The sequence below is a fragment of the Etheostoma cragini genome, chromosome 7 (genome assembly GCF_013103735.1).
Source record: "Etheostoma cragini isolate CJK2018 chromosome 7, CSU_Ecrag_1.0, whole genome shotgun sequence".
NCBI lineage: Eukaryota > Metazoa > Chordata > Actinopteri > Perciformes > Percidae > Etheostoma > Etheostoma cragini.
In genome coordinates this window covers 21,336,710-21,408,351 of record NC_048413.1, presented here as the reverse complement: position 1 = coordinate 21,408,351, position 71,642 = coordinate 21,336,710, and the positions used below count along the sequence as shown (strand labels likewise).

At 39.7% G+C, this 71,642-nt stretch overlaps 3 protein-coding genes and 1 long non-coding RNA gene across 9 annotated transcripts in view; 2 read left to right on the top strand and 2 right to left on the bottom strand.

Moving 5' to 3' along the window:
* cfap74 (cilia and flagella associated protein 74) overlaps positions 1 to 38,286 on the bottom strand; it is a 49,699-nt gene extending 11,413 nt beyond the window's left edge. For 3 of the 6 annotated variants that reach the window (XR_004657260.1, XM_034876527.1, XM_034876530.1), the window contains exons 1-24: positions 38,059 to 38,286; positions 37,448 to 37,552; positions 37,248 to 37,329; positions 36,801 to 36,965; positions 35,808 to 35,906; positions 35,586 to 35,690; positions 34,533 to 34,706; positions 34,034 to 34,144; positions 33,162 to 33,264; positions 30,412 to 30,569; positions 30,048 to 30,261; positions 29,787 to 29,942; positions 26,124 to 26,282; positions 25,810 to 25,928; positions 19,722 to 19,788; positions 18,814 to 18,903; positions 18,254 to 18,433; positions 17,908 to 18,028; positions 15,208 to 15,323; positions 13,762 to 13,884; positions 13,485 to 13,606; positions 7,415 to 7,543; positions 1,276 to 1,363; positions 875 to 1,048 (exon numbers count right to left, since the gene is read on the bottom strand). Coding sequence is in view for 5 of the 6 variants with exons in the window: in XM_034876527.1 (XP_034732418.1) it covers positions 875 to 1,048; positions 1,276 to 1,363; positions 7,415 to 7,543; positions 13,485 to 13,606; positions 13,762 to 13,884; positions 15,208 to 15,323; positions 17,908 to 18,028; positions 18,254 to 18,433; positions 18,814 to 18,903; positions 19,722 to 19,788; positions 25,810 to 25,928; positions 26,124 to 26,282; positions 29,787 to 29,942; positions 30,048 to 30,261; positions 30,412 to 30,569; positions 33,162 to 33,264; positions 34,034 to 34,144; positions 34,533 to 34,706; positions 35,586 to 35,690; positions 35,808 to 35,906; positions 36,801 to 36,965; positions 37,248 to 37,329; positions 37,448 to 37,547 (2,955 nt within the window). In the remaining variant the exon portion in view is untranslated. The remainder of the gene's footprint in view (positions 1 to 874; positions 1,049 to 1,275; positions 1,364 to 7,414; positions 7,544 to 13,484; positions 13,607 to 13,761; positions 13,885 to 15,207; positions 15,324 to 17,907; positions 18,029 to 18,253; positions 18,434 to 18,813; positions 18,904 to 19,721; positions 19,789 to 25,809; positions 25,929 to 26,123; positions 26,283 to 29,786; positions 29,943 to 30,047; positions 30,262 to 30,411; positions 30,570 to 33,161; positions 33,265 to 34,033; positions 34,145 to 34,532; positions 34,707 to 35,585; positions 35,691 to 35,807; positions 35,907 to 36,800; positions 36,966 to 37,247; positions 37,330 to 37,447; positions 37,553 to 38,058) is intronic. The other 3 variants (XM_034876529.1, XM_034876531.1, XM_034876532.1) reach the window with 3 other exon arrangements.
* Positions 28,738 to 29,002, bottom strand: LOC117947567. Its single transcript, XR_004657266.1, has 2 exons — positions 28,935 to 29,002; positions 28,738 to 28,900 (listed from the first exon to the last, which is right to left on the bottom strand). It is a non-coding gene; the product is annotated as an uncharacterized LOC117947567 (long non-coding RNA).
* A 2,814-nt stretch (positions 38,287 to 41,100) lies between the features above and the next one.
* Positions 41,101 to 59,589, top strand: gabrd (gamma-aminobutyric acid type A receptor subunit delta). Its single transcript, XM_034877219.1, has 9 exons — positions 41,101 to 41,502; positions 50,540 to 50,655; positions 52,803 to 52,870; positions 53,973 to 54,193; positions 54,507 to 54,589; positions 54,787 to 54,924; positions 55,631 to 55,786; positions 57,217 to 57,428; positions 58,524 to 59,589. Exons 1-9 carry the CDS (start codon positions 41,435 to 41,437, stop codon positions 58,845 to 58,847), a joined length of 1,386 nt encoding a protein of 461 aa, XP_034733110.1. The 5' UTR covers positions 41,101 to 41,434; the 3' UTR covers positions 58,848 to 59,589.
* Positions 59,590 to 62,597: 3,008 nt separating this feature from the next.
* LOC117948207 (transmembrane protein 26) lies at positions 62,598 to 66,410 on the top strand. Its single transcript, XM_034877743.1, has 3 exons — positions 62,598 to 63,040; positions 64,911 to 65,055; positions 65,682 to 66,410. Exons 1-3 carry the CDS (start codon positions 62,847 to 62,849, stop codon positions 66,408 to 66,410), a joined length of 1,068 nt encoding a protein of 355 aa, XP_034733634.1. The 5' UTR covers positions 62,598 to 62,846.
* The last annotated feature ends 5,232 nt before the right edge of the window (positions 66,411 to 71,642 follow it).

Here is a 71,642-nt window from a genome sequence, read left to right as displayed (position 1 = left end):
AATGGGCAGGCTACAAAAGGATTGTTGTTTTTAATTGTTAGTGGTGGAGTTCCCATTCTGGCACGGGACTACATACCCAAGCATAGAGGATTCACAGCAAACATCCAGTGTAATTTCATCTCATTGATAACAGCCTTGGTTTCACTCTCTTTACGTGTGTCAGAGCTGCATTAAGTTACTGCTAATGCTGTTTTACATTTTCAAAAACATCCAAGTTGTATTGTATACGTTGAATTTCTGCTAAAGTAGCTATTCTGAATGACTGTTTACAGTAGTGCTAAATCGCATTTGTTGTTGCAACAGTAACCACAAGGGTTTCCAAATAAATGAGGACCAACATTTTTTTTTTAAGATTATTTTTTGGGGCATTTTAGGCCTTTAATTATGTGGGACAGCTGAAGTCATGAAAGAAGAGAGAGACGGGGAATGACATGCAGCAAAGGGCGGAGTCGGACCTGCGGCCGCTGCGTCTAGGAGTTTATCTCGATAAATGGGCGCCTGCTCTACCAGGTGAGCTACCCAGACAACGGAGGACTAAAATTTTAGAGATTTCAAATCCTGTGTTGAACGAAAAGGGCAAATCTAAACAAAAAAAGCAAAACCTGTGAAAGAGTGATGCTAAATTTTCCCCAGTTCCCCATTTATTTTAATGACTGTTTTATTAATAAAAAATGTGTCTCCAACACACCTGACGGCATCTAGTCATATTAATAATAAAAACACAGTTTTCTCTGACTAATAGTATCTGGGATAATATCCACTTTTAAAGATTCCAACTGTATTTCGCATTAACAGTAACATTTAACACAAGATAGGGTATTTACAGCACTACAGACAGACTAAATCACAGAAGTTCTTGATACTCATACAGTACCTCTGGAACACCCAAGAAGCCAAAGTCCTGAGGAAGCAGGGACAGGTTGGTAAGGCGAACGCTGCTTTTGACCGACTGGTAAATGGAACAGATTCCAAAGTCCACCTCAGTTGGTTCAAACTGCAGGTTTGAGGAGGTCACAACAGCATGGACTGTGAAATGAACCGGCTTTACCTGAACACACAGACATCAAGCATCTTTACACTTACAACACTGCATTAGATCTAGCAGTAATTTTAGCTTGCTACCAGCAAAATAGGTTAAAAACCTTCAGTGGCGCTGCTTCTGTTAGGGACAAAGTAGGACACACGAGCCTTGTATTGCACGATAAGAACACTGTTTTCAGGATCACAGGGAGGTTCACTGGGGAAAGGACTACAGTGTATAATTGCAATACAAACCTGGCCCGCTACTTGCACCGTCAATGGAACCTCCAGGACTCCTGTATCTTTGTCAAAAAGATTGTTGGCATCTTTGGATAAGGAGCTTCTACAACAGAGTAAAAAGGCAGGTACACTGTGAGAACACACTATTATGCAAAGTGGCTCTTTGTAATAATAAAATGTTAATCCTGTTAATGAACAGAGAGGAGCAAGCAATTAGGTAAGGAACACACAACTGCAACAGTGATTTTAAAGGACCCTCATTTTATTTCAGTGCATCAATCAAAAGCCACAAGGCACTGTCAAACTTTCAAAGAAAGATAAAGTGAAAACTGAATTCTTTACTTTAACCCACGACTGTAATATCGGCTCGCCAGGGATGGCAGGAGAGAGATGTAGAGCGCGCCTCCACACTACTGTAGGTTGTAGTCATGGTGATGAGAGACGTAAGTATGATTCAAAAGAGGACCAGTAGTCATGCACAGGCTTATGTAAAACTCTAGTGCTGCAATAGAACACATATCATGTATACACACTGTATATGCATAGTTCATTATCATGTAAATAATGGTCAAATGTCAAATGCAGTGCGTGGCTCAGATCCACCCCCGCATCGTTTCTCTCCTTCTCCCAACACCCTTGTCTCTTTTTTTCCAGCTATTCCTTGCTTTTCCTTCCTCTGTTTCCACTGTCTTCTCTGTCTTTCCCTCTTTATGCTCTTAATGCCGCTTGAAGGTTTGAGAGCTAATGCTGTAAATGTCAGGGGTTTTAAGGCTCTCCAGATGTCAGTGTGTTTTTTTCAAAGCACTACAACCAAGCCTAGCCTTCAACAAATCTGTCAGCTTCAGGTTTAAAGATGGGCTTGTGTTTAATATTGCCCGTGTCTCATTGCAGCTCACAGCTGCTGTGAACATGCCGTTCTACTAGAACACACTCTTCATGACTCAAAGCTAGGAAGGTTGCTTCCTCTCATGTCAACATTTACAAAGGAGACTAATGAAGGAAAAGTATTTTTTTCCCCCTCCATAGCTTGACCAATGAGCCCAGAGAGTATATTTAAGGAAGCACTCTTGTTCGGCCCCTAAATAGAATCACTGCTGGAGAGCCACTCTTGAATAAGCTTGGCAGGGCAGAGTGGAAAAGCGCGGTAGGATTCCACCAGGCCCATATGCTCAGGAGAATTTTGTAGATTGATGGGGTTTCAGATTTGTGAGTGTCCTGCACAGATTTACTTGGGTGATTTCTTCTCTGTAGCCATCATATAGCTACAGCCTCACCCAAAAAGTAATTATTCTCCACTCTTTGATGATGATACTTCTGTAGATTACATAGTACAATTGAAATAGTTGTTCTAACATTGTGGAACTGTTAAGAGAGCTGCAGTGCACTTACCTAGAACTAAGGAGATTACTGGACAAAACGTCTTCTACTTTATAATGAGTCTATTCCTACAATAAATACAAAAGTAAGTCAAAGAGAAGATTCACTTATCATCCATGAGAGCAAGGCACAAAAAACTTTGAAATTCTTATACTACTGCTGCTATATATGCTGATTTTCAGGTTCATACTTTATTGTGTTCCTACTACAACATGTTTACACGACTTAACGTTCAAGAACACATTCTTTTTCTCATACTGTCCATCTGAATATACCTGAATTCACCCTCTGTGTGAAACGCTCCGTTTTAGCGCCCATCCCGAAAAGACTCAGACTGCTCTAATTGGTCCGCATTTTAGCGTGTTCTGCATCTGCGATCTCAGTGTCTCTGCTGCCAGGGAATGACTGTAACGGCTCTGTAGCGGAACTTTCTACCTATGTGACATCACAACCGTACAGAAGTCCTGACGGCTCGTTTAAAGGCACTTCTCTGTGCATTTCTCTGTGGAATGAGCGTTCTTATACTTTCACAGTATTTATAAAGGACCTTCAACCTGTTTTATAATAAAACACATGGAAAAATCTAATTTTTAATAATATGGGACCTAAGAGTGTTTGATGTTAGGCAAAGGGCAGCTTTAGTGCTTCATTTTACCTGATGGGAGCAAACTACAATACATTGGAAATAAATATATTCCTCTTTGATATAGACTAAAGCTTGGATTTCATTTCACCATTAAAAAAAAGTGATGATGAAAAGGATTACATATTAAGAGGTTTAGAGATTTGTTTATTATGTCAAAATGGATGAGCAAAAATACAGTAAAGGACTGTGAAAGAAATATAAAAAAACAGGTATTTTGAAAGGATATTTTTAGTTTTCTTACAACTCATTGGATCATTAAAGTTTCTGTTACTGGTGTGGGCGTTGAACTATCAGTGAAAGTACTGGTTGAGCTGTTTGGTGTAATCTGTAGCAAGTTATCCTTGTAATCTCCCTTTTATCAGCCGGAACTGCCGGGGTGAGACACATTGCCTTCCTCTTCAGGGATTAAACCTAAAACCATTCATTCAAGCCATCGTATTGTAAGGATTTAAAAAGATATATATATTCAGAAAACATAGCATCCATGAACAGTTACAAACAACAATCTTGTCATCAGGTTTACATTTTCTACTGGTCTTGTCTTTTAGATTGAAATTCTCTGCATTTCGACTGTTTCATTTAACCCCCGACGCTGAATTAATAAATCTGTTTGATGGCCGTTCCTCCCCGGTTGGAGAAACAATTGACCAATCAAAGCTTTGTTAGTGGGTTTAAGAATGGGGGCGGAACCTTTCTACACAGATAGCTACCTAGCTACAAGAATGAATAAAAGAAAATGAAAAACTGCCACAAAAATGGCCAAGGTTGTTGTAGACTGACTTACAGAAATGATAACTCTTAAATCGCCATATTTCGTCAATTATTGTGAAAAACATAAAGCATCACAATTAAGTGCCACAGCAGCTTTTAAGTCGACTGAGAATGAAAAAATAACAAAATAACTCCTTCTCCCAAACAGAAATTGGCTGGAATAAACATGATGTCAGGCTAAATAACTGCAATGGCAATTCACTTTGATTATTAGGCTGTTGGGTTAGTGTCCATCTAAATGCAAATAATTCCTCTTAGCTGAACAGGATCACAAACGTGAACCATTGGCCTTAATGTTGTAGAGAGGGGATTATGTCGTGTTTGCAACACTGCTCTGGATATGTGAGAGAAACATGTGGGTTGCATGGTGACAAATAAAAGTGGAGGAAGACAGGCAGAGAGGGATGAAGCAAAGGAAAGACAGTGAAAGACGTGGGCAGGTTGAGCACAATCCCTCAGAGCAGGAAGCAAGAATGTGCTCACCCTCTCCCAAAAGCCTGAGGAGGGAAAGCAAGAAGCAAACACCTGTGTAAAGCATGAAAGCTGTGAGTCATTTCAGAATCCAAATTTAACAGTATATGATTGTATGTGTGTGAGTGGATGAGACAGTGAGTGAAGGCAATGCTGCTAATTAGGAGTTGGAAATCCAATCACAGGATCTGGCGAGGAAGACTCGTCAGTGCCATTTTAAATGACACACTGCCACTGCACAAAACAAAAGCAAAGCCTACCAAAAGTCGGACAGATTAGAGGGTGAATTCCAACCATGACAGAGATGAGACATGCAGGAAACACAGCTTGCTGACATGCTGGAAACATTTTCCATTCCCAGATTTGATTTGATGATTTGTGTGTGATCTGTGTTTTCTGGATAATTACAGTCTTATTTTTGTAGCTTTGGCCACAATTTGGATTGGTTCTGTTAGCACTGAACTCATCTAGCCCCAACATGTGCCTCTAAGTATTATCATTACATTTGAGTAACCGAGCAAAGCATTTTTTTTAAAGATACACTTTGACCATCCAACCATCTAGATTAGAGCTGACAGACTGTCAGGGAACTGACTCCCTATCGAAGACTTGTGTGCCAAAACGCATTGGAGTTAGCTTGTCGGAGGTTTAATATGACTAAGCCATAACAATAAAGGCTTTTTGATTTTTCCAGTGAGAGTGCCTTGGTTATTTTCTGAGTTTTGTAAGATTAGAGCTATTATCGGGCTCCAAAAATCAGGCCCGACCCTGCATGAACCTGCATTGTTTCTGTCCAAGCCCTACCCAAGCACATTGATAGCAATTTTATTGATGGTATTCTGCTCAAGTTAAAAAGTTATATCATCCGGAAAAATGCCGCAAAAAGGTCAAGGAGTTATAAAGGCTATACAGGCTGTGGTTGTAAGTTGCCTCACTTACATAACTACTGTTGAATTGGCATATTATTCCGATCATCATTAAAAAGCGCTAAGGTACTTAAGCAATAGCTCACGACATGTTGGAATTATATCACAGCTAAGGGCCTTGATCGGCTTGACGCAAAGCAGAGGTCCTAAAGTACGGCAAAATGAAAGTTATAGTCACATTCTAATTTAAATAGATATGTATTAATAAATAAATAATACTGTTCACAGTGTCATGGGCCCTCTTGGGCTGGCTGCCTGCACATACCGAGATTGGTTGCTATAGAACGTACCGAACGCTAGCGTACACTGGCTGTACACGGTGCTATTTCTTTTGCTTAGCGCTAAATAGTTAGTTCAGAACCAACAAAGTAACACAATTACACAAACAAACTAATCCACTAAGGCAATATTTGCCATAACAAAATTGTGTAACAAAAATCCGCCAATACAAAAACAAAGGTCAGACTAAATAAGTTAAATGGATTCAATTCAGTTCAGCAGGCTACTGTCTAACATATTTTTTTTTTTGCAATTTCAATCTGTTCCCGGATCCCAGCAATAAACTTGGTAAGTTCAACGTTATCCTACTTGATATGACTAATCTACAAAATAGGATTTACGTTGTAATAAATTGGAATTATCCTTTGAAAACAATGAGCGCAGAGGGAGCAGGGTCTGGTGTCACAGGTTATGTAAGCAGAATCAGGGCCAGCATTTAATCAGGGGTGGATGGTGGATGCATAGAAAGATGAGAGGAGTAAGAGAGTAACAGAGGGGTAGAATAGATTAGAGTTGAAGGGGAAGTGAAGGAGCACAGATATTGGTTACAGAGTATTGTAGAGATTGGGAAAGGAAAGACAGAAAAGTATAGTTAAGCACAAAGGTGAGAGGCCAAGAAACAGAGAAGTATGTGTGATAGAGTGGGAGAAGACAGCACAGGAGCGAAGGAGAGAGACACAAGTGTGATACAGGGAGAGTAGGGAGGGGGTGTTAGCTGTAGCTGTGTTAGTGCTTGTGCAGAGCCAGTAACGCTGTACTCTAATCCCCGCATTAAAACCTCTGCTGATTCACTAAAACAGATTCCTGACATTTCCCCACTTTCCCCTCCAGTCCCCCTGGTGAATGACCACTGCATGCCTTCGATTTGTGTCATGTGTGAAGAAAATGTCCTCCTGTTATCGGCATTTTTCCATCAATATCCTCTCAGCTACCAATACACAAAGTGGCAGAACTGTGAAGGGAAGAAACCAGGGTGGGCAGAAGAATACTAACGCCCACTTTTGGGTTTTTACATTCTGCACGCCTCTCATATCTGCCCTGGGGGTCCCCTGTCCGCTCTTCTGGCATTCAAACCGCAGTTCAACTCCTGCCTCTCCATCTAAATATAGAGCCTGTAGGCCTATTATTGTAGACAGAATTACCACGTCCTTCAAAGTCATCGGAAAACCATTACTGCGCTCAGAGTGCAGATATGTGGAAGCAACTTTTTTACACCCCCTGGCTGTTGACTGTCTATATAGATTGTTGCCATTTGTACCTCTGTAAGACTCCACAGCTTTCAAATAAGCGTAGTAGGAAGAGATATCTCCAGCTGACACTGGAGTTTTATCAAAAAATGGATGGTTAGTTGAAGCCAAATTCTCTTATAAAGATGATTCTGGTGTCATGGTGTATTGTGTATTTATAGAGCACTGAAACCAGACTTCTCTGTGTCCAGTGTATACAATAGCAGTTTTTGTTCAAGAGGAAAACAGCATGTTTCTCCTCTGCTAAAGAAGCAGCAACTGGGAAGTCACAAAACTGCGAGCCTTGCTTAATACAAATGACAAGTCCCCTTTGGAGTGAAAAAGTTTGCACTTTCATAAAAGGTTGATAGAATCTTAACAAGCTTACAGTCTAAAATAAGATTATGGATGCTCCAGTGATTCCATTATCATTGCATCCTCTGTGTGTCCTTCCTTACCTCGGCAGGAACTTGAGTTGGGCATTAAAGCCTGATTGAGCCTGGATGAAGCCTGTCTTTGGAAGGATCTCCATGTGTTTCCTCATTTCCGGGCACACCTCAAAGGTCAGCTTCAAGGCTGTACTGGCTCTGTCGTGCACAAGATATAGTTTGTTAGCTTAAAGCTAACACACCAAGTTATAATCTGTCCTGTCACACATAATGCACAGGCAGTAAAACTCAGGAAATAATGCATAGAAATTATGTTGACACTAGTAGTTTATCAGGTGGCGTAAAAGACCACAACAACGCAACAGCCTTAATTTTATATGACAGGCAGCAACAACAAAAATGTTTACATTCCGGGTGTGATGCCAGGTGGACTTCACAAGGCAAACTTCATACCTTCGGGGACTCAGCAAGGACAGAAATAAGACTTTTGTTTGAGTGACACAGAAATTGTATGGAGGGATGTACCCCAAGTCCAAATAATTTAGGTGACCCAATTTCAAGGAGCACCAACAGATGGTTTTGCCTGTGGCTACAAGCCTCAGTTATTGCTGAAGCTCGGGATATAAATGGCTCCTCAACTTGGGAATTCACCAACACATTTAACCACAGCCCACACTCACACACCTTCAGGAAACGATGACAGTACAAACAAACAGAAAAACTCTGTTTGCTGGGGGTGATATGCGTACACACAGTCCTAACATTTGGTAATGTCTGCTTTCATCCTCAAAGATACAAAGGTGAGCGATGAGCAAGCTGCAGCCAAATAGACTGAGGGACCCCTCATTTTTCGAGTCCCCTCTCAAATTAAATGACCCATTTTGAACAGCGAGGTCAACCAGATGGTTGTTTCCCCGAGGCAAGGACTCTCAGGGACACTTGGGGGATATTAAGTCGCTATCTTTATTCCGGCACAATGATAACCTTCAAATCACTCTCGGAGGAGTATTAATAAGTACATAATCATTTTGGGGACAATTAGGCAGTTTAATCAGCAGGGGCATTCAGCTGATCATGTATTTTCTACTGACTGTGACCAGTTGTTTACTTAAGCAATGTTTAATAATGTAAAGGTCAGTTTACAGCATTTAACGTCATTTTCTTGCTTGGGGTAAAAAAAAACACTATGATAATGATGATTATGTAACCATCACACTAAACTATAATTGTTTTATTTGATTGTAGATGTACATGTTAAAACATGGATCTCTACAAGGATTTCCTTTGAGTTGTCATAAGTTGTTCTTCTAAGCTTGCATTATTGTGATGTAATGATGCACTATAGGCCATAAGTACTATATATGGACATCCTTTTGTTTACTTATGGTCCTGGGTTGTTTTTTATTGTATGGGTTAGGACAAATTTTATTTCCACAGCATACAATAATAGTCTAGACAAAAGCATGCTTCCAAAATTGTGGAAAAGGTGAAAGGAACGCCCTTTCCTGTTTCCACATAAAAACGGCCCCATGCACATTCCAGGTCTCTAAAGACATGTTTTTTCTTTTAGTTTTTTTTGTGGAGACATTGTTGCCCCAAGAAGATCAACAGCATCAGTCATTTCAGCAAGTGTCCCAAGACGACATGTGTTGGATTTCAGGTGACGAAGCCCATGGCTGTAGTAACTATGATGGAAGAAAAATCATAGATAGATGGGTCCTCCTATAACTAACCCCACCATGATTACACAACCAATATGTTTTAGTTCTTTATTTCAAATAAAGTGACTATCACTTGAATTTTAGCTTGACTTGATTCCCTTCCTGGGCTAGTTTGAGACAGTTTATTGTGACAGAGGTTTGAACCTTTGCTGCATGTCATACCCCTTTCTCTCTATTTTACTGCCTATGTAATATTCCTAAAAAGCTTTTGTCAGAGCAACACTGATAATGACACTCCTAATAATCACTGAGGCTGAGTAGTGATTTGGTCAGGTCCTGTTGCAGAGAGACGTCCGCTTGCGGAGCTGAATCACTGAGGGCCCGAGGCTACAGCAGTGCTTCTGAACTTTCTTGAAAGAGCCAGGTGACCGTGCTTGCTTACTCCACATGGACTCCAAAGCCTTATGGGATACCAAGACTTCTGCTTTATACCATATAATATGTTCAAAATAACTAGCTGGATAAGAACATTCTTCGTTAGCAACAATGGTTACCCCACATAAAAAAAGAAAAAGAAACAACTAACATCAACAACACACTAACATCCCTCTTGCCAAACAACACAGGACACTGGTGGAAGGCACAGTAGGCATATTTGAATTCCAGTAAACAGACATAGATCGAAGACAGAAGGCTTTGTGAAGGGAGAAAAACAGGTTGGCTTGTTATTTGTGGCCTGAATTTGGGCAGGAATGCTCAACTCCCCAGCAGGTGCCAGTGGAGGAGGGTTTAAAAGTCCAGGATGAGTGAAAAAAACGCTGTTCCCAAAAAGAAAAATTCTGCCAACTGTCTGCAGAATATTCTAATTATTGGCTCACAGACAAAAGTCAAACACTGCCCATTTTAAAGTCTCTTAAAAATCTTTCAATTAGAGGGAGTAGTATACAATCACTGGCACACATACAAGAGATACGTATTTAATTATGCTTTGTGCTGCTTCTCTTAAAAAACTGTCAAAAAACTAAGGAGGATTGTGGGATATCTACTCATCAACTTAAAGGAAATGTCATCACAAATTGTGCGATGAAAGCTGCAGCTCTCTTATTGTTTCCCCCAAAATGCCTGCCAAGCTATTTGTGTTCAAATTACCGTCTTGGAGGCAGAGTGACATATTGCATGGTTTGCTGGTGCAAGCATCAACATTTCTTTTTTTTTTTCTTCTTAAAAAGCTGCTGCTGTCATCGTCATCTTGTCACATGTGCCAGCGCACCAGATGGCAGTTGTCACAAATCCCCCACCCACCCACACACATGCACTCCCTCCCCCACATAATGTGACACAATGACTGACTGGGTGGTGGACCACACTCCTGTAAATGTTATTGTCCCTGGTGAATCCTTAACCTTTTGTATGCATCATAACATATAGCACATACAAAATCATGAAGGATTAATTATAGTCCTGTCCTATTGTATGGAGCAAGGAGGACTGTGGGGTATGTGAGCTTGCCGTTAGGTCCCATGCATCCTCCTTTGATTAGAAACATTTATCAGCTAATGCATCTCTATTTTATTATGTCTGCATATTTGATGACAATCTCACTACTTGTCTCTGAGTATCGTTAGGAGAGTTTTATGTTCGGCCAGCTTAAAAAGCAAGCTGGCACTGTCATTTTTAAGGGATTTTCCATGAGCCGGTTTTCTGTGAAAATGTCTGTTTTGGCAGAGATCAAGTATGTGAGGGAGTTTTAGAATTCTGTTCAGCAGATAAGCTAGCATGCTACATCAGCAGTCCATGCCACTTTCCAAACTCTATTCCAAAGATGGTTTGGAGCATGACAACAAATACAATGGAAAAATGACATGCACCACTCACTTCTGCATTCATCTCTTTGGGCTGAAGAGTTTTATGCAGCCTCTTAAATATTTCAAACTTAATATGAAGTTCATTATAATAATCTTATCAATGCATTTTGATTGGTTGTTACAGGTTGTGGCTTGAGTATAAAGGTGGTGTTTCCTGTAGTGAGTTGAATGCCTGATGGTCTATGACAGCCTATTTTGGGTAAACCTTTGAAAAGTGCTGATAGGGCTATCCTTTTTTTTTTTAAATCTTTTTTCCTACATACCTTTCTACTAGGTATGCATTAGACAATAATAACAATGATTTTACAATAAGCTGTTTAATATGCACTCTTTTTTATTTTTATTTTATTTTATTTGGACATGCTTTTAGTTTGCCCACAAGTTGTTGATTTCTTGGTCTGTGAAAATTGCGGTGTAGTTATTTCAACAATCCATGACTTAGTGTTAAAGCATTTGCCTATAAAAGTATTTAAAAAAATACTTTAGGGAGGAAAGGATTCTCCTTTTCTATCCATTAAATGCCAGGCACTAATAGGTACTCTGACATCACAAATCGGGGATTATAAAGTTTGAAAATCCTCAGTATTGTTTCTGACATGTCCATAACTGATTGGATAGACTACAAAATATTATATAATACACTAAATACATCTTGCACAGTTCACCAACTTGTGGTTTTTGACTTTCCCCATGAGATGTGTTGGTTCAAGACGTGTTGGCAGAAACAAGTTCGCAGTTATTTCTAATGAGTTTGGATTCGGGACCGCTGTTCCCCTTTGCCAATACCCTCCGTTTGTTTGGCATATGCAGTCACACATTACATAGTTTTTTCCACAAGATGCATCCACAAAAACAGCAGCTATTTTGTTCTTTAAAAGGACATCATTTTACCAACTGTCTGTATACGAAGACCAAATTTTACATGGAGACTAACTACCATAGACTGGTCTAAATCTGTGTTGCCCCCCCGCCCCCCCTTAAAAGCTACAGACACAGAAATGGCACATAGTAAGGAAATCTCATTGTGGCTGTAATTCTGCACCAAGGCTGAATTTTGGGAAAAAGACTTCAGGTACAGTATTACGGCACCACTAAGGTCTATATAAAAGCATCCAAAAAGCACCATGTCATGGGACTTTTAAGGGAATGCCTTACAAAAGCTAAATCTAGTCCTACACAAAGGAACTGTTAGTGAATACTAGGCGGTTTCCTTTGGGAAACACTGTTGTATATGTATGTGTGTGTGTGTGTGTGTGTGTGTGCTGTTGTGGACCATCTGCTCACATTGTACATTAAAACACAACTAATCCCAAACTGAGATCACTCCCACAATTTGGTTGCAGTGACTTTCTTTTTTTCTTGTGGCTTTGCTGGGATTGTTCATTCCGGTCACACAAACTCATCTTTAGAACAATTACAACTCATGAGCACGGAAACTGATTACAAAGATGGCCCTTTCTTTTATGAGCACCTTTCCACTAATAACCTTTTCTAATCTTTTACTAGAAAGTAACAGATATATAACTTGTATGTACAATTAAATACAAAAATATCGTCCAACACAAAAGTTTTGATTTTGAACACACATGCACTTCTATTATGCAACAAATAATATTTATCATTTCACACTGTTTCATTCTTACAAACTCAAATAAATGAACAATAATAAGTAAATATTATTATTTAAATTTCTTTATAATCAGTACCAAATGAATATATTTTTGTAAGTAAGGATTTTGATTAATGTTTAGGAAATGTTTTGGAAAAGAAGGGACCAGTAAAATAAAGGGGGACCCTGGGGTCATTTGTCCTGTGTGAATTGTCCTTTAAGAATACAGATGCCTTGTCTTTTTAATTGTAAAATGCACATCACTTTGAACACTGAAGCTTCATACAGTTTCTTGGCACACACACATTATGTTTGCCCTTGATCTAATGTTGTCTCCAACTATTACAGATGATAACTTAAAGTGACACTAATAAGGTATTAAATGACTTCTCGTGCCCCTTAATTTAATCCGTTGCCTGTTCAAACAAGGCAGTTAGACTAAAAGTGTGTAAATGGCCAAGTGTAAACCAATTGGACATCATCAAGAGATAGAAAACTAGTTTTATTCAATTATAGTGTAGGGGCAGAGGGACTGTTCCAATGTCTCTAGTGTGAATCTCCATTGAGGAACATTGTTGGTGTTTAGTGTGACAAAAAAAATGAGCTACGTATACGTATCAGGTTGGCAGTTAATTGTTCGTTTGATTGTGTTTTTTGCATCTTAATTTACTTCAAGCTTTAAAGAATAAACAATTCATGTTTTTGACAAATGTGTTATCATTGTGCAGTAGGGATTTCTGGTTTCACTTCATCAACAACTAGAAGAATTAATTTAGTAACAGTAGTGAAACCTTTTAGGTTCAACAATACAGAATTAAATCAATGATACAATCGGTGTAGCGTTGTGTTGATTCACTGAGATTACTTAGGCCCCTCTCATCTCTTATGTGTATTACATTCTGAGTTTTGATTGCAAAGAAGGAAACGCAGGGTGCACAAGAACATTGCTGTATTAAGTACGTTTACATATATGACAAATCTGTCAAGCCATCTCTGGGACCCACCTGCTTTGGACCATGATACTGTCTTGATAGAGGCGGTCAAACATGCAGATCTTCAGGTCAATGTTGGGCTGAACCACCCATACAGGGACGCCGACTGCCACACCCCTCACCTGGATGGGTATCTGTTCATATCAACATGCCTTTGATCACAAATGGTTCACCTTTACAACATTTACATGATTGCATATCTATGGCTCTATTAACTACTCAGAACTACGACCCTTATCTTGTATTCTACCTATGACATTTAAAAAATGATGAACATGTTGTGTCTTACTGGTTTGCTGGTTAAGTCAGAGAATTTGATGTGGAAGTCTAGTTTGGCCCCTCCTGGAATGGTTGGAGTGAATACAACCTCCAGAGGAATGCTTTCAAAAGGTCCGATCTCCCCCTCTTTAACCTGATGAAGGATACATCAACAAGCAAGCAAACATTTAATTTTTTTGATATAAAATACTTTATGTCATTATATTAAAAACATACTCTAAAAGAATTCTACACAAATAATTTAAAATGACCAGTAAACTTAAATAGATATCAGACGTTTGAATTCTGAAGCTGATTTAGTCCACACGGGACAGTTGAGTAAAACCGTTTTTCCTCATTAACACAATACCATGTCTATCAATGTAGTGGAAGCTGAAATCTTTTAAATGTGAAACTTTAAAAAGGCATGCAATCGAACTACAGTGAAATGCTGTGTGGAGATTTGTCTGATCAGCAACAAAGTATCAAGGTGGTGAGAGCAATGATAAAAACAAAAAGACAAAAGGAAGCCATTTGCACAGCAACCAACTCAAAGTTGTGGGACCACGATAGCTTGATGGATAAGTTGCCATTTAAGACGCCTGTCTTCAACTGAACAATGTGAAAGTATTAGTCAAAATGACAGTAAATGAGCCGCGGGCACGCAGGGAACTGCAACACACACAGCCATGACAAGAGCAGAGGGAGAAGCGGTGCACCATTAGCCCCCCACCAGAGAGACGTAATGAACCCTGAACAACTCCAGAACTTCACATGGCCCACAAGGCACACACAGCACCAGTGCTAAAAACAAGATAGAGAGGGAGATTGCCTTCTACAGACATTTATCCCAGTATGTCTCTTTGGAAACAAAGCAGGTTTCTCTCTGCTGGTCCAGTTGCACAGGCTGATACGGATACTTTTTGGGTCATGTCGATAGCAATTGATTGTGCCAATATCTTTAAATGTGACCATATTTATACCAAGAGCTAGCAGCAGGGGTGGTGATGTCGGTGATTAACACCTTGATCCTGACCAAAATATCTAAACAACTATTTATGGTCCCGAGAGGATTATTAGTAAATGATTCCCTGACAATATGTCTAGCGCCTTCTTCAGGTCAAAATGTGTCACCCACCACTTTAGTCCATAATGTATCTCAACAAATCTGAGAGTCTACAGCTATGCTAGCCTAGCACCCTGTGGGGCTGTACTTAGGCGTGCTACTTTGCTCACAATGACATTGCTAACATGCTTATGTTAAGCAGGTAGTATGTTTGCCCTGATTCCTGTCTTATTTTAGAATGTAAGCAAGCTAACAATTGCTAATTAGCATTTAACACAAACATAGTACAGGTGACGCTAATGGGAATGTATTGAACAATAATAATCTAATGGTAGATGAAAAATCAGGGGACTACCAAAATAATTGTGTTACTGTAAGAAAACTCAATACTCACATTTACACAATACTTACATTTCCTAGCCTTATGTCATTGGAGTCTGAGTGGCTCTTGCCCATTTGGGCATCCACATCAGGGGACACACAAGTCTCAGGGATCGCTTCTGGACCTGTAGCTGAAGACTCCGACTCTACAACACACACACACACACATACACACACACACACACACACAGACACCCACACACACACGGCAAAACCTGAACTTATGTAATGAACTTGGTGGTCAACCTGCCTTGAAGAGCTGCCAACCCACCAAATACAACACAAAGAAAACACTGTGAACTTTATGATGAAAGAATAGTTTTATAAAATTTGGCCTTATAGGGGAACTAAGGGAAAGCGCTTGAGGGTCACCAAAATCAGCAGCTATCTTCCAACGTGCAGTATGAATGCACACTTTCAAATAGTGTGTAAAAAAAGCAACGGATGAGCAGATACAGTAGCTCATCAGAATCCTGACAGTTTTTCCTAGAAAAATAATGGGATGCTAATCTGTAATCTGGCCATTAGATCAAGAGATATGGGTGACATAAAAAGCATATAAAAAGGCACAAAATATCAACTACTGCCAGCAGCCTTGATCAGACCGCTTTTCATAACAACGGTAAAAAAAAACATAGACAGTATTTTCCAAAACGTATTTTGCAGAGGCAAAAAACAGTTTATCAGAGCATCAGTGGAGGAAAGTGCTGAGTGCAGCGATGAAGACTTCTGATCTGAGAGAACATTAAGGAAAAAATGTCTCCTTGTCATCAGCTGTGAGAACAAGGTGATCCCTCCGCTTTCTGTGTGCACGCTCACATCTTTTGTTCTTACCAGGACCATATGTCCTAATGAACAGAATGATGAGATAAAATCCACAATGAGAAGATTCTGTCAGCCCTCACTCACCAGTATTTAAGAGGCTGTTTTAGGAAACACTGTCTTCCACAAATGATGTTCATACATTGCACTGGCTAATATGTTTAGTAGCTAACAAAATACTGCTCAGATTATATTTTCATCAACATAACAGCCTTAAGTTTTTACTGACAATATTCATAAAAATACTGTATTCACTGTATCTTTCCCCACAACATCTTGTGAGTAAGGCATGATTATAGCACTGCTTAAGCAGGTAAAAACAGTAGACTAAGGATTGTGGGTGTTGGCTAAATATTGAACAGGTCGCTACATCCTACTGGACGCTTTTAGTCAGCATTGATTTTATCAATACTCTTATATAAAACAAGACTAGGAATCTGAAGCCTTGTTAGCCTCTATGAGGCTGTACTTAGGCATAACAGTGTTTTGTGCAAATTCTTACATCATGATTATGAAAATTATCGTGCCATATAGTGCTGTCAAACTTAACGTGTTTAATAATTTCTGTTCATCTGTTAATCGGAAACATTAAACACGTTAGAAATGACTCGCGATTTCACTTCGTTGTACATGAGAGGTTGTAGTGAGCTTCCTATTTTGGCTAGGATGAAGACTATGGTACTGAATTAAACGGGAAAACATTAGACATGCACTGGTACCACTCTAAACGCGCTAACAAATAGGGAAGGGGGCTAAATAACTCACCAGATTTCACCAAGTTTAACCAAAAAATCAAAGCTTGCACTTTTTTCACTTCTTTCATCAGGGTGCAGTTTTTCCTTGTCTTTCATATATGCGTTTACTATTGTAAAGACCTGGTTGTTGGGCCAGGTCATTTAGAAGTAAAAATCGCTTAAGGAGCAGAAATTTTAGGGAACACCAGGTAACATTCTTATTAATGGCCACAGAGAAATACTTCATCTCAGCAACTCTGTCTGTCATGTCCCTTGAAAGTGACCTCATGATAGACAAAGCTGCTGAGAATAGTGCCCTTCTCAAGAAACTTTTACTTCCCCCACATTTCATTTGCTTACATTGTATTTGAATAGTTATAAGTTATAGTGTAGCGTAACTAACACTCTCAGTGTAGTTTGGGTATAGGCCTACAGAATATCTAATCCCCATGTTTAGGTACAGCAAGTAGCCTACTTTATCATTGAAAGTGTTACTTTCTGTATTGTTTACTAATTACAGGTTTGTGTATTTTGGGGTTTCTGTGGCTAGTGATATTTCATTATTTGTATTTTATTTTCAATCCAGATGTAATGGCATTTTCTGTTTTTATTCCAAGGCTGAGGCTTCATTAATAAACACAGCCCCAATTATCATCATTATCATTTGCACTTGCATGGCGAATGGCCGGGTGATGGGCCGTTTAGGAGCAAGTCCAAGGCTGTTTTTTAGCCAGAGTTTGTCCGTGGTCTGGACCAAAGTGGTAGACGGACAGAGCGTCATTGGCGTCCATAGAGCCTCGGGAAGGAACTTCTTTTGGTGGAATGTGTTCATTCAAAAGTTGTTTAAGTCGTGCAACAGAAAACTCAGATTGGACAGATAGTCTAGCTAGCTGTCTGGAGTTACCCTGCAGAGATCTGAGAAGCAGTTTACCATAGTCCTCATAAATCGACCAGAGTTTAAAATTACAACACAAAGAAAGCATAAGGTAAAGGACATCCGACCAAAAAGAGTGAAATCTGAGCAATCCCGGAAGTGTACGTATCGTGGATATAAAAGATTGGATTTAAAAGATGCAAGTAAAGGTTCAGGTATCAGTTTTAAGACCATGTTCAACTCTCATTCTGGTTTATTAAAGGTTGTTAATAAAGTTGTGCTCAGGTACAACATTTTTACCTGAGTGCTCTTGCTGCGCCTCAGAGATCTCCTGACTCTCTTGCTTTGGTTGGAGTTCTCCGGTGCCCAGAGATACAGAGCTGCTCTGGTCAACAGATGTTCTGCTTTGACTGCTTGTCTCCTGTCAACCAACAACACACACGTTTGATTTCATACATGACAGTTTATACTTATGATTGTCTTTAGACCTAATAGTGTAAATTGAATACACATTTAACATGTATGCTGTATATAATCTAATTTTAAATTCACTAATTTATAATTTATAGCTTTCAATTTATTCCATCAGGCCATTAAAGAAACATTTCGGGAAAGAAACTCTTGAGGTCAAGATCAACAGTCTGACCTGGCAGGTGATGGCAGAGACATGGGATGCCATCTGGGCATGGCTAGTTTCTGGACTGAGACGTGTGTCCAGGCTGAAAAGGGTGGGCAGTGCACCCTTGTTGGTCAAGGTGATAGTCCATGAAATAGTCTGGCCCACCACATGCGAACCAAAGTCAATAAACTGGCTGTCGACTTCCAGCTAGAGAGAGAGAGAGAGGATACATGCACATACAGTAATTAGCATCAGCAGATAACAAACATCAATTGTTTAAAGAAGATGTAGAGTCTAATTAGACTGTTGTATTGAGATATACAGTCAGTCAGTTGTTCTTCTGTGGTGGGGTGAATACATATTTATTCAATAATTATTGTTTCTATTATTCCTAAACTAAACTACAACTATATAGGCCAACAAAATCCATTCAGTATATTTTGTCATGCGCTCCCAAACAACAACATTTATAGCAAGAAACAAGACAGACAGAACAAGGTAAAAAATAGCAAGGCATGATAATGATACTGGTGGTCATTTGGAACGTACACCAATTTTCTCTGGTTTGAATACAGCATACAACTCACATCACATCTCTTTATGGAGCATCTGACTGGCACAGAGAAGGGACCCACTGCTGATGCAAAGTGGACCTCTCCTTCCAGGTCCTCGTTTATCTGAAGGGATCAGGTAAAGGCAACATTGTTCAATAAACAGTGTTGGCTACCAACATTGTATTCAGAATAAAGCTTTGACATTTGATTACACTGCAGAAATTTTATTCTAAAACAAACGGGTAGACTGTCGAGCGAGAGAATAAGTTATGATTTGGCTTATCAGAAAGAGTAGAAATCTGTCTTCACAAATCTATAGTTCCTGTATTTCTGTTCATTCTTTCAGCTTTTCACAAGCACATGTATGTCATTTTTGGGATTTGACTTTCATCTTTTATATTTTTTGTTAACCAACCCCTGGGGTGCTGCAGAAAATATCTCAAGCCTCTGTACCGCTTGTTATTTGCACAGCTCATAATGTCATTAAGCAGATAAGTTAAAGACGTTAAGATATGCAAAGGCACAGAATTTAGCAGTTTCCATTGTGTAATTCTGACACTTCATCTGATGCCGATTTGAAAACCCTCAAATTAAAGCTTAAAAGCCAGAGAAATAATTTAAAATGTGCCACTGACTGAATATGAAAAATGGAATACATTCAACGGTGCATCGCAAAGCTATATGAACTGTAAATCAAATAAAGCAGAGCAGTGTAGAATAATATACAGTGTTATAAATAGTTTGGGATGTTAATAGTTGCACAGACATGCCTGTATGTAGTGAAACTAAAAGTCTGTAACATGCTTCATTCCAAATTGATCAATTATGTTTTTGTTACATTCGGCAGACTCAAAAGGGGTAAAGACCACCTTTTGAATTCAGATCTGAGACCGCATCCACATGGACTGTAGATGTGTAAAACGAGGGGGGAGTTTACTAACCATAGGTTGAAAAACAGCCTGCATGTCACAGGACATCCCAGTCGATAAAGAACCAGGAGGCTCAAAGCTGAAACACAAATCACAATGAATAAGAAAATCTGCATTTAGTTTTACAGTTTAAATGCTACTTATGGAAAACAGAACTCTGTTACTATGGTTATTCATCTGGATATTACACAGTTGAGACAAGTTGCTCAGAATAAAATATTTGATAAAATGTTATGTTATATATATTGATATGACATATGTCTGATGAGTTACACAATGTAAAACTAGTTTGATTTTGTCTTTTAATGGCCTTACACATTTTTGTACAGCAATAACATAAAACAAGGCTCAAAGGAAACACTTTGTACTTAAAGCAGCAAACAATGTATATTCATCTGCGGAAGGAAACACGCTGCATTCCATAAAAGATTAGAAGCTTTAACTATAATGCTGAAGAATGATGAATCTTCTGAGACTGCAATGCATAAGCCGAAGAATGAGCTGAGATCAAAAATCAATCTGATGCTTGTAACCTTGTCACAGTAGTTGAGGTGTTTTTCACTCAACTACTATTTACTCATTTACTTTAAATTCAAACTTAAAAAAAAACTTTATTGTTCACACTGTACAGATTAAAAAAGGCTATTGTCCCATTTTAAAACACTGCCGTGTGGAAAAAGATGGTTGTGATTTATTTCATTAATATCTTGCAGTGTAAAAAAGAGCAGGAATGAAAAGTTTATAGTATAAAGTTTTAAAAAAACAAGAGGACTGTGTTGAATTCAAACAGCACACATGTTAACACCCACCCTAATGCTGCCCGGGAGTTTCACAACTCTCTGCCCTCCGAGAAAACACAAGAAGAGAGTCGATCGATATGAATATAGCAGGCAGCCAGCCAGAGAAGCAAGAAGGACTCTCAAGATTCAAAAGTTAAACAAAAAGCTGGAAACATGAAACTATGAGCATAATTATGAAGAAGCTACAGTTAAAGATGATAATGGACAACCTCACTATTAGGTTTTGGTAATGGTATCATACTGCTACAGAGTTGGAAAAATGTAAATCTAAATCTAAATGCAATCATGCATTAGCTAGTTTGCATGTACTGTATGTAGATCATGAGATATCCAATCCAGTCCATTTTATTTATATAGCGTACAACATTTAAATAAAAACAAAGGTTTACAAAGTGCTGGAAAAGAAATAAAACATAAAAACAAAACAAAAAACACATAGAACACATTAAACAATAAAGGACCAGACAGTTCTCATGCTGGGTTAAAAGCCAGGTACTACAGTTTTAAGACGGGATTTAAAAGATCCGAGGGTTGGGACGAATTTGACCTGTGGAGGTTGCTCATCCACAGTTTAGGGGCTGAAGCTGAAAAAGTGCGGTCGCTCCTGGTTTTTAACCTGGTTTTTGGAGCAACCAGCAGGAGACCGAAGATGATCAGGAGACCGAAGAGACCTTGAGGGGGTGTAAACTTGTAAGAGGTCTAAGATGTATTGATGTGCCAACCCATTCACTGATTTAAAAACAAACAATAAGATCATAAAATATATTCTAAAATGGACTGGGAGCCACTGTAGCGAGGCCAAGACTGTTGTTATGTGTTCATGCTTGTGAGATTCGGTTAAAAGACAAGCGGCCGGGTTTTGTACAAACTGTAAGCGTGAGAGAGAGGTTTGGTTAACGCCAATGTAAAGTGCATTACAGTAGTCTAAACGAGTTGAGATAAAAGCATGAATCATATGCTCAAAGTGCTTACGAGATTAAACGGGTTTAATTTTTAGCTATCTAGCCTGAAAACTGACCTTAGCAGTGCACTTTACCCTGATGAATGTTTGTTTGGCTTCTTGTTTAACAAGCTGAAGTGCAGGACGAGACATGCGTTCATTGTTTATGAGTGAGATAAAAAAGGATATTTTAACAAGAAAGCTAATGTGGTAGCAGGCTGCTGTTTGCTCGGCCTGTGATAAAAACAAACTATTATAGAACTAAACAGTTTATTTTATTAGAAATGTGGCTGCTAAAGACAACTTGAAGAAAAGACGATTTTAACTGCTTTCAACAGAGACACGGCATGACCCCGCTGCTTCCATTCCCCAGTTAACATGATGGGTTGGATGCTGTAGGCAAATATTCACTGGAAATTGTCATGAAGTATCAGGGTGAAAATACAAAGAGATAATCAGTTCTCAAGAAAATGTAGATAAGCCTCCTCTGAAACATGGTTTGAATAGCTGTGGACCTCTTCACATTCTATTCGATGAACTCAAAATGTGCTTCATGTTTACTTGCTGAGTAGCTATAATAAAGAATACACACTTGACTGGAGACATAATTAGCAATATGTGCATAATTTCATCAACATCAGTGGGCAATGGACCACTCTGTTTGGTTAGAGCTAGTTTGAGGTTGTTGGTCCAGCTGTCAGGGTGGCTGGCTGAAGCTGCCATCCAGCTCACCACTGTGACCTGGAAGTGTATGAAAGCATTCCACCTGGTTGGGTAAATCTGGTGATAATTCAAAATTGCAAATGCCCTTCCACCAGAATTGTCTTTTTTCTTCTGTTGGCTAATGTCCTTCCTTACTGATACCATTAGTTTTTTCTAGTTTCAAGTGTTATGAAAAGACATGTTAATAAAAAAAAAATAGAACAGTTCACTTGGGATTAAATGTTGAGTGAGGCAGTGTTCAAAAAAGCCTGCTAGAGCCCTATATAAAGTGCTGCTAACAAGGCCTTATTGTACAGTATACCTATTGCAGTAGACTGAAGTGATGAAACTGATACCAAGGCTGTTACAGTATTACTGACTATGCTGTGTGTTCTATTTTACAATCTGGCTCATTGGCTTCACCTACAGTAAACCAATAAGCACTCTCAGTTCCTTATTCAGTTCAACAGAGCTAAAACACACTAACACTCATAACCACGTATGAAAGCAATCTACAGCAAAACATCAAAACTCTGATGATGTGTGTCAACAATCCTGCAGCCTTACTTATTTACAGAAGTTAAGATCTTGTTCTGTTCACATTTGGTGGCAACTACATAATGCGTATTTTTGCACTGCAGTTTTAAGAATTATATGACAGACATGTAGTTTTGACAATGATGAGTGTTATAAGAGCAGCTTTTAAGTTTCAGAAAGGAAGTTGCAGTTTTGACTGACTCTCATATTAAATAATTTATTTGTAGACTCTTAGGCAGAATATCAATGAAAGTAAATAAAACAACAAGCAGAGCAGCATGGTTTTCTGGTTGTCGGTCTTTAGAATTTACATTCCTATGACGGATAACAACCACTTAAGAATATGAAAAGGCCTTTACTAACTATTTTAGCAAACATATTTTACCAGGACACAACCATAATGGCTGTCAAGATTGTCTCTATTTCACAGTCACAAAGTATTTTAGACAAATCAAAAGGCTGGTAGACCACTTTACTTTGAAGATCTAAAAGGATGAAACACCAATCAAGGTAAAATTAAGTTGGGTTTGCGCTGATCTCAGTTAGATGTGCTTGCAAGGCATGCAGGCTTCCGAATCTGACATCACACTGTTTTGAATATAGCAAACATAGAAAGATCTAATGACACTCAATTCTAGAAACTAGAATGCAATGCATGAATGCATGCTGGGCATTTTTAGAAGCTCAGGGGGCATGCAGGGAACCATGGGCTGGTGTGAAAATGCCCAGTGTGTTCCCAGTTCACGTTTTGCTCTCTCCTGATGTGCTAATGGTTTTTGCTGGGTGAGCCGTGAAGGCTTTGCAGTTGTCAGGACTGATCTCAATATTGTAGGTACACACAATAGACACTGAATAGTAATAGCGTGTAAGTCAGTCATAGTTTTTAATTTGAATTCAGTTTTTAAATGTGATTTCCTAACTACCACTACCACTAACAAACACCAAACTACACTGACCAAAATTATAAACGCAACACGTTTGCTTTTGCCCCCATTTTTCATGAGCGACTTTTTCTATGTCAATAAAAGGCCTAATTCACTAAAATGTTGTTTACACATCTGTGTTAATGAACACTTCTCCTTTGCCAAGAAAATCCATTCACCTCACAGGTGTGGCATATCAAGATGTTGATTAGACAGCATGATTATTGCACAGGTGTGCCTTAGGCCGTTCACACTAAAAAGCCACTATTGATATGCCACAGCTGTGAGGTGAATGGATTTTCTTGTTTATTTGAGAGAAATAAACCTTTTCTGTACGTAGAAAAAGTCTTCTTTCTTTAAGAACTTTGAGTTCAGCTCATGAAAAATGGGGGCAAAAACATAAGTGTTGCATTTAGAATTTTGTTCAGTATTATTATCCCAACACTTCTATGTTGTTATCTTGCTGCAGACATGGTAGTTGGTGATACAACAGTTGAATATGTGATTTATGGTTTGCAGTAGTATTCTCTAAGGATGGTATAACATTTATCGTATCCTTTTATAACGTCTTATATTATTTTTTTAATCTTGGGCATTTCTTTGATTGTTTTAATTGTTACCGGGCCAATTTCCCCCTACCTTATAAATCCCCAAGAAGATTAGGTACCAGCTGGTGAGTTTAGATTCTGCCAGTAACAAATTATATAAACTTCCAAATTACTAAAATGTCAGGGTTTTGGGAAGTTGTGCCAGCAAGCCCCCGATTGTAATGTGTCAGTGAATAATGAGTAGAGTGACAAACAAGCTTTGTCATAATGGAAGAAATTGCAGATTTTGTTTATCTAGTAATGAAGTACTAAATAACCTAATGTGAAAAACTAACAGCAGGCAGCACATGTTGTTAGAAGGTCTATAAATATAATTACTGTAATTTGCTTTTCAATACCTTCAAAATATTTTATATCATGAAAACTGTGAAGAGAGATTAAGTGTACTGTTGTTTAAGTAAAATGAAAGAAAGGGAGTTTAGTGGGTGTAATGTACATTATACTGTACAGCTGTTTTGTTTTTGTTTTTTTTAAGAAAGTGCATACATGTGAGTTAAGATCAAAAACTAGAAGGTGATATGTTCAGACAAGCGGTCCAGCATGCAGGCTTTAGAATGGCATCAGTAGTTTCCAGCTTACACTGCTGTAGCCTGGGAGACTCTTCACTCAGTCATGCATGAAAGAAGAGAGACGAAGAAACCAAATCAAGTCATGGGGGATCTGATAGGAAAGTGAGATACAGTGAGTGACCTGGAGAACAACGCATCTCTGCCCTGCCTGTGGTCTCTGCTGGCAGGCTGAGAGAGGGGAGATAGCAGAGATGTAGACTGACTCACTGAGCTGAGGCTCATAAGAGAGCTGTGATCTTGGTGATCCACGATGGTCCATATGTGGGAGGACAGGCTTTGCTTTTATGTCCACTCTGTTGTCTTTTAAAATGACAAGAAGTGGTTGCATTGAATGGGCCCATCTGCTGTTGCTTGTTGGGCTTGAGTTTGCCGTGATATGCTTTCAGCATATTTTTTGAGCACATAGTACCATTGAGGTTATTCCGGAGAATATTCTAGACCGTATTTGTCATTGCTTTGGATTGTTGCAATTATAACAAACATTTGCATAAAGCAAGCATATTTGTCCGCTACCATGTTGATAAAAGAATACAAATCTTGAAAAATATCCCTTAAAAAGTACTTTTAGAACAGATAAAAAAAACTGTGATTAAATTGTTATTAATCGAGAGTTAACTATGGATCGCATACGATTAAACACAATTAAATATTTAAATTGATTGACAGCTTTAGTTTCAATGTGTTTAATAGAGCTGTCCAACATGTGGTGAGTTTAAAGAATTGTTGTAAACACCTAGCTCTAGAAACAGCATACCTTCATCCAAACTGGAACATTTTCATGTCCTAATTACCTTATTAAAGTAGCAACAAAAGAATTGAAAGTCATGTTTATTTTTAGAGCCTAATAAAGGGGAGAACCAGCAATTGTATGCATTAAATGTGTTGTGCTCAGCAGAATTAAGCATTCTTGCCATTATTCACATTTATTGAGAGCTTTCAATCACGTATTCCTGGCCCACTTTTTGTCCCACGTGCAGTGTACCATGGCCACTTCCGTTGTGTGTGTTTAGAGAACTCTTACTTGATAGACATAAAATCCTTCAGATGGGCAGACACACCGAGAAGCTTGCAGTGGTTGGTAACGTAGCTGATGTTAGTCAGGACAATTTTCTTCTTATACAGCTTCCCCACTTCAAAGTCCTAAAACAGAACAACCACCTTAATGTTAGTCTAAAATGTTTCAACAAAAGATCAAAAATCCACTGTTAATTAGACATTTTTCAAGAGGAAAAATGCACATTACGCACAAGTTTATTAGTATTCATCGTGCATTCTTTGTATTCTTATGACAAGTCTTTTAAGGATGTGCATTCTACAGAACCAGTAGTGTGGTACCTTAAACAAGATGACCTCTGGTTTACTGATGAATGGAGGCCCTTTCAGCTCCTTTCCATGAACCTTTTTAGGAGGAATGCTGAGCTTTCCACTGGCCACTGCTAGTTCTTCCTGCTTTACTTCCATCTGCACCAATGTTGTTTTCTCATTCAAAAGCATCTGTAACCACACAGGGAAGCAACAGCTGGCTAAGTAATAAATAATTACTATAATAAAGACTCACACCAAAGCACACCGTAACAACAAAATCTAAATTTGCTGTCATTAAAAGACCTACATCCTACATACTGTTTCTACTCTGTAAAGCGACTTTAAGGGAAAAGTGCTATACAAATTCAATTTATTATTATTATTATTATTATTATTCCATCCTAAAAGAAACTAAATCCTAAACTGAACTTTCTGTGATAAAGTTTAAAAAAAAGAAACAATGTTTACTTGTCAGTTTGTTTAGTTCTATTTTTTTTCTTTTGATTTTATCCTTTATAATGCATAAACAAGAACGGAATGTGATATCCTACAAATTAAATTGTGATGTAAATATGCATCATATGTCATAAGGTGTCATTATCATTTAATTTAGCATTATTAAATTCTATTATGAGATTAAAACAATGCAAAAAATAAATAACAAAGTGTTTTTAAAAGGCAGAGGTATAATAGTATATCATCAATACTTGTACTTTGGTACTGGACAATTTTCATACATGGTGCTAGCAACACCTTTTAGATAGAGCCAAACAAGTACTGAGGGTTGACAACAGGTCCTGGTCGGAACAAGCTGAAACAGAATACATGACGTGCTGTGTCAGACAGTGTTGAATAACATGAATTTTCCAACATTTAGGCTACTAAGGAGAAACAAAAGAGGTAAATTGTGTGTTAAAAGGTTTCAAAATACTACACTTTTTCTGGTTTTGACATGTTATCCCTGCTCTATTCTTTCTGTATTGTAAAGCACTTGAAGTGAACTGACATTTCCTCATTATTCTCCCCTTCATGAATCATCTTATTAGCTTTGTTACATTGCTGTGCTCATATAACGCACTAGCCATTACTGTGTTGAGAAGTAGCCGTTGATGAGGGAATGAGTCAGATCTGCATGTTAGGAGGAGAGATCGCTTCCACTCGACTTGTCTCTTGCTCACAGCTCTGAGCTGTAGCACCGCACTCGCTCTGAGGCCTCAAAGGCACCAGCACAATGAGAAGTGATGCCTGTCGCCCCACATTTTAAGTGTGTGGAGGGCTGGATGAGACAGATAGCCAACTCACCTCCATGGGAGTGAGTTAGAGACAGTCCTGCTTCTATCAGCCACTACCACAGAGCAGCTCTTGAGCAAGGCACTTCATCTTCAGATTTAAAAAAAAAATGCGGAATCAGTGCTATCCCTGTTGTGCAACACTGTGGTGACGGTGTTTGATTGATTACATATGTACTGTAGAACTTAGTCAGTGCTAGTTGCCTACAGGCATTCATTGCACGTTATGCTAATGTCTAACTCAGGTTACAGATATTAGTATGATACTTCTATTATAGTAGTAACAAGTAAAAAACAAACATTTTCTTTATAACTGTTTTCAGTAGTAAGAGTAGTCGTAGTACCAGCTTTATCCTTCTAATGGTATTTTTTAATGGATTATTAGTTTAGCCAGGGATCATTTTGCAGGGGAGGATATGTGAAACTAGCAGCCACAGTTAGGAAAAGAGCTGCGGGCAATAGGTGAAGTCAAACCTCCATCAAGTCACCGTACAGCTTTCTGTGGTATTGAAAACCACATGTGGCGAGCAGGTTCTGAACACAGATTCAGACTTGGGGTACAAACAATACAGTTACTCCAACTATGAAGGTCCAGCTGCTGGAAACACACAAATAGAACCGCCAACAAAATACCACAAATCTCCATCTTTAAGAATTTGAGCGCCATACAGTATAACATTTATATGTTGGAATGGTTATATTATTGTTATATCCATTATATTATGTTACATATAACTTTTGGTTCATTATTTATAATTTTTTTTCACTAATGAATTAATCGTTAAATCCATCAAACATGAAAACAGAAAACAGAAAAAACGTCAACAATACAATTTCCAGGATTCCCTGGTGATGTCTTTAAAGACTGTTTTGTCTGACAGTCCAAACCAAGGACATTAACTCTACAGGAACATCCAACAGTAAAATGTAAAGACTTTCAAACATTTTGCCTAATACATAACTTTTAACAGAGCAGAAAAAACTGTTAATAATTTAATATAAATTTAAATAATTATGTTGATTGATTAATCAATGAATCAACAAATTTTTCAGCACTAATTGCCTACATGCCTAATGTAAACTCTGCCACTTTTAATGCAAACAGTGATGCAAACAGAAAAGCTCTGAGTAACAAGAGTACAAAGTCAAATGATCCTGCGGGGCCCGTGGTGCATAAGATATTGGAGGAATAAAATGGTTCATTGATTAAGCAACAAAAAGGGGAAAATATCATTATTGTTGGCTGAAACAAATATTGAAGTGAACTGAGTGACTTGGTACCATTTGGGTTGTTTTTGTTAACAATTTGTGAGATTAGGGTTGTGGCCATTCTGGGGGTATTTCTGAACAGGAAACAAACATATGTCTGAGAATTTCTCCAACGTGGGTGTGACATAGATTTCATGGTAAAATCTACAAGAAACAGTTGGAGCTGTTCAGGATTTTTGCAAAGTTTTCCATGATTAAACTAAACCTTATAGTGAATACTATATTGTAGAGTAAAGAGAAGTACTTCCACTCTTGGTTATGGGTAACCAGAGTACAAAGTCACATGATCCTACTGGGCCCCTGGTGGATGGATGAGATGGTAAAGACATATGGTTCTGTCTGTATAGAGCACCTACCTTATTGGTCCCTGAAGTTTGGGTTTCCACAAAATGGTAAATGCGCCCCGATAACGTGTGTGTGGGGCAGCGGCTTGTACACTGTCTCATACCTGATCTGGAATCTGCTATTTCATCTGCTTTTAACTGCTCTGTAATGTTTAATTTCTTAAACTGCAATGTCACTTTTATTTTTATAATTTATTTTGACTATTTTTAACTGCTCTTTAATGTTTCATTTCTTGTACTGCACTGTAACTTATTTTAATATTTTTATGTAAAGCACTTTGAATTGCCCTGTTGCTGAAATGCGCTATACAAACAAAGCTGCCTTCCCTTATCTAACAATATCAGTACAAGCCCTTAGAAACTTGGATTGCCAATCACTGCGGCCTGATTATTGACCTGGAAGGGTTAAGACAGACTGTGCTATTGTTCAATGAAGACATCTCTCACTAGTTTCCCTATCCACAAAAACTGACACCTGTGTTTATTTAAACACAATAACAAGCCAAAGGCAGAGCTACAGGCAACTGAACCTGTGTATTGTCCCCATTCCTACCTATGCAACCTCAACCAGGTTTCAGCCAGCCTGATTAAATCAGTGAACTAGAATTCCGATGAATCAGCTTTGTTATTTACATCGAACCTGCTATGCTAAATTCCTAGTAAATGTTGGCTTTCAGTGGAGGTCTTTATACAACGTGCTGTACTGTAAATGGGACATGATTTATGGGTGTTTAAATTGAGAAGCTTTCAGGGATTTGCTTTTGAATGGTAGTGGCTGTTGTTTATTGCACCTTGTAGTTTTGGTCCCATAGCCCGGAGAACTCAGGCTCAGCCAGGCTGTCGGCAAGGCTCTGGTCGTCCACTTCCTGGTGCATGGTTTCTCGCAGGTCCTCCACATCAGAGGAAGCTGACGGTGAGCTGCTGCTGTCATTGAACTGTCTTAACTGCTGGACAAACGCACACACACATTGGGTCATAATTGTTCAAAATGCCCTTGATGGCTTCACACAGTCATTTTACAAATGTCACCTCCGATGTAATGAGCCACTCACAATTGTGGCACTCTCCTTGGTGGCTGATGGGGGGCTGGGATCCAGGTAGTAAAGTATCTTCTCTCTTGCTCTCCCCAGAGATGGGTACTTGTCAGTGGTTGTCGGTTTAGGCAGCCGTGCCTGGTGCCTCTTTCTGTTCTTTACCAGCTGTTCCTCCTGAAGGATTTTTGAGACAATCTCCACTCTATTTGACTTCTGCCTGTCCTCAAATTCCCTGAGAAAGGCAAATCAACAACACTGCAATATAGTGAAATACGGTCATGTATTTTTCAGCACACAGCGAGAGAAAACACCCACACTCTGCTGCATGGAGTGGGAGTGGAGAGCATGCATGTGGGAGAGAAGAGGAGAGGAGAGGACCTACTCTTGTTTTCGTTTTAACTCCTCTAGTTGTTTCTGTTGGTACATATGCTTGATACTGTTGATTCCTTGGGCCTGAAGGGATTCTCTCAGTTGTCTCTGTCGCTGCTCTTTCTTGTGGGTGTTTGCTTTGGCTCTGCTTTGATTGACCCGTAAGCTCTCCTAAAGAAATACCATAAGATTAATAGAGCTATATTTGACCACATCATATTTGAGCCTTATAAAGAGTTCATCATCATTTGAAGTAGGAAAGATGATTATCACAGAGGGATTTTCTCCTGAAGTAGGAAATGTATCTGTTGAATGTTGAATTGGAAGACACATGAGGGGGTGTAATGACAATCAAATGAAAATGTGGTTTCTGCTCCTCGCTAGGAGGAGAACATGTTTGGAGTGGCTAGAATAAACAAATCTGGGTCCTAATGACAGAAATGTATGATGATTTCCTTTGGCTTCCTAATTAAAGTATGTACAATACAGTGTTTGGCAATGTAAAACTTTGCAACTTCAACAAGTTATACATGTTCAATATTCTTATGCATAGGACATAAAGTATCGCATTAAAAACACTGGTACTCATACTGTAAAAACTACAGAGCCCATTAGGTGTTATGATACAAGCACATATCTTGTGCCAACAAGTGAGTAATTCATGCCCTTAAATGTAAAACATACATTCTAAATTTCCATCCATCCATCCATCTCCATCCGCTTATCAGGTATTGGGTTGCGGGGGGAGCAGCTCTAGGAGGGGACTCCAAACTTCCCTTTCCTGAGCCATATCAACCAGCTCCAAATGGAGGATCCCGAGGCATTCCCACACCAGGTTGGAGATATAATCCCTCCACCTAGTCCTGGGTCTTCCCAGAGTTCTCCTACCAGCTGGACGTGACTGGAACACCTCCCTAGGAAGGTGCAGGAAGCATCCTTACAGATGCCCGAACCACCTTAACTGGCTCCTTTCAACGTGAAGGAGCAGCAGCTCTACTCCAAGCTCCTCACAGATGACTGTACTTCTCAACCTATCTCTAAGGGAGACGCCAGCCGTCCTCCTGAGGAAACCCATTTTGGCCGCTTGTGCCGTGGATCTCGTTCTTTCAGTCATGACCCAGCCTTCATGACCATAGGTGAAGGTAGGAATAAAAACTGACCGGTAGATTGAGAGCTTTGCCTTCTGGCTCAGCTCTCTTTTCATCACAACGGTGCGATATATTTAATGTAATACCGCAAACACTGCGCAGATTCTCCCAACAATCTCCCGCTTCATTGTCCCTTCACTCGGAAACAAGACCCCAAGGTATTTAAACTCCTTCACTTGGGGTAAGGACACATTCCCTACCTAAAGAAGTCACTCCATAGGTTTCCTGCTGAGAACCGACCCAGTGAGTGCTGAAGGTCACAGGCCGATGATGCCATCAGGACCACATCATCTGCAAAAAGCAGTGATGAGATCCCCAGCCCACCAAACTGCAACCCCTCCCCACCCAAACTACGCATCGATATCCTGTCCATAAATACTACAAACAATATTGGGGACAAAGTGCAGCACTGGCGGATGCTCCCGCAACCCCTCCCACAGTGTCTCCCAGGGGGTCTGCCACTCCTTAGGCACTGTCCCAGACTTCCATGCAATGTTGAAGAGACGTGTCAACCAAGACAGCCCCTCCACACCCAGAGTTTTCAGCATTTCTGGACGGATCTCATCAATACCTGGGGCTTTGTCACTGTGGAGTTTTACCTACATCAGCGACTTCCACCAGGGAAATTGACAACAATCCTCCATCATCCTCCAGCTCTGCCTCTACCATAGAGGGCGTATTAGCTGGATTTAGAAGTTCCTTAAAGTGCTACTTCTACCACCCTATTACCTCCTCAGTCGAGGTAAACAACGTCCCATCCTTACTGGCAAACCAGACGCTTGCTGACGAGCCCTCCATCTGGGCCTGGCTCCAGACGGGGTCCCCGCGCTTCCTCCAGGATGGGTCACTCCATTTCTACCTTGTTTTCTCATAGGGTTTTTGAACCATTCTGTGCCTGGCCCCTCCCCTAAATCATCAAAATTTGTGCTCTTAAATGAATGTCAATGTAACTGAAGTTCCAAGTTTTCATGGATACCCTGGTCACTTAAGGAAGAAGCATCTGCTGGGTTCCATTTAATTGGTTAGCTTAAAAGGCAAATGGTGAATTAAAAAGCACATATATACTTATCACTTATGACTTCTATACACTTACACTTATAATACTCATGATGCACATTACAAAAAGGTTCTTTCATAACGTTTAATTGTTAATGATTATTCCTAAATGTTAACAATGTGTTCATACTAGAAGTAATAACTTCAATTGATGGTCCTTTGCTGGAAATGCATTATGACACAATTAAGACACTTGGCTGCAATAATAATAATTAGACAAACATCAGAATGACATTCAGTTATTATAAGCAATTAACTGTACGGTTACATGTGTGCCATTTTGGCACAAATCAAAGTAGGCAAAGTGTTATTACCATGTCTTTAAAGCTTTATGGGTATATAATGCATCACTAAATATGGCGTGTACTTAAAAGGTTGCACACCTAATCTTTATAATCTATAATAATTATAATTATAATAATAATCTTATAATGCTCTATAGATATGATAGCTATAGAAAATGTTAATAATACATAGCGCTACAGTCTGTGTTTGTCATCACTGCTAAAGCAACACCCATAATGCTACAGTATCAGCATGGGTGGGTACGGTTACTCACTTGAGTGGCTGCTATGTTAGATTTCAGTGACTTGACAGCCTGTATCCTCTTTTCCAGTAATTTCCTGTTCTCTTGCTCCTTCTCAGCCTCTCGCTGACGCATCCTGAATGAAAAGGGTACAATCATAAAGCATGCAAATGCTCATATACAGCGACAGAGAGAAAAACAAATATCATGTTACTGCTTGGGACTGAAACTTCCAGGAGCTAGTCAACATTGAGGTCAATCATTATAACTTAGAAAAATATTGTATTCTCTATAACCCTGGCTCTGAGTGCAACAAGACCCTTCACTTTAGCTTTTAGGTGGTAAATACTGATAGAAAACACTGTTTGGCTCAGCACTAAGCCAATAGTCATTTAGTTCATTTCATTGGAGAGAAGACAGACATCTCCACGGTTGATTGCTTCAACACTGGACAACTCACACCAAACCAATCTAGATTAATAGATAGCATAACCGGTAAGAGGAAAAATATGTATCGTTGACTTTGGGGCGAACTGTCTCTTTAAGGCTTTGAGGTGGACCTAAGATGACTGTATTGGATGTCCAAAACTCTTGCTTCAATTGGCAACAAGACCCTTCTGTTAAGGGGTGACCAGTCAAAGTCACATAAACCTACTCTCACCATAGACTATATATAGACCAGACCAAAACCTACATTTCATGCACATCACTTTTTCTCTGATTTTTACATCAACTATTCACTTTCAGTTTTTTGTTTTGAATTTGAGCTCTATAAAAGTATCCTGTCAGGCTTGGTTGTATTATATTTTGCCAGTATGAGTGTTCAAAAGGATGTGTCAACTCTACACATACACCATATTCTTGTTCTAGTCTAAGCCCTATACATTGTCTTAAAAGCTGATTACCTTTTAATGGTCTCTTTTAAGTACTTGGCAGCTGTCTTGCGGCTCGCCTGGCCTTCTTCAATTTTCCTCTGACATTCAGCTTCCTCCTTCCTCAGCATGGCTGCCTGTTTACTATCAGAACACAATCACAAACACTTATAAGGTTAATATAACCTACACACGGGGTTATCATAAAATGAATCGATAAAACAATGTCATAGCACATTTCTACAGGACAAACAATAGTTCATAGGAGAGATGAAAGATACCAGTCCTTTGAATATACAAGACACTATGTTGCATTTAATTTCACTTCAGTGCACAAATTAATAATTGTTTATAATGTAAGATCAATCATTTTGTTTGCACAACAGAGCAGAAGTTGTTTGTCACACACACCATGTTGGCCCCACAAAGCTGTCAAGACCCCACAAGTATACTGAATACCCAGGTTTTGGACACACACACACACACACACACAGAATACAGTGTGAATGGAAAGGAGGGTTGTTTTCCCTACTCCCTGAGATGCTGCATTTTGAGTTGCAGGTTCTGGCTGGCTTTCCTCTCCTGCTGCAGCCTTGTCGCTGCCTTCTGGTTCTTATGGACCTGGAAGACCCGCTCCTCCTCTTGCACCTCCTGCCGGAGTGATGAGAACCTGCCAAGCTCCACCTCCACCTCACTCAGCTCCATTCTGAGGAGCCAAGATGTAAAGTGAGATGGATGTAGATAGAACATGAAATTAGTAATGCTGACTAGTGGTGTATTTTATCTACCACTACAGTCAGTTACTGTAGTAGGTAAGAAGCTACACTTCAATGGGGTTTTGAAGCACAATGCTGATTTGAATCTGTAGTTTTCATTTAAATCATGATTAAGACTAGATCACTCAACTGAATTGTTTGGTTTAAGAGGCAAACACGTAATGGGTGATTATTAAAAAGGCTACAAAACAGCTATTCAGACCATAAGAGGAAAACTAGCAGTTTGTTAAAACAGTATGAGGCAGGATTCCCTATGGTTTGTTTTTATTTTATTTTAAATGAGTGAAACTACCCCACAACACAATATTTTCTCCTTCTTTTCTTTTCATATTATATTCAGTATATGTATTATAAAGTCCAACATAACAAATGCAAAACTTTCCTTGCATATCAACCTCGAAGACAGATCTTTACAGCATTTACCACTGTGATTCAGATGCACAAAATGTTAAGTAACCAGGCTTTCTGACTAAAAGGATTCCTAATATAGATGTTGTTTCAGGTTGTGTTGAGATGTTGAAATACAAGATCAATGGATACTAGATCTAAATACTAAATACAGGATCTATGGGACACCTAAAAACTGCCTACTGGTTTCTAATATATATATATATATATATATATATATATATATATATATATATATATATATATATATATATATATATATATATTGTGTATTCTGTGTTTGCTCCCCCAGAGTAAATGCAGCAGTACCACTGAGATAAATGGGGAAGCTGTATTTGTTATGCTGTAGTAAAGCCTGTCAGAACAAGACTTTATTGTTACCATTTTCCTTTCGGACTTACTTTTGTTGCTTCAGCCCAGTGCTGATGTGGGCCTCCAACTCCTCCTCACACTGCAACTTTTGACACAGATTCTTATGCTGGGCTCGCAAACGAAACACTGCCACACTGCAGAATAAAATAAACAAAGAGTAGAATACACGGGGTAGGGCAAAACAGAAACCTCTCATACTGTATATGAATATGAGGTACAGACCAGTAACGGTTTGTAAATTCTGAACTCACCTGTTGTCTTCTGCTCTCTGTTGCTCAATGTCTTTCTCCAATTTATCCCTTTGCTCCAGCAAACTTTCAACGTTCTGACGACAGAGTTTAAGCTCTTCTCTGGAAAAAAATAAAAATAAATAACAGAGACAAGAAAAGTAATCCAGATTAAAGCCAATCGGACAGAAAACGTTCAAGGCAGTTAAAGTGCAATGCCCTCAGAGCATTAGGCTAATGGATTTCCTTGCAGCCAATGCATTAAAAGGAAGGTACTTCTGTTGGCTAACAAGGTAATCTAATGAAGATATTGAAAAGCTGAGAAAGGACACACACACCTAAACAACTATTGAATCGCTCAATGTTCTTTTTGTAGTTTAATGGTGGGCGACAGAACAACCTGTGACGGGAAAAGACTGTCAAAAAAAGAAAATCTTGGCAAATGGTACAGTGCTTTAGATTCGTTAAAAGCCAGGTGTGCTTAGATTCCATTAAACTCATGTTTGATCAGAGCGCAGTACAGCTCCACACTGACCTTTGATGTTTTGCGCAAAAGGAAAATGACAGCCATTTTAGGTGACCATTTCACAGTTCATCTGGTACTTAATGGCTTGCAGTGCAGACAAATAAAAAGGAGGGAAGAAAAGTGGGAAGAGAGGACATTATGGGAAATGTACTCTCCTCAACTGAAACGATGTCCTGCAAATAGCTGTATCAACTGGTACAGAAATGATTGGCCCTGTGTGAAGCGTGCAAAAGGGGAAAGACGTGGGATTGTGGAATAATGCTAAAAAAAAAGGAAACTAAACATTCCAAAACTAAAAAAATGAAAATTGTGAAAAATATGTTTTACTTAGCAATGCAACCAGCGGGACAAAAAGACGCTAAAAAAAAACATGCATGGTTTTCCATTACGTGTACAGATTTCATTCACAGCGTCTAGAAAGACACAGTGATCGCTATCTATAGTATGATGCTATTGTGGCTCTAGAGGTCTGTTGATTGCCAGGTCCAGACCTGGCTTTCAGCACGTCGTGCTCCTTCTGTCGGTAAAAGCAGTCCAGCTGGTCCAGGTTTCGTCTCAGCTTGAACATCCGTGCTGTCTCGGCATAACTCCTCTTCTTGTCATTGACGGCTGCAACAGCAAGGTCACCATCGCCATCCATATCACTATCGTCCTCTCTTCAGGCAGATGGGAAATTACATTTAGGAAAAGGGGGCATGTTTAACTACGCATTATGTACATACATAAAATGATACCACCATTATGCCTGGATGTGTTTGTCTTGAGGTTTTACGATGTAGAAAACCTAATAATTCCTTCTGGACGAAATAGATTCTTTCTAATTCAAATATACTGCTAATCATTTTGAGTGTCATTGTTTTGATGTTTTAAATACTGAGAGGCTAATTTGTTTACAGTATGTAATTGTGATATTAGCCACAAAAGCAAGAAACACTTACTCATACAACTCTTCTAACCACTTCAAATCAGAAGAAAGGACTGCCTCTTCATCTTTAAAGGTCTTCTGGCCTGCACCACCTTCTAATATTAAAAGTGAGGATTTCAGAGTCTCTTAAAACTAAGGTAACAAAGACAGTTTTGTAGATTGTGAATTAAGGAGAAGAAAGGTATCTAGGCAGCAACAGGAGCTGTCACTCACCCTCATTGTCCTCATCGTCATCAGTGCTGAGGTGGACACCCAGCTCTCCACACCTGTCTGACGCCACATCAAATGGACTTTTCCTGTCTTCGAAGTCCATTTCACCTTATTTATGAATAACACACAGGTGCATATTACCAGACAAACCTAAACTGAATGTTTGGAAGCCACCTTCATTCGGGGGACATTAGGCGTTAATTCAATCATTCAGTATGCAATCTTAACGTTAGCATAAAGTCATCGTTAGCTTATGTTGCTTGTCAACATGAATTTTTGCTGGTTTCATTTAAAAAAGCTCAATTTAGTTTTGTGGTTTAGCTGTATGCCAATTTGAAGATTGGCTGCTGGCCAATTGCAGCAGATAAGTCGTATTTTGGGGGTGTATTATATTGACACTCACGCAAAGTAAGGCAACATTCAATAACCTGATTTCTGAATGGAATTTCGCTTGTCGTTTCTCGATAGTCGCTGAGTTAGCTAGCTAGCTAAAACTGTAAGCTGTCGTTAGAAAGTGTGGCAACTAACGTTATGTTAAGGAACAAGTAATGCTGGATTTAGGCTGTATATTATTTTAAGTTTAACATTTCATTTGACGAACATGGAGCCGTTACCTTGCTTGTCTAGGCTGCCCCTATTTTCGAAAGATATCTTCTGAAAATGACTTTTTCCTTTTCCTTTTCCTCACAACATTAGTTAGTCCGCCATGTTTGTTAGTGTTTCCACGGAGACGGGACGCAAGGGGCGAGCCCTTGAGGAGTCTCCAACTGAAACCTGCTGGTGGCAGTGACAAACGTTTTGTCAATTATGATCCAAGGTCCACCAAAATTATACAATAAAAGTTTTAAAAGGTAAAAAACAATAAAATCACATTGTGCACCAGCTGGTAGACAAAGTTGGCCTACTTTATGTAAATAGGAATCCCTGTAGCTCGATGTGCCTACAGATCTTCTAATCGCAGCTCTTATTAATAGTATTTTCGAATAAATTAGGAAGACTTTTTTTTTTTTACACAGTGCCAGTGATATTTTGTGACCTACTGTTGTTACCTTTCATATAATTTCCTTCACCAACACTGTTTTATTTCTTCTGATTGAGATTGGTCTAGCCACATTCAGCAGGAAATGTCTCAGCTGGTTCAGAAAGAATGATAAATCTGTGAGTTATGCAAAATCTTTTGTCAAGGCCCTATCTGAAATACAGTAGCCTACACTGGGAAAATACATATTTGTAGTTGATCAGAATTGCACTGGCACAAAAGGCTTTTTACTGGAAAGATTCTCTTTTATTTGACACAATAAAGTCTTTCAATTCATTATAATGTTGAAGAGGAATTCAGAAAAAGAAGGAGAGAAGTGTGTCTCCTATACCATGCTGGGGATTTGTGTTAGCCTTCAGGAATAATTTTGTGACACCATGGGAGACTGAATGAATAAATAGGCCTAGTAGTGTGTATGTGAATGTGTAGCGTTATTAGTTGGAGAGATATAAAGCCAGAGCAAAGTAACTGTGGGGGAAGCAGACTGCAGCTGACATAAAGGATAGCTCAACAGGAGGGAAGCAGACTGAGTAGAGATGGAGAATACATAAGGGGAACAGGAATAAGAAATAGTTTACGTTAGAGAGACACAGAGAAGACAATCCTATGCAGTGCATTGCAGCGTGTAGCTACTGCAGCCTGGTATCATATCAAAATAACTTGCAGTGCAAATCCAAGTGGAAGGTCCAGTGGGAGGGAGAGACAGTTCCACAGCCACGGACTATAGGCCTGCCTCTGCTCCCCAGGGTGAAGCAACAGAAGCCAGGGTGCACTGTTGAAAGTGTGTACTGAACTACAGCACATAAAAGAGGTTGCTGTTATTAAGGAGATAACAAAAGCTTGTCCCTTTTGACAGAATGGGGGATATAAGCATTGTCAATTTGATGTTTAATCGAACTGAGAGGAGATTAAAATGCTTGCTGAGATTTTACAGCATATGTCTGGAACTCTTATTATATTTCTAAGATACAATAAACCCCTTGGAAATTCAAAGAATGATTACTGCGGGTACCTTTGTTTGTTTTTGCTTTACAATCCATTTTAACATTTTTCAAGGCTTCTTCTATCTGGGGACAGTTTTAAACTGGGTAGAAAATAAGTTGAACACCTGATAGAAAATAACCTTATAATTCAACTGGTTGGGTCATTCTTAGCAAATGGTGCCATTTATGCCCCATGATATGATCAAAAAGAAGTTTTGAAAAAATGGGTTAATACAATTTTTTTCAAGCTTTCATACTAAATGAAACCCTTCTCCACTACGTGAAACAAGGTTTATGCCCTCAGGGTTTATCCACCTAAAATAAGTACTCTGGGGAACATGGGCACATCAGTAGAATTTTTTTTTTTTGGTGGGAGAACAAGAGGTTGAGGGAAAAGTAAAGGAAATGAATGATTAGTCTGCCCTTGTTGTCGTCAAGGAAACAGTGAAAATGCATCAAGTCTTTAGTACCTCTCCGGGGACAATTAAACACTGAGACAACACATGTCTTTGTCAGGCAGACAGAAGTGTACTGGATTGTGCAAGCTAGGAGCTGAAAGAGGTGAGCATGGTAGGAGACAACCCCACATTGCCATGAAGAACCATCTTGACCTGAGGTCATAACCAGGGAACACATTGGGCAGTGGTGCATTGTACGTTATACTGGGGATGCCTATCCAGGAGTTACTGAGGTTGAGGAAGACGAAAAAGTAAAATGCATGCACAAGAACGGCACAAATACGTTCCGCTGGCTGACTCTATGAGAAGGCATCAGCAGGCTTTTTCTGTTGTGGTACTCATTCAAAATTGTATGTATAGTTTATGTTCTACTGGTATAGTTCCTGTGTGTGTGTGTGTGTGTGTGTTAATATTTTGTGACTCTATGCCTTAAAGAGAGGTGAGGAAATGAAGGGAGTGATGGTACTAGAGTATGGTAGATGGACATTTTCTATTGGCACACCTGAAAGGCCCTGTCATATTCTTGTATATATAATAATATAATAAGTCTTGTGGTGTTATTGTGCATTGTGATGTGGGGGTGGAGGTGTAGGGCTAACAGTGAATCCTCTCAGTAGTTTATCATTTCTCGCATAATACTTATGACCAAATGTCCATGTCAACCTGGGGCAGTCAGCTGTTCCGAGTCCCATGAGGGACCATTATACCCACCAATTATCCCAAGATAATACAATATTCACTCCGACATGTATTTTACATACTGAGGTCATAAAAATGATTGACTAGGTCTAGGTGAAAACACTACCTGGTCTGGGGGAAGGTCTCCATGGCCTCTGGAAAAATCCAGCACTTCTGGGTGCCCATGCCCACTTGGGCATCAGCTGTTTGTCCTTTTTCCACCAGAGCGAAATACGAGATAGTAATAAGCCTACCTAATGGATGTGATTAAAATGTGTCAAACATTACATCATATCCTAAAGTTCTATGTTCGTGACATGCTTTCTAGCCGCCCCCTCCTTTCCTGACCAGATTGACGTTTAGAGGCCAAGCAACGGAGGGAATTGACAGATTAGTGAGTCTCTTTTTCTCTCCCTCTCTCTCTCTCTCTCTCTCTCTCCCTCTCTCTCTCTCTCTCTCTCTCTCTCTCTCTCTCTCTCTCTCTCTGTGTGTGTGTGTGTGTGTGTGTGTTGCTGGAGGACAGACGGCGGCGGCAGCGTTGAATCGGCTGGTTGTTGGGATCGGACCTGGAGTTTTCCTTTCCCTCGGTGCGCTCGGCTCTTGAGCGCTCCTGGACGCTGCGGCATCGGGGAAACATGATCATGGGGTCATCCTCACAGTCAGCACCATCTTCAGCAGCATCAGCACCACCACCACCACACTTTACTTTAATCTCGGCAGCGCCGGATCACGAGGAGAGCGCGCTAAAATAAAACTCTGTGGCTTTGTCGTCAATTTCCATTCCGGGAAACTTCTATTTTTGTCCTCGGTCATTTATCACAAAGCGTGCGGAATGGAGATCCCAACTTTCCTGCTGGCGAGTCTCGCTCTGCTCTTCATTGGAGGGGATCTTTTCACCTGGTGAGACCTGATTTGATTTTTACTTCTTGCAGGGGTCTTATTACTGTACTACCAAATAGTGCGGAGCGCTATAAAAAAAAAAGAAAAAGTCAATAGGTGGATAAAAAGTTGGACAAACCGTAAATTTAAAGTCTGATCATAAAAGGCGAACGCCCCCTGGTAATAAGACTTAGGCTACATTATGAGGACAGCAATACCCGGACCCCTCTATGGACGGCAGCCTACATCACGAGGCAATCAACAACCAACATCATCACTAGCTATTGCTCAGAAAAATCATTACATCATCACATTAATTAAATCTAAAATATCGCCAGTCAGTTTGGTCCTCCCTCCTCGCTGTGCATCCATCCCAAAACGGTACCTTATAATACAATGTGCAGTGCTAACAGGTAAGTACATTATGTGGCTTTAACCTCTACACCCACAACCTGAAGTCTTCTCTCTCCTCTGCTTTGCGTCTGGACACACGGACCTGATGACATTTGCGTAATGCATATTCATAGAAAGAGGTGATGATGTTTTTTTCAGGAGACGAATGCAATGTAAGGTGAGTGGGTGCACCCACCTGCAGCAGGCCTGTTCCATCAGGGTCAAATATAGATGGTGCCAAGATGCACATGGGCTAATAAAGTAGCCTACATTTAAACAGAACAGCCCTCTGCTATTTAACCAACAACACAGAAGCCCAGTTTGGAGAGTTAAAGGAATGGGGGGAAATTAACAGATGGACAGCGTGCTATCACAAATATAACACTGAACTGGCTCACAATACCTCCCGTTTACTGCACATTTTGTTAGAATTAGTCTTTAAGAATAAATCAATCGCATTCCGCTGTGTCCCTAACATTAGATGAGATTGGCAGGTAATGAAAATGATGATCCTTTTGAGCTAAAACAAAACAACAAAAAACATAAATGCAGTGCCACTTAAAGTGTTTTAACAGATTGAAATTGAATCCAACTGGGACCTCTGATTGTCAGTAATATAAGTAAGTTTTGCATACAGCTTTCTCGATTACAGAAACGGTGTGCTTTTGTCAGCTGGGTAAACCAGGTGCATCTAAACCAGATGGTGAGTTTTAGTGCTTTAAATGTAATGTTTTCAATAGAGGCCTATATCTTCTATGTACAGTCAAAATGCCCTCACGCTCTGGTCCATTAGCTTTCACAAGCATCTAATTCTTAGGATAACCAGCATCCACTGCTGAGCTCCAATTTCCCCAAAGCCCATATTCTGGCAGGTGCTTCCACTGAAAAGGGCAAAGGGTAAAGCTACTTAAGCTTTGGGGGAAATATGGGCTGATCATTTCTAGTGTCCTTCTTGGCTGTCCACCAGTAGAGGGAGTAATAGCTATTGTAATTGGGTTTTCCTGCCTCGAGTCACTGCTCTTATTATTATTTTGTTCTCAGTACAATGCAGTGTAGGCGTTTTCTTGCACCTCATTATGTGTCAGCTCTCTCTTTCTCTCCCATCCTCACACACACAAACCATGCACGCACGCACACACACTGTGCTGTTTTGGCTTTGGTGGTTGAAAGTTGCAAACGGCTTCCTTCCCTCGCTCCCCACTCTGAACGACAGAATTACTCTAGTTCTCTTTTTAGCTCCTCGTTTATCAATTTCACAATAGTTGCTAAGCCAACATAGGCCGCGGCACCTTTGGTATGGCGCACATTTCACAGCTTTCTTTCCAGCTGAAGTGTCACTTACCCTTCGCTTCACCAAACACAAGCTGCATCTAATTGTTGGTTCTGCAGCAGAGACAATAATGAGTATAAAATACTGTAGCCTAGTAGAGGACAGCACCCCCTCAAACAGAATATCATTGGTTGTCTCAACCTCAGTGGGTAAGAGCGAAAGTAGTTTGTAATAAGGATGGTGATCAAATCCATCAAAAGAACAAAACCCACAATGTAGCCAAAGTCCTTTGTGCCCTCATTGTTGTCCAAATACTATTCCTACACTTTAAGAAACAAATCTGTAAAACAACACAAAAAGTTCTGGCAGCTCTTTACCTGGACTTTCTACCGTAATTAAAAAACAGAATTTTCCAGTTAAATAACTGTGTCAATGGTTAAAAAAAAACATAACACTTTCTGTTATATTGTAAATGAACAGAAATATACCTGTGGATCATGTACAAGGGACAATTTCTTTTAAAATTTACAGTCATACAACTGTTAATTTACAGATATTTCTTAGAGTGTATCAACACAAGCCTGATGCTTTGAATCATCATCATCATTTTGGCCACAGACACAATGTCAGTGAGCATAGTGAGTTACATGAATTTTTCAGGACAAGGGATAAGTTCAAGATTGGGAGCATTTACATTTTATATTTTAAGTTTACGGCCTAATTTGATCCTATAGTGTGTTACTCTGCACTTGCTTTTTGATTATTACAGATATTAAAGCAAAATGATCATCTTAAAAAATAAGATAAACTGTCTTTACATAAATTATGAACAGGTAAGTAAGTGGTTTTGAAGAGTTTTTTTTCTTCTGTCTCAGCATTGACTGTCTCTCATTTAGAATAAGTCTTGACTTGGACTCAAATGTTTTTGGCCTCTGGATATTATATTGTTATCTTGATATGAGACTAGATATCATCTTTGATTTTGGATAATGTAATATCGTAATATGACATAAGTGTTTTACGAGCTGCATTACAGTACAGAAGTTACATATGTCATTTTCTGAACCTACCAGACTGTTACAGCTGTTCTATCTATCGAGACTGTCTAAATATTTTGGGAAGGCAGCAATTGTCAATTCCACAATATCTTTGCAATATCGATATTGGTAGGCACCAGTGGGCTTGGGGCTGAGACTAATGCATTGCTAGTTTTAGTCTCGGTCTGAAATCACTCATTTACTCTTTCACTTCTCCTTTCATATCAGAAACTCAATAGTTTACTGTAGCTTATACAGTGAATTAAGATTTCAGACACTAACTGACAGGTGTAATGTTGCACGACTGTCATTTTCAAATCTATAAAATGTGAAACATTGCATTGTGGGATTGTTAGCATAAAATAGTGTACGCATGCTAATTTTTTCGTTTTATTTCAGGAAATTTCTGAGTGCATCACTTTAACACCAATTCTGACACTCAAATAACATGGACAGTGCTAATATAGTGTATGATATTGTAAATAGTAGTCCAGCCATTCATCTTCGGATGGATGGATGGACTTGTCATTTTGGACAAATAATAGGATTTGTTTCCAGAAAATATAGAATAACATCAGCTTTATCCTTCAATGCCAATGGAGGTTTGTCACTGCAGACAGTTTGATTTGTTTGGCAGGAAAGAACAGGTTTAACTCATGATAGTAATGATTGCTCTGTTCCATTTAGGTGTAATTTATGTAAATGTTATAAACTGCATCTGTGAATGTCCTGCTATAACATGTCAAAATGCTGTGAAAAAGGCCTGTAGGTAACATAAATCGTGCTTTTCCAAATAAATAGTGTCATCTGCACCTGCAGCCATCTCCTGTGCCTTGGCCGGGTGGAAAGCAACAAACTTAAAATGAAAATGACAAGTGGCTGGCAAGTGTCAGCTACATCTTTGTTATTAAATGTCGCCACGGTAACATGTGATCTTGTGAAGTGCTGTCCAAAATCCCATTTATACCTATTTGAGCCCATGTGTCCTTACACACTCACTCACTGAGCACCTGGGATCAATTAGGTCTGTGAGTCTTTAGTCCTTAGTCCTTAGTCCTCAGGGCTCACTCTGTGATTGGGCCAGTAAATAGAACGGCTGCATGTCTTTTTGGGAGCCTTTTACCACCAAGCGGCAGTAAATTGTACGGTCATATGTTTCGTTTTGGGAGTCTTTGGAAATCTATCTATAAAGTTGTTTAGGTATGTATGTGTGTTCATAGGAAGAGGGTTCTGAATTCTGGCTTGGGCCCTTCTGTGTGGACTTTGCATGTTCTCGCTGTGTCAGCGTGGGTTTTCTGTGGGTTTTCTGGCTCCGTCCCACAGTCCAAAGACTTGCAGGTTAGGTTAATTGCTGACTCTAATTTGCTAAAGTGGAGCGTGAATGGTTATCAGTCTCTATGTTTCCTCGACACTTCGTAAAAAGTGCAGGCACCTGGCAGGTGATTGGATGAACCCTTTCTCTATCATGTCCACTGTGGTTGATGCAACTGCTGTCACACACACCTAAACCACGCCCATAGCTGCCAGTAGCTCTTTACTGGATGCTGATTAAGTTGTAAGCTTGTAGTTCAGACAGAAATGCATTATTTGAATCCTAAAAAGTAGATTTTCCACTAGTCTATATCCATGCTGTCCATTTCCGGGATTGCCCTGTTGCCGCCGAAAATTCCCCCGGATTTCCCTCTTTACGACCAGATGTCCAGTACCTTCCACTTTCTTTGTATTGGAATTTTAAACTCCAGTCGGTTAATGACATCTAATCCTTAGATCACTGCAAGGTAAATCAAGACAGCTAGGTAGACTATCTGTCCAATCTGGGTTTTCGGTTGCACGACTAAAACAACTTTTGAACGTACACTTTCCACCAAAACAAGTTCCTTCCTGATGCTTGATCCTTGCAGCGGCAGTGGTGCTTTACGGCGCCCAAAAAGATTTCATTTGATTTAAAGAAATGCCAATAAACCAGAGCAAGTTTTTAGCCCATCCTGGAATTCTGTGTGGACTAGCTAGACCCTCCTCCACAGCGCTGTACAGGAAGGTCTGGCAAAGCGGGACTAATTTTTGTGTGATATGTGATCCTGCCAATTCTCGTATTATCTCATGATATTGCGAGAATCCAGCTGCCGTGGAAGGTAAGGGCATTCCAACCTCTTGCCCAAAGTCAGCTGGGACACCCGCGCGACCCCTGTAAAGGATAAACTGTTACTGATAATTAATTGATGGATGGATGAGTGAATGATTGAGGTAACAGTGGTTTGTTGTGGCCTGCACCTGGATAACATTAGAAGTGATTCTATATATGGGGCATATTTAATAAAAATTTCCATTTAATCAATGATTACAAACTAGCCGTCACAAAAACAAGTGAGGTGGGGTAGTATTCTATGGTCGGTGGTTGGTTATTGGAGCTCTCCGCAAAATATGATACAATAATAAATTACAAATCTATTATGCGTGTGGACGAGATAGGATGCATACACAGTGCACAGAGAGTTGGAGGATTGGGGGTCAGTTGGAGCTATGCATGTGAGCTGTAGTTGTTGAATGCTAACAATTGCATCATGTTTTACCATCCAATCCAATAGTAGATACTATTGCATCTTACAACATGGACGGAAAAGCTCAGTGGTATGTTTTAGCTTTTCAGTAAGACAGGCAGAGTAGTTTGGACTGTAGACATTTTGTTTACATGTGGACACCAGAGATATGTACATACTTATTTTATAAAAGCTGTTTTCCAAACGTGGACATAATGTTTAGCAAGATGTGGCAGTAAGATATGATGCAGCAGGATTTATTCCCACCATTTCATGACATTTCGGTTCTGTCACACTTGTCCTTAAACCTGCACTCAAGTGACACTATACTCCTAACCAATCTGTGTAAGAGGCTGAGTCAGCGGATAAATCCCTCCTGTCCAGAGAGTACATTTTCCAATAACACAGTGATCTGATCATGTTCCTCAGGCTGCATGAACTGGCTCTTTCAGCCTGACTCTGCTTTTGCAGCAGGGTGAGGTGTTGCACAACATTTCAGTGCTTCCACTTAATGCCTCTTACTCAATTAGAGGTGACGCACCAAATGTAAACAGCAAATAGAAACACATCACACCAATTATTCTGTTGTTCAATTGGGATGATTGCTCACAAGCATTCAAATTCTGATTATCAAATACATGTTAATTCATTTGTTAAGTTGGGAAAAGAACTCTCTTAAAAAACCCTCAAAGCAAATCAAATCTGCATAGTGGACACGTGCAGAACTATTTTTGGACTTTGATAGTACATATAGTATATTTGTAAAATATGTTAAATGTAGAAATTCACGATTCATTCATGGATTTTAACACATTAATAAACATTTAACAAAAATATGTCACTGCTTGCACTCATATTTAAACAACATATTTAAATGAAGAATCTGGGAAAGTGTAGAGAAAGTAATTTAGTCAATAAATTGATCTGTTTGCTGAATGCAAACGTATAGAGTATAACTGTCAATAATGATAACACGCACACCCACACACACGCATGTATACACATGAACGCCGTCATAGAAATGGAGCAGTTGCTTGCAGATATGCGCTACTTATTTGTGTTTTATTATGATTTATCCAACTAGAATTTGCAATGCTTCTTATCTCACATTGATGCCAATGAAACAAATTAAACAGTGAGTTTTAGAGTGAGGAACAGTGGACTGGCAGTCTGGCCGTGCTCAGGTAACTAGCGGTGTCAGTATATTAAACTAATTAGGCTTGTTAGTGCATGCTTGCACATTGCGTTCCCAAAAAGACGCCATCAATTTGAGAGAGGGTGCTGCTCTTTGTCTTTCCTCTCCTCTGTCTCCTCTCCCAATCTGTTTAATGTTAGCTCATAAACAGATGGGTGCAGATCCAGGCATCGAGAGAGACATTTTGTGAAAGGGAAATACAGAAGAAAGAGAAGCGTCTGGAAATAGGCTACACAGTCTCGGCTGTAGAGTGGTGCAAATGTTTAGTGAAGCTTGACAGAGAGTAATGAAACACCCAACCCCTCCCATGTCCTCTAACAGTATACAGCATTATTTACTTCCCCTTGGAGAGATATTTTACCAGTAAACCAGTTAAAATGAATATGCAGAAACAATAAAAAATCATACTGTCCCTATGTATATTTATATACTGCATGTCCCTAGCAGACACACAGAATCTCTTTCCTCCATACGAGGAGGCCTGTTTGACCTTGGTGTGTTAACGTATTTCTTGAAAGAAAAGCTCTTCATTTCCATATTTAGAAAGTACCAATTAGTGAAGAAATCCAGGAGTCACACAGTGATTAATTAATTCACTCGGTGCTCCCATTTATGTCACACATGACAGTGATTGCAAGGCAAAAAATACATCTGCCACTACGAAATGAATTCACGGGAGAAATGTTAATGACATGGCAAAAAACTGTTTCTTACTTACTTACTTAACTTTTTCTTTTACTATTTGTGTAGCTAAGCAGATAATACTTTCATGCTGTTTTGCTGTGGAGGTCAGTTTTCCATGTAACTGTGCGCTTTGCTCTCTAAGTCGACTTTCTTCAACTGTCAGCCTTTTTTCAAAAGTCACTGAATGGCTTTTTACTGTCGGTCAGTCATTACGCCTTTGATCAAGCCCTGATATGGTCAATGTCCCTGTCAATGTCAACACCAGCCATTGTGACTCTGAATGTCAGTGAAACCTTTAACTTATTAGATGTATTTATCGCACGTTAGTCAGCTCTTTCAACTTTGGATGGCAGTTTTGCCTCTAAAACCTGATTCTGTACTACAGCATGTATATGAAAATATGAAAGGCTGAAGCTCTGCCTGTATTGAATGATAGCATAGCTCTGTCTGTATTGTATGGTAGCATTTCTCTGTCTGTATTAAAGGATAGCATGGTGTGTCTAATGATGGTGCAACTGAACTGACTCAAATACACAAAGGTCCAAACTGTGCTGTGTTTCTGCATAGTTTCTGCATGGCATCTGTTTACAGGCTCTGTTTTAGAATGCAAAACTGCCACCTGGTGGTATCGGAGCTTTGCTGCTCCTGTAAAATCCTACATTCAGGCAGATTCTGTCAGTATAGGCGTTGGGCCCTCAAGCACTCCGTGAGAGCTCCAGGGGCCTCAGGGGTGTCCTTTTCCTCAGGGCTGTCCTTTCTTTGGTCAAATAGTTTTAATTTAACTATTATTCTCCTCTCGAGAGGTTAGAGGAATGGGAGAAAAGGACTGCTTGAATCAAGGTGTCATGGTGCCAAACTACAGACAGCATTTCATTAGATGTGTTTGGGGGCACATCCGCTAAATGTACTTGCTATGACTTAAAGATATATAAAAGCACATTACTAAGTATAATTTATTAAATAAATAACAAATTATCAATAAAAACAGGACAAAAATAATTTTAAAAAGCCTTAAATCTGTTTTTATTCTTGTAAATTTAAGTCAAAATACTTAGATTATTTGGACTAGGGTATGTATCAGCATATGAAAATATTTATGTATCAATTTGTTCTTATTTTTCCAAAATAACCTATATGACTTCTAACTTTACATTTCATAATTTGTCTGATACACAATTTTTAACAATAATCCCAAAAACAATATTATTATTATTACCAAAAAAATTATGTTGTGTTTGAACAATCACACAATACACATTTGTTATCACCTGTTTTAAGGAGACATCTGCAAATAAAAACATGATTAAATAGTTGGTATTAACATGGTTTGTAGTTTGTAGTAGTAGTGCAGGCAATGCCTTTGCCATCCTAGGGAAAAGAAATATTGCTTCTGGGATATCAGAGCTTCATTTTTGTGTATTGGGAGGAAGTGAAGATGGGTTGTCCATCTTTATATATTGTCTATGTAAGCAACTAGCCGGGATACATATTTCCTTCAGGAGTAGATGTATTCAAGAACCGAGGTAAAAGTAAAGTGAATATTAGACTTACATTTGTCAAGAGGACAGACACACTACTCCAATTAAATACTAATGTTGCTCTGTGTCTGCTAGATGTGCAGCTTGGGAACTACTGTACTTACTAACAAGTTTGCCCTAACAACTTTAAAAGGTGACAATATCTAATTATTGTGTTTACAGCTGGTTCTGCCGCCCCCAAGTGGCAAAATACAACATACAAAAATCAAGCATCAAACTTGATGACTCAGGGTTATTACAGTGACTTCTAATGCTTTTTCTTTCAACAGTTAACATTGTCTTTCATCTATGTTTGCCGTGTCTGTTACTGACTGTATCTGAGGCTCTGCCAAGTTTTCCTGTGGACACATGGTGTCGCTGGACGACCGCTAAAGGCTGCTGTGTTTGATGTTTTTCTCCTTTAGGGCCATGCTGAGTGACATTGGGGACTATGTAGGTACAGACATTCAAATATCCTGGTTACCTAATCTGGATGAGTTAATGAAGGGCTATGCAAGAAATTTTCGCCCTGGGATAGGAGGTGAGTATGAGATCTACTGCTCGTGGCGTTGGGTTGCATTTCACCCCCTCACATTTACAGCCATCCTTAGCATTACCCACCCCAGGTTACAGCAACATGAACATTCACACTTCATTTTCCAATTCCATTATTCAAAGGTGTCTTTTTTTTTTTCTTGTACGACATTAGAACACACCTTGATTCACTGTGTGTAAATTCCTGCTTTGGACTCAAGTGAGTCTTTACTTAAGGACACACACAACCATTTAGGTGAAGAGAAGCTATCAAGGAGAAGAGGGAAATGGGTGGTGCAAACAATGAGCACCGCTCTAGAGACTCTGCTAAGAATGGCTGCAAGATGTGAAACATCCAATGACCACAGCGATAGATTTCTCAATCTCACAGCTTAACTCAGTTGAGCAGAGGTGAAAATGTGGAGCAGGAGTACTGCTACCACCACACACACTCCTTTGTGCACCACACGCCTACACAGACCCTCATAACACAGCATCTTGTGGTGACTTCATTCCTATTGATGTAACATTACGATACACTGGAAATAAAAGCTCAAAGGGAGGGCTGTTTGTGACCACTGAGGAATCATGTGTGTTATTGGGAGTAATTCCTTTCATCCAACTCATATCCCATAGCCTTTTAGTATGGAGTTACAGTATGTTTGTGTCATTAAGCAATCAAATAAATATCAAACTTCCACAAACTTTAAAAAAAAGATTCACAGATCTTTAGCATTTTGAAAATGAGGTAATATTCACAAATATGACTTCTGAGAATCCACATGACTGAACTGATGCACAAATGCACAAACATAATTTCAAACCAACTATTTTAGATGTGAAAGTACAAACAATGTATGTGAATCTATTTTTTATAGATTCACAAAAAAAAAAAATCCCAAATTGTACACAATTTGATGTCTTTAAATGGAACACCATATTTGTGGAACAAACCATTTGTTTGTACGTTACAAAAAGGATTTCTGAATGACATTGTATTTTGGAAAACATGTTTACATTCTATTCATTTACATTACATTTTATTCATTTTGAAGATGCTTTTGTCCAAAGTGACTGTTAAATTAAATTGTATGCCTCCCCAACAAACAGCTAAGATAGTGCTCAGTGCTGCAGTGCTAAGAATAAAATAAAATAAAAGAGCTATGGGGCCTGAAAGAGCTTGATGGACTGCAAGTAAAAAAAGAAAAGAAAAAAGAAATCTTCACTTTTGAGCTCTCTTGGCTAAAATATTTATCAGTGCTTGGATAGCACTTAACATATCTGTAAATCTTATTGTATCTGTGTAATATTCATGCTATTTATTTACATAGGTTTTATGATACAAAATAGTCCACCATTAACATTATAGTATTGTTATGGACTTTTTAATGCATCAATTTCTATTTTAATATTCGTAAATACAGATTAGTATGTAGTGAATATATTACAATTTATTATTAAACTGTACAGAACCACTGGGGGATACTGTACAGAACCTGCTTGATACTGGATCAGATGTTTGCCCTTTAAACTGGCCCCTGCTGACTTTGACATACAATAGGCATGCCATTGTAAATCACCTCACACTATACATCCAGTGGATGGTAAATAGATTAGGATATTCTAGAAAATGTGATGGGAAGGTGTTGAATGGTGGGGAATGGTAATGAATGATTCCTTAATGTTCAGTATAAATAGCCTTTCTGTTCTGCATCAGTGAGCTCCCCTGTAGTTTCTGCCCTCTAGCATCCGATCACAGAGGCACACTCCATGCTAATCATATGGCAAACTGTTGAGTGAAAATGCTATACAGTGTGTGTCTGTGTGTTTGTGTTTGTGTGTGTGTGTGTGTGTGTGAACATTGGCAGAAGCTCACTCTGTGCGAGTCCACAAAAGCCCAGTGCTGTTTATGAATGCCCACAGTGTGATGTGCCACTTAGCATGGTTAAACTGGATAATGCTTAATCTCTATGCACTGTAGGAGTGTTTGAGATGTTGGAGGATGGTAGGTGGGAGGGAAACAGATGGGTGATGGACTGAGGATGGATGGGAGGGACTGATGGGTTTAGAATGAGCAGAGAAGGAACGTGTGTGTGTGTGTGTGTGTGAGTTTAGGAGCAGGTTTGCTTTCTTTTGTCACTTCTCCTCCCGCAGGTCCACCTGTTAACGTGGCCATGGCTATTGAAGTGGCCAGCATTGACCACATCTCTGAAGCCAACATGGTAAAGTTTATCGTCACTTTCTGCTTCCTTTTACACTTAGATTTTCTATCATCCCTCAACTTCACTATTGCAGCAAAGATCAAAGATTTGCTATTTGCATAATCCTGAATTATCCCACTTGAGGGTTTGAAAGTACTATGTGTGAATATGTGTGACACATTGGCTGAGTTGTTGTTGATAATTTGATGCTTTCAGGGATTTTGTACGGTAAGAACCAAATCTACTGGGAAGATGCACTGTATCCATGTGGCCCTGGGTCTTTTCCAAAGAAATAAATATTTCCCTCGCTTCAACAGTTCAAACTACAAATTAGCATTCCAAAAAAGGCTCGGCAAACGCTATATGAAATGGATAGAAATGCCATGATGGTGCCCTGGGATGTGTTCCTATGTCTCTGTGTGTTGTTTGTAGAATTTGTGAATGTTATGTTTACATCTTTTCTGAATATAAAAATAAAAATAAAAATTGGATCACAAAAAAAGAAATGCCATGATGATCACTGTTCATAGCAGTTATGAAGCATGTTACCATATTGATGTTAACGACTCTGAAATCGCTGGAGTATATCTGACAGCATCTGTTTGATCTTAGATGTTGACTAATCTAGATCAAATCAACATTGCAGCAGTAGCAAATTTCAGGGTCCTTATGGGCAAAACCCTTTAATGATGTCTCTCCTTCTAAGTTCAAGTTGTATGATTTAAGATGTGAAAAAATAAATTAAAATTATTTTTAAATATGATGAAAAATACCTAAATTAATTATAGCAAAACAAATACATTATTGGATTCAAAACATGCTGATCTACTTTATATATTTTAGATTTCAGTCCTTCTACTTCGGAGTAGTACTGCTCATATCTAAGTCTTCATGTGTTTGTATTTAATTCTATAATAACACTTCAATCTATTCTATACTAAACCACACACATTAGCATTGCTTTTGTTCTTTTAAAAATAAATCTTAATACAAAGAGAGTTTTAGAAAAAAGAAATCCAAATACTGTAACGTTAAAAGTGTTTTATGTCAGTAAAATTCGTTTACCCAATGCCTGTGACACAGCCTTTATGTTTGTGTCTGTGTGTTTATACGTTTCTGGCAGGATTACACCATGACCGTGTTCTTGCGGCAGAGCTGGCGCGACGACCGCCTGTCCTTCAATCACACCAACAAGACTCTGGGATTGGACAGTCGATTCGTGGACAAGTTGTGGCTGCCCGACACCTTCATCGTCAATGCCAAATCTGCTTGGTTCCACGATGTCACTGTGGAGAACAAGCTGATCCGCCTGCAGCCCAATGGAGTCATTCTATACAGCAGCCGGTATGAGCAAACAGATTATTGTCTTCATTAGTCACACAACACGTACACGGACACTTGGGGCCCCTGATTGAACCTTCATATCTGACAAGTTGGGAGTAAGAACGGGTTGCTTTTATTCTTTCCTTTTTTTATCTGCAGCTGACCCAGCTCTCAGCTTACAATAGAAAAGGCTTGTCTTACTGAAGAGATACCACATCTTAATGGGTGGAACCATCTGAATGTGAACCAGAATGTTTTACTAAAACTTGTCAGTTGAGTTGTTCAGAGCATGGTGTACATCAAGTTTTGATTAACTGGGCTGTTTTGTTCCTAGAATCACTTCGACGGTTGCGTGTGACATGGACCTGACCAAGTATCCAATGGATGAACAAGAGTGTATGCTGGACCTGGAAAGCTGTAAGTTTGGATTTACAAAACGTCTTTTACTATTCCATCACACATTTATTTCCTCTCGACGTGTTAATGCCAAGGTAAAGATACACCAAGGAAAGGTTACAATGTTACCAGCTTTCTCCATTACGACTACTAACCTCAAATAACTGCTCTTTGTCAGTTTGATAAAAAGTCTTGTTGTCATCTGTTTTTTATTTTAGATGGTTACTCCTCAGAGGACATTGTTTACCACTGGTCGGAGAGTCAGAGACACATCCACGGCCTGGACAAACTGGAGCTCTCCCAGTTCACCATCACAGACTATCGCTTTGTCACTGAGATGATGAACTTCAAATCTGGTGAGCGTCTATCTTGTTCTCCGGTTTTTCTTGTTGTCAAGGTGAGTTCTAGTTTGAAAGGCCTTTGCAGGATCAGACCTTTAGGGGGGGGGGGGCTCAGCCCCTAATGAGAATGTGACACGGCTACACTGCCTTGCAAAAATGTTAACCCCTCTTTGCTAAATCTGTATTTTCACTGGATTACAATAAACATAATTGACCAAAACTATGTTTCTGTTAACCCTTTCCTTGACTGGGTTATAGGTGACATCGGCGACGTCGACACAGGATATGAAGCCCGTTGAACCTGTGATGTTTGTTCTCTGGCACTAACAGACAAATTCGCAAAATCCTAACTTGAAGCACCCAAATTTATTTCAGATTATTTATTTTTTTAAAGATTATTTTTTGGGCATTTTAGACTTCTATTTCCACAGAACAGATGAAGACATGAAAGGGGATAGGGGGGAAATGACTTGCACCTAAGGGCCACAGGTCGGAGTCGAACCCACGGTCGATACATCGAGGAGTAAACTTGCTGTTGGGAAAATGTAGTTTGAAATACTTCATTATGTCTCACGTCTTGAAGCTTTGCCCCCAGGGCCACACTTGAGCAGATAGACATTCTCTAATAACAGTGTCTGTGAAGTACAATTGAATATTTTCATAATAGCTAATTAACTTCTCCAGTAATGCAATTAAACAATGTCTGTTCTGTGCTTTCCAGCGGGACGATTTCCAAGGCTCAGCCTTCGCTTTGAGCTGAGACGTAATCGAGGTGTCTACATCATCCAGTCGTACATGCCTTCAATACTACTGGTTGCCATGTCCTGGGTGTCCTTTTGGATCAGCCAAACAGCTGTCCCTGCTCGTGTATCTTTAGGTTGGTATTAGTTTAATTATTATATATGTAGTAAGTGTGTTTTAAGTTTTAAAAGGTGGAACTTAAATCAAAGGTGTTCATTCATGTTATGTTGTATTTTGGTAAGATGGCACAGCTTGCTAAGGCAGTTATTTAGAGATTAAGTCTAAAGTCCTAAGAAGATGAATGAAACAAATCACACCAGACCATTCTGACCATTTCACTATTCTTAGAGCTTCACCAGTGGTGGGACTACAATTGTAGTCAAAGTGCTTGCTGGTTTTGGCATTGGAATAAAGTTAGTCTTGCTTTGCGAGACCTTCCTCCACAGCGCTGTGGAGGAGAGTCTTGCTAGTCCACAAAACATTCTGGTATGGTAGAAAAAACATGCTCTGTTTTATTGGCATTTATTTAAATCAATCACAATCATCTTGGGCGTCGCTAAGCACCGTGCAGAGCCATGGTGCTGCCATGGAAAGAAACTTATTTTGGTGAAACGTGTACGTTCAAAAATTGTTTTAGTCTTGCAACGGAGATTGGACTCAGATTGGACAGATAGTCTAGATAGCTGTGTGGATTTACCCTGCAGAGATCTAAGGAGCAGTTAACCATAATCCTCAGAAATCGATCAGAGTTTAAAAAGCCAACACAAAGAAAGTGGAAGGTACCGGACATCTGGCTGAAAAGAGTGAATTCTGGCAGAATTTCCAGCGGCAACAAGCAATCCTGGAAGTGGAACTTCGTGGATATAGACTAGAGGAAAATCAAAATGCTTTATACCTTTGTTTTCAATGGCAATCTCGAAGTTAGATAATGAGAGATCTTGTGCTGACTCTTTGTCCTGAAGGTGGCGCTAGAGCAACGTTTATTAACTGTCTCTGGTGGAAAATGTTCCTCCTCTAAAGAGCACAATATCCTCAATAATGACATGGCAAAATGGCCATTAAATATTGATATTTGATGTGCAGAAGTTGAAATGGGCTTGAAATCTGGCCAAATATTGAGATTTATTGCTTAAAGGTGCGCTATGGATCCCGCATGGTCACTTCTGTTGACATTCCCAGTAAATTTCAAAGTAAGCGGAGCAAGCTCGCCCATCCCCCCAATAATTCCGTAAATCATGACTAACTGACACTAATAAAATCGAAAATAGATAAAATCTAAATAAGGATATTGGTGATGATGATAATGATGAGCAACGCTATAGTCAGTTAGGGGCTTCAGACTTTGTTACCTTGTCAAGAACAAAATGTAGAAGGATATGTTTAGATTAATATTGGCGGACAATATATTAAAGACAATATATTGGCAACAGCCTGTGTTGTCTGTTAATGAGACCTCAATGCATTCTCGTGGCTCTGTGCAGCTGTACTTGTGTGCACAGTGGTGCCGGCATCACTAAAAACCCATAGAAATGTAATCTGTACTTCGTGCCTGTGTTTTTTCCACAGGGATCACGACTGTTCTCACCATGACCACGCTGATGGTAAGCGCCCGCTCCTCCTTGCCTCGAGCGTCAGCCATCAAGGCGTTAGACGTCTACTTCTGGATCTGTTACGTGTTTGTGTTTGCCGCACTCATTGAGTACGCCTTCGCTCACTACAACGCTGACTACCGACTCAAAGAAAAGGCCAAGGTGAAGGCCAACAAGCTCAGCTCTGAGGTGAGGAAATCATTCCCATCATGTACTCCCATCAGCAGTAAGAGCTACAGGGGGAGTGATAAGCAGGCCTTTTGAACATAGACCCCGGCCGGGCTTCAAACTTCGCTGTTGACAAGCGTCCATCCCACTGACCTTCAGCTAGATCTAATCTAATGAATCTCCACAGAGTATAATGGGAAAATAGAAGATTTCCCTCTAGGAAGTAATAGTTGCCTTGCTCTTAATATACATCTTACTGAAGTCTACCTTAAGAACAGTGTATGATAACTGGATGATATTTTTTTGTAAATTGAGCATTCAAATAAAATAAAATTAGTATTAAGCAAAACTGGTTATAGGCAGACAACCCAAGTAAAAACAAGACAAACACATGAAAAGATCAGTGAAGTGAGTGACAATGAATATTAAAGTGGTGTGATTGAAAATGTGCATTGTTGATTGTGGGTAAAACTACAATGACTTTAAAATGTACCAATGTTTCAACAACATCTAATGTTATGTTTTCCTTAATAAATCAAAACTCAAGGACATCCTAATCTGCTGTGTTTGCAGTTCTGGACTGTTGAATGTGTCACCATCGAAATATCTTAATTGGCCGGAGCTAAATGTTTTTCTTGCTAAAAAGCTTGTAGTTACAAATGCCATCTTTAGATTAAAAAAATGTACAAACAAAAAGTACCAAGTACTTTTATGATAAAGTAAAATGAGTGAAGAGTGCTTAGTGATCTAGTAAAAAATGTAATGCAAGTGTTACACTGTAACATACTATATAAATAAAGCTTTACTTACTGGTTCTTACTTACTTACTTGTATTGGGATTTTAAAGGAGAAAAATAGTGGAAGATATAATATTAAAACTGCAAAACATGCCATTTAAAAAAAAATTATTACTCCTTCTCATTCTGTCTTTTGATATTTAGCAGATTTCTCAATTTGCTCTGGATTCCACACAACTACAGGGTGGCAGATAGGCTGATAGACTTCTGCCTGACTTGTCAAATATGTGATGCCGAATGACTCAAAACTGCACTCTAGCATGTAAAGCCTCAGAAAGTGCTTACACGCTTCTCTCTCTCTCTCTCTGTCTCCCTATAGTCCATTGTGAAGAACGGCAAACAGGCTATGGTTCTGTTCTCCCTGTCGGTCACTGGCATGAACCAGGGTGTAACGATTTCCAACCGCCAGGGTCGTCCCCAGCGCTCCAGCAGCGAAATCCCTGGGGAGGGCGGCAGCGAGGAGGCTGAGCCGAGGAGGAGAAGGTCCAGGCAGACTGAAGAGAGCACGGAGGAGAAGAAGTGCTGTTCCAAGTGCGTCTGCAAGCCCATTGATGCTGACACCATCGACATCTACGCCAGGGCCGTGTTCCCTTTCACTTTTGCTGTGGTGAACGTGATTTACTGGGTGGCGTACACCATGTGAAGAGGAGGCAGCAGGTCTGAGCAAATAGCCGCCATCCAGGGCTGTATATAAGAAACTGCTGGAGTTGTGCCACTTCAATGCTGGCAGACTGGTGCAGCTGAAATATACTACAGGCCTCAATAAAAATAAATAAAAAAAAACTTCAGAAGAAGTGAAATGGTATGGCTTGTGAATATGGAAATATGGTAAATAATGGAAGTAGTTTTGAGTTTTAAAGGTGTTAACAGGATTTCACATATTTAAATACAAATACAGAAATGTGCTGTATAAAGGCAAAGGACTGTGTTGCCTGTTGGACAGTCACATATGCAGTGAATCCAGTTTAGCCAACAATCCAGATTTCCACATCATCCTGTCATATGAACTCAGCACAGGACACTACAAAATATCCTGCTTGAACACCTGCTGTACTGACCCAAAGCTCACGTCTTGCAAACACAAATAAGCATAGCCGAACCATCTCAAAGCAAGAATCTGGAGTGAACCGCCTGTTATCACAAAAAGCAAAAGCACCACCCAAACTAGAGGATAACAAGATGAGGTGTACTACTATTCTGCATGGCTGCATATCTCACTCGCCCTCTTCCCGTGCCATCGCCACCCCCTCTCTTCCTCTCCCTCTTTTAGTCCTACACCCATTTTTTTTTTAAATTCATTTTTCGTTCAGGGCTCCGTCTGCCGTGTCCTATCTCCTTCTGCCAGTTCTGCCTGTTTCCTCACCAATAAAGAACTTCCTCCACTACCTGCGTGTGTCACTCTCTTCTGGCTTCAAATGGTCACTTAAACCTAAACTCCAAATGGTTGTTGGATGTGATTGAAAGAAAAGAAAGGCTGAAATCCGTCTGGCAGAGGCACATTTCTCAATGCAAAAACTAGTAGCCGCAGTATTATTTCACCAAGAATGCTTAAAACAAAGCCTTAATTTGAGGGATTATGAATAATTGATTTGTATGTCCAATTGACATAGACCAAGAGTTGGAATCCATGAATAATTACAGACTCTTGCCTGTCCTTTGTCTTAGAAATTGATTTCAAGAAATCTAGGGATGAGAACCACTGCTTCCCAGTTAAAGAATGACCTAGTTTTCTTATTAGATTCAACTCCACAGCATAGGCTCCACGATAATTGCAGCACTCTCAGGTCTTAATTTGATATTTTAGGTTAACGTAAATATTGTTAGAAAGGTAATAAGAAAATTAAAGCAACTAAAACTATGGGTATTATGCTTTTTTAAAGGACCTTATCTATAATAGGGCTAATGTTTTTTCTGAGAGGGGCACCATAACAAAGCCAAAATACTGATAAAATGTTTACTAAATGTTACGGTTACTTATCAGAATAGAATTTCATGAACATAGACTTAGATCCTGACCTGACAATGGGACTGTAGAAAAGGTCAGGGGCTCATCACAAAAGTAGGATTCCTCCTCTGTGTAATAGATATTACACGATATAAAGGTCTGATTAAATCAGTTAGCAGTCCATGTCAATTTGCCCCAAATAGCCATTGTATTAAACATATATGCATTAGCTGCAGCTTTACACACCAACCATGTTTGTGGAGTGTGTTGTGTTGATATGATAGCTTAGACAATCTGATCTTAAAAGGCTTTTCTGTTCCGTTTTTTTCCGACTCTGCTTTATTTCTTGTCTCCGTATGTCATACGTTGGAGTCATAAAGCTTTAAGATGAAATGGGTTTTTTTTTTGCTCAAGTTGAATCATTCTCAGCTCTCACTGACATGCCTTTGCCTCAATGCACACCGCACTGAACAAATACTGGTCTGTTCTGATCTTGGCATTGACTTTATATGCAATCATGCTACATCTAAAATCAAATGCATGCATTCTGAACACACCATAAAGCTGCAATAGTCAACATATTTTATATTCATGCCGTTGTTAGCAAACAAAGCTCTGATTAACTCTGGAAAATACTTTACAATACCAGGCCAGCACCAAGCAGCAGACATACAGTAGCTGGTGACTATTGCTGGCAAACTATTGATGCATACATTACTGATACATTTGTGCTCCTGCAGATGGTTTCACCACAGGAATGGTGAGTAATGAAGGTAAAAGGTGTCATTAGTAGGGGGCAAAAACACCATCAGTTATCTGACCAATGTTTAGAATTCCCACTCTGATCAAATAATGTAAAATAATTTGTGTCAGTCATCTGTCTATGTTCCACTTTAGGGGTTCAGTGGATTGGTATTCCTGGACAGCAACAACCCACACTGCATCCTCATTCTGATGCAATAGGAGTAACATACCTCCTGTAGTGAGTGTGTGTGTGCATGTGTAGGCATCAGCATCTCCATTCCCTCTTGATGCTCCCTGTTTTTGTGAGTGCAGAAACCAGGGAGTGAGGATGTTATCAGAGCTAACAGGGCAGAGGCAGAGACAGCATGGGTGGGAGCAGGGCAGGGCTGGGTGCCTCTCTGAGCAGGGAGCGCGGCAGGCTGGCTTCTCCCAGGGAGATAACTTTGTTCTGGGCTAGGGGAGATGACATCATGACGGATGGTGATGAAGATGTGGGCGCAGGGGGCAGGAAATGTTATCTCCTACAATGGCACTGAAGGGATGGAGACACACACTTGTGGAACACACTACTGCTCACTGATACTCTACTCCAGTGGACTTAAACAGTAGTCACTGAACACAAACACACACAGAAACGCACACACACAGGAACACACACACAAATGCCTACACATATAATGGTTTAAAAGGCAAAATCGGACAGATACAGACTCAGTCCCTGTGTGTGACTGTTATGTTAGTGTGCACAGCCTCCAAGCAATTTGGGACATCCACTGATCTTAACATATCTCTGTGAGGAGTCCAGCTTATACTGTGGGTTTGTACTGCATGTATCTACAAATGTACAAATTGCATGAAATCTGTTCAATGCATAAATTGTTTACTTTATAGTTTGCAGTTATAAACACCTTTTGAGTTGCCAGGTTGTAAAAATGTGGCTTGTGTCTGTAAAACTCTCTAATGTTCTGTAACTTTTGCTGATGTCTTTTAAGAAAGTGACAATTATGTGATCCTTAATTCATTACTTACTAAAATTTCAATACTGTCCAGTAAAAACCATGTATCTCCATGTGTGATGAATGCTCTGCTGTCTCTAAGAAATTTGGGGATCTGGGAAAAAATGGTTTCCTTCAAACCGTTACTGATATGCAGTTTAGTTGTATGGGAACGTTATTCTTAGTAGACAGGGGTTGCACGGTGACGGTGTAGATACAAACAGGGAACATGGGAAACGAGAGGCATCCAGCAATAGTCCCTGAACGAAATCCAACCGGATTACGTGTCATGAATCTTAACCAGTAGGCAGACTTTCAAGTCATCAAGTCATCACAATAATCCACGGAGATCAGAAGAGTTAAACAAACACATGCACAGCCTCCTGGAGTCCTTTAATATTGACAGCAAAACAGTTTCTCTAACTCTTGCTTACTTATCACTGCTTGCTTTGAATTCCCCCAAAGCTCAGAAGCTTTTATCCTACACTGACTAATTGACAGAAAGGAATGTTTGCACACTGACATGATGCAATAGTTATTGATCATGAAAGCTGAACTATTGGTATGATGTGTAATGATGCAGGCGGTCACGTATACGTATTTTTCATGCTTTCTTTAGCTTTTTTTTCGGCTGCCTGACACGACTATTCTGTCTGAGTTTGTTTGTTACAATTATTGTAAAATGTATTGAAATTGAAGAGGCCTTTGGCATTCTGCAAAAGCTTTTTCTGTTGGAGTTTGTTGCAGTAAAACTATGATATGTTCAAAACAACATAAAGGCCTTTTTTGTTGCAACCTTTGAGACATGGTTAACAAAATTTGTGTTGTGCCAAAATGATGAACTTCCTTCAAATATCATCAATCTTGCAAGAACGATCTGTTAAAAAGCAAATATGGCACACAAAACTGATTTTCCCTCAACAAAACTATTATCTGTACAGGCTTTCTGAGGTGCAAAATGTGTTGTCTCCTGAACATCCTGCTGGCTTTGCTGAGTCGCTTCCTGTTTGCGGTCCACGGGGTGGTGACAGTGTGGCGTGTGGTGGCCGTTAAAGAGGAGCCACTCTATTGGCTGCTGCTAATGGGCGTTGCTTTGCTCGGAGTGGAAATGGCTGTCACTCTGAAGTGCACCCAAAACGCAGAGTGGAAATGGTAACATTTAGGTCACACATGCAAAACACAAACACTATTAATATCAGGATGTGGTTTACAACTGGGACAAATGTTGGAACTTCACTCCAAATCGCATTGTCTGCACCCATGCTAGTGGTACCGTGAGGCCGTCTTTAGGCACAGTGGTGCTTTAAGATCAATGATAACATCATATTTAGCAGGTACAATGTTATTATGTTAGGTACCGTCTTATTAAATGTTAGCATGCCACCATTTGCTAATTAGCACAAAACGTTAACCATAGCTGAGGCCGATCAAGATCTCACTATTTTTACAGGTAATTAACAAATTAAAAGATTGACCTTTTGGTGGCACTATAGCAAAAGTCAGACGATCACCTAAGTCATTATCATCTGGGGTCCAGAATTGCCTGTACAAAATGTCCTGGCAAACCATCCAAATATTGAAATATTTCAGTTTGGACCAAAGTGGCATACCAACCAATTCAATTTAATTTGATTTTGTTTAAAGTCAAATCATAACAAAAGTCATCTCAGGGCAATTTACAGATAGCATAGGTCTAGACCACAGTCTGTGATTTACTGAGAACCAAAGAGCAAGCATTTGGTGAGGAAAAACGAAGATACCAACAATGTCATCCCGAGAGCTACGCTGCTAGCATGGCTAAAAATCTGAATGCTTTGATCACAGACATTGACACCACAATGTTAATCACATAATACTTGTATCCATTCTATATGACCAAGGCTACAAAGCAACTGTACTGAAGGGGTACTCCAGCAGTGTAGTATAGAACATAGAGTTGTGGAACTCTAAAGAGACAATAAAAAAAAAAAAAAAATGGTAAAGGCTGAGATATGTTGACTTTAAGTCCCTAGTATGGATCACGGTCCAAAAACGCTGGATCCTACATTTCCAATAATGCACTTCAATAGGTTCTCTTTTTTAGACCATCCCTGCCCTGATGGCATAATCAGGGGCCCATTTGTCCATCTTTCTGTAGCAGACAACATTATACAACAGGCTGAGTAGTAAAGAAGAAACTTATCTCGCCTTATTAAATTGTGAAGGTGCACTTTTAATTGTTAAACAACAGAAATTAACTGCTTCAGCAATGGGAAACACAAATGTTTGTGGGTTACATTTGGACTGACAAACCACTTGCGTTTTCTCTTTTTATAAGGCGTGACATGGTTTGAGGTGATGTAACCAGACTTTGTAAACTTGTATTGTGTGAGGAGTAGGTCTGTGATATTCTCTGCCACTAAATTCTCTGTTATCCTCTGCAGCTCTTTCTCTCTCTCACTGTCTATCAAAGACAAATCTATTCCTCTGCTGTGTTATTTCTCTGTCTTTCTCTGAGCTGATGTTCTGAGTCTGCTATCATGTCTCTGTCACAGTCTTTACAGTCCAGTCATGAAAAAAAATGTCAAGTCTTGTCTGACCAGCCAGATTTAAAAAAATATATATATTTGGCTTGAGTAAACATAAACTGACAACTCCTTTATCACAGGAGTCTCCAAAGGATATAAGCATTTAGTGTCACACCTCATTCAACATCAAGTAGCGTCTCCTTCAAAATCTGAAGCTCTCTGGCACATACGCAGTGAACATCCTCAGACTCAAGCTTTGTTCAGGCCTCTCTCCTTTTCACTGAGTCTTACTTTGAAGTTCTCTGCTTATGAAGAAAGCTTTGCCCTGTCAAGAGGGATTTGCATGTATGATGAGAATAAGTGCCTGTCTGAAATGTGATGCTTTTTTCAGGAAAAAAAGGGGACTCTCTCTTTTTAACGGGTGGCAAAAAAAGAAAGAAATCATGTCGCTAAAAATAATCTACCCCCACCTTTCCCCCACCACCAAACATATCCTTTTGGTGGTCCTCTTTTAGGTTCTCCCCTATGGTTTTCCTCTACCTCAGTACTGTCATCCCGTCCATTTGGTTCCTGGAGCTAAGCCTGCTGCAGTCCAAGCTGCCTGTCAACAATTCCTCAGGCCCCGAGCTTCATTTGCTGGCTCGCATACCGATCACAGCGGTAGGCGTCCCACCACAAAACAGCCCTCCCCAACTCACCCTCCACACAGCCACATTAAAGCAACACCTGATATTAGATAAGATTCAAATCTAGCAAGGGGATGGATAAACTATTAGTTGCAGGACACGTGAATAGACACATTGAGAGGAAGTCCAGATAGGCATCTAAAAAAAATACCTCAGATCCCTCCCTTTCTGTGGTGGTTTTAGTGCAGTTTCTTTCATGTAGGATTTAGAGTTGGGCTTGAGGCTGGGTGGCAGCTTTAGAAAGTTTAAGATGTAATGTTTTCAGGAACGTTGTGAAATGTCAAGGGGTGCTGTCAGGATAAACTCAATGAACCCTAACACAATCAGTAGTTGACTCACAAGTCCACTACAAGATACAGAGGCCTGGTTGTAAGGCCTTGTTGAATGGATTATTGTCAAAGTGTTTCATTGATTACACATTTGACTTTTCCAAATATTAAGATATATGTACCATCATAATATCTTCATGGCCCGAATGATTGATCAAATCCATATCAGGAAAAGCCAATGAGGGAATCCGAAGAACATTTTCTGTTCTGTAACACAAACTGTGAAATAATGCTTTTGACTTGACCAGACAGTGTTGTTTCCTTCACCCAGGGCATTGTGGAGCTGGACCCAGAGAACTGGGTGGCTGGCCTGGAGCAGACCATGCTCATAGTGCTGGTTCTGGGTCGCTGGCTGATGCCCAAGGGGGACATGTCTCGCGACCAGCTCTCACAGCTCCTTATGGTCTACGTGGGACTGGGCGCCGACATCCTGGACATCTTCGACACCTTCAAGGAACCCGAGGTCAAAACCAACCAAGTGGTTGTCATCATGGGCCTGGGCCTCTTCTCTTGGGCGCTAATGCAGTTTCCTCTGGTGCTAACCCAGACACAACCCCCAAAGGGTGAGCCTCCACAGAAAAGTGTGACTGGTCTCTCCTGCGTCCCCGGTGCTCCTTCGTCGTTCGCCTCCTGCTGCTCCAGTGAAGTGTGGAGCTTGCTGCTTACAGTGGGACTCCAAGATGGTCCATTTCTGCTTTACCGCCTCTACCTCATGGTCCAAGAGCAGGTACTCAACCAGCTGATGATCTTCTTCACCTGCAAGAACATCCTTATCGTCCTGTTGGAGCTTTACAGAATCTTTGTGGTGCAGTGCGAGCAGCCGGTTTGGGAATCAGGGTTGGAGAGGTGTGATGCTTTGGTGCTCCGGTGTCCAACCCAGAGGGGTGGAAAAGAGGAGGAGGAGGAGGAGGAGAAAGCAGGTGGAGAGGAGCAAAGCTGTCATACAGAAACAGAGAGAGGCACTGAAAGGGAGGAAGATCACAGAGGTGTCCAGGTGTAAAAAAAAAAAAAAAAAAGAGCTAAAAATGCCATGAGGCATAACTTTGGGGAGGGGGCGTGGGTTGTGAGGATTGGCTTTCACACACCAAGAGAGAAGTCGAACCCATCTGCCATATCTTGCATCTCAGCCTTGCTCAGGGACAGTGTTGGCTCTCTGGAGGTTCAGTGACTAGAAATAGACCACAAGAGAAGCGAATGAGTCCCCACTGAAAAGATCAGAGATGAATTTATGCAACACCCTTTGATAAAACCTTTCCAAAAAAAGGTGTTTCAGCCAAAGTAGGATTCTCTGCTGAGGAAAGCCAGTTCAACAAGTTTACCGCAAACTGTTAATCTGTTTGATATATGAGAGAATTAACTAGACAGCTGAAACCACTTTAGCATAGCGTTTTCCAGTAAAACATATTTGATGTAATCAGCAACAACTTGTGGTGATATGATTTAATTATGTTGTGCACATACATTTGAAATAAAATGATGGTAATGATGATGGCTATGACCGGAGACAATATATGGATTGAATAAAAATGGCAGGGTAAGATGGTGATAACATGTTTTGCTTACTTAATACACTTTTTTTTTAAATAAAGATGCTTCAGAAAAGCAAAGTGCTGTTTTTCTTTTACTCTGATCACCATAAGATGGCAGTGTTGCCAAGTCAACCAAAGCACCACACAAATGTACCATATTTACTTGGCTGGAACATGCTTGCCAGTTACATGGAAAAAGACAGGTGTGAGACAGCAACACGGTGTGGGAGACAGCAACACAGTAGCACTGTTGTAGCACAGTGTCGAATTTCATCACTTTTTTTGTTTTAGTCATGAAAATCTCCTCTATGAGTCTATGTGTAAGACCTTGTGATGATTGAGTAAGAAGCAAGGCATGTGATAGATTAATTTAAAAGATTTAGTCACCTTCGTGCAGCGTAATGAATAGTCTAATGCAGACAATATAGAGACACCTCAGTAGAACAAGTAGGAGGAGAGAGAAGAGGTTTGCTTCATAGTTTATTTTCCTCTTGAGCGCAATGAGCCCATGGAAGCCTGTTTGAGAGCTCAGTGCATTTTTATTATGTCTGAAAAAGCACACTCGTGATTATGTGGGAGGTGTTCAAGTTCAACATGTTTTGCTCTCAATTTCTCTCTTTTGAGAGATGGAAGGTGCTTTTGAGATTTTCCTCCACAGCCTATAGAAGCCAGAAACTCTTTGAGAGCCCACAAGGATTGCAAAATGTTTGAGCTAAAGCTCAGGGTCTCAAGGTTGCAGCCACTTCACAGTGGCTGGAAACCTCAGCAGCACAATCCCCACATCACCTCGATCCAGACAATACCTCTCCTGTCAGACGAGGGCTGGGAAAGCCTTGCTGCATTTATGGATGACCCTCTCACTCTGTGCCTATAACACTGTGTTGGACAGGCTGGGAATGAAGAGCAGCTTTTGCAGCGAGTGGCAATTCAATCAGAGGCCTTTCTCGGGCAGTCTTGTATCTGTGTCCATCAAATTGCTGCACTTCACCTGGACTGCGATATGACAATAGCAGCCGAGGCTCTGAACGAGGGGGGGACTCTTTGTTTTCAATAAGCTCTCAATAAAAAAGAAGGCAGAGCCAAAAAGAGACCAGTTGTGTGTTTGACTCCCTCTGTTGTATGTGCTTGATAATGAAAATGCACAGAATATTGTAGTCTTCCTCCAGAGGATTTGCTGGAGGAAATACTGTATTTGCTTTGTTATATCTTTGTGGCGGCACTTTGGTCTAAATTATTGATAGTGCAGCCAACTTTTAAAAGAAAGAAGAGAAACATTAATAGCGGGTCCCCACTGAGATGTTGATTCTTCCAGCAAAATGATGCTACGTATGCTCCTAGAGTGCAAGAAAATGCACAATTTACAAAGACACTCCCAGGCAAATGACATCACACGTTTGAGACGAGGGCGCAGCTACTTCTAAGCATCTGAGTTTTAGTAAAATCTGATATTCGCTTGACATCATGTGGGCAATACAAGAGGGTGATGAAAGAGCTGCTTGCTTGTGAAGAGAGTCCTTTTCCTCTTCAGATTAACTGCATGCTTTAACAAGATTGTGTGGGCATGTGGGAGGATGGGGATGTCAGCTGATCCACTGGCTGCCCTACATAGATAGAGAGAGAGAGGGGAAGAGAGCATGGCAACTCAAAGCATGAAACTCCACTGCATGGATATGTAAAAAAAAAAACTCACAAGCCCTCGACTGAAATGTATATGCCCGCATGGAAAACAGTGATGCTGCCTCCAGGTGCTGTAGTTATATTTGATTAGATCAATTCATGTAGCAAAGCAGAATGCTTAGACGTGATATAGTTCCCCGCTAAATATTTTGAAGGACAAAGTGGAATAACATATCATTTGGTTGGACTGAGCAATATGTAGTTAAAGGATGGTGCTTGAATACATTTGCGTCATTGCTGCTCTCCCAAGCTGAGATCAATGTGTAGACTCATGTGCCACACCCTGCCGTAGATATGGATAGTGAAAATCATGCACTTGTTGCACATTCAAGTGAGTTCAAAACACAGTTCTTATTGAGCAGACCACTTTGCACATTGCACAATACCAACTGAATGAACTGGAAAAGAATGGGTTTTGCAACTCAAGATTTCAAACTCAATTTTGGTTAATGTGCCCTTCAATTTTTCATTTTCATAAAAAAAATGATCACAATCACGTGATGACAAGTGATGAGATATCTCCATGAACAAACTACTGTATCTGCCGAACAAAACAAACTATCTACTGAGGAGTGCCGTGCAATTTGGTTAGAAGCTTGTGGTGAATATATAAAGTGGACCTGGAGTTGATGATGTTTTTGTCCAGCTACTGTTTCTAAAGTCAAGAATGAATATTCACTCCGAAATGAATGACTAAGATAGCCACAAACTAATGGCTGTACCGTGAACTTGGTTCTTTTGGGACCCAAGCAGATCTGGCGGCAGCTTTCAATACAGCCTTGTGTGATGGCAGCTTTTTTGTTTTAGAATTACTAAAAAATAATGGCACAGAGGACTGCTCAAGGTTCAGGCAAAATTGATTGATTTATAAATGTGAAGAATCTAACAAAAACTGAGCATGAACAGAGATCAAGGCCTATGGATTCCCAAAAAAATGTACTTGCAAGTCATATTAAATCTAAGTTAACTGTGTAATGTCAAATAACTTACACAGATTTTATAATACTACAATGAAAAAACAGCAAGTCATATTCCAAGCTTCTAATGAGGTTTCTAGAAAAGAATCATGGAAGGCAAGGCAAGGCAGCTTTATTTGTATAGCACATTTCAACAGGGCAATTCAAAGTGCTTTCCACAAAATCAGTTAAAAAATGGAAGATAGTTGCTTGACATATTTCACACTTTATTATGTTTGGTGTGGTAATGGTATTGCTATTTCCTACAGAACATGAAGGCAGCAGAAGTTGATGATTTTCCGTGACAGCGTGGAGCGTTTTTCACCACATGCCACAATTTCCCTATTTTGTGTCAACTAATCAGGAAGTCCAAACACAACAAGGTGCGCCTCATCAGACTCCAATCGTACAGTTAAACCTGTCAACATGCCACTGAAATGTTACAGCAAAACAGGAAAAATGAAAACAAAAGGCAAACTTCAAACAAACTTCACACCTTTCTGACGGACAGCCAAGGATACAATTCACACGGTCTAAGGTACTGTTACACCACGGAGAAAATACGGCACCACGGCAAAATAATGAGCTTTACTTCACTGAGTGTGGATCAAGGATGTTACAATGTCTTTTCACTTGAGGAGTTAACTGGGTGATACACAGGTGCCCTCAAGGTCTAATTAATGGAAAATCACATTGTAACTTTCAAATATTTGAACTACTTCCTTCCTGAACCAGTGCAGACCAACCTTGGTCTTCCATGTGGTTTCCTCCCAGTCAATAGCACCTAAAGCCACCTACTTCTTTTAATTAGGAACAGCACTGCTCCTCAAGGAACTCCTGGTTCTATCCTCAGGAGTTGAGATATCCTGCAGAGAGAACTTGTTTCATTTTTTTTATTTTGGAAGACAATGGGAATTTCTTTCAACGCAACAGAAGAGTTGTAGTATTTTGTTCAAGGATGCTGTTATCCAAACATCTGGCTACAGTAAGACGCCTATTTGACAGAACAGTGACTTAATTTGACTCAGCCTTGTTTATATTGATTCAATTTTTCTCCAGTTTTAATTGCTTCTGTATCCAATTCTATGCAGAATGCAAAAGTGAGCAATGAATATGAAATCACTTTCCAAACATTCTCAATTCCTACCCAAATGGCACTCATGAAGATAACTGCTCTGACAGTTAGTAGTTTAGTCAGTCAATCTCAGGCAACAGAGGATGTATTGTTGAAATATTAATTGGCCGATTCCTTTGCCATCCCCCCCAGTTCCTTGGAGCGGGGAGAGCTGCCACTTTACCCACTTCCAATCTACAACATGGCCTCTGGTCATAGAGGCCGAGGCCACATCGGGACACCAATCCTAACGAGGAAATACAGTCGACTGTCTGACTGGACGACATAATTAGGACAGTTGAGAGCACTCGATGAACAAACACATTTTTTAAATTAGCTCAAGTGTCGTTTGAGCCCTATGCCTTATAATGTGATATCCCAGCAATATGTAGATGTCCTATTTCTCTCCTCCACAAGGGGACCTGCTTCTCTGTTGCAGCCCAATGCCGACGTTTATGTTTGTGAAAGACTGGTAGATTAATGTAAAATTCTTCTGTGGATTTTAAGCAGTGGTTCTAAATTGAACAAAAAACTTAAATAATGGAAATAAAGAATGTATTCCAATCTAGATTACTCACAGTACTATTATCCTGCCCTTTTTTGTAAACACTTACAGTATTTAAAATTAAAGTACCAATCTTTTCCAACCGGACCTCACAGATATAGGTGAGAAACACCACAACCTCTCTCCACGGCATTAGGTGTTGGTGGCATGTAATGTGTTAAAATTACAAGCCGACACCTCGGAAAAAATGTACTGTAGGTTTAGGCAACAAGAGTACTAGGTTAGGTTTATGATAAGATCATGGTTTGGGTTAAAATAAGAAAGTTAAAGTAAATTATAAATATTTAAAACTTTTGGATTCATATGGGACACAAACAGAGGGCTCCTGGGTAAAGGTTTGGTGTTTTTTTGACCACCCCCATCTCCACATCCGCCACTGTTGCTGCTCATA

What these genes read in the sequence shown, in the direction of transcription:
- gabrd (XM_034877219.1), top strand. Translation starts at nt 41,435, where the DNA reads ATGGAGATCCCAACTTTCCTGCTGGCGAGTCTCGCTCTGCTCTTCATT. An exon ending in GGAGGGGATCTTTTCACCTG is followed by an intron (nt 41,503 to 50,539) that starts GTGAGACCTGAT and finishes TTTCTCCTTTAG; the next exon opens with GGCCATGCTGAGTGACATTG. An exon ending in CCAACAAGCTCAGCTCTGAG is followed by an intron (nt 57,429 to 58,523) that starts GTGAGGAAATCA and finishes GTCTCCCTATAG; the next exon opens with TCCATTGTGAAGAACGGCAA.
- LOC117948207 (XM_034877743.1), top strand. Translation starts at nt 62,847, where the DNA reads ATGTGTTGTCTCCTGAACATCCTGCTGGCTTTGCTGAGTCGCTTCCTG. An exon ending in CAAAACGCAGAGTGGAAATG is followed by an intron (nt 63,041 to 64,910) that starts GTAACATTTAGG and finishes GTCCTCTTTTAG; the next exon opens with GTTCTCCCCTATGGTTTTCC. An exon ending in CTCGCATACCGATCACAGCG is followed by an intron (nt 65,056 to 65,681) that starts GTAGGCGTCCCA and finishes TCCTTCACCCAG; the next exon opens with GGCATTGTGGAGCTGGACCC.